The 72,089-nt window shown below is 38.2% G+C and overlaps 1 protein-coding gene and 1 long non-coding RNA gene across 4 annotated transcripts; one reads left to right on the top strand and one right to left on the bottom strand.

Moving 5' to 3' along the window:
• Nucleotides 1-4,275: 4,275 nt before the first annotated feature.
• Nucleotides 4,276-50,107, top strand: IL17REL (interleukin 17 receptor E like). 3 transcript variants are annotated; one of them, XM_017818161.1, is made up of 18 exons: nucleotides 4,276-4,596; nucleotides 5,324-5,411; nucleotides 26,015-26,042; nucleotides 31,841-31,990; nucleotides 32,577-32,686; nucleotides 33,507-33,621; nucleotides 35,106-35,150; nucleotides 35,956-36,095; nucleotides 36,263-36,334; nucleotides 38,469-38,523; nucleotides 39,187-39,350; nucleotides 41,690-41,737; nucleotides 42,411-42,468; nucleotides 42,799-42,944; nucleotides 45,522-45,581; nucleotides 46,654-46,711; nucleotides 49,078-49,132; nucleotides 50,073-50,107. In XM_017818161.1, the coding sequence occupies exons 4-18, from the start codon at nucleotides 31,891-31,893 to the stop codon at nucleotides 50,098-50,100; spliced, it is 1,254 nt and encodes a 417-aa protein (XP_017673650.1). In that variant the 5' UTR covers nucleotides 4,276-4,596; nucleotides 5,324-5,411; nucleotides 26,015-26,042; nucleotides 31,841-31,890; the 3' UTR covers nucleotides 50,101-50,107. The 3 variants fall into 3 exon arrangements, with proteins under 3 accessions (XP_017673650.1, XP_017673647.1, XP_017673648.1); XM_017818158.1 differs by lacking the exons at nucleotides 4,276-4,596; nucleotides 5,324-5,411 and adding an exon at nucleotides 10,380-10,481; XM_017818159.1 differs by lacking the exons at nucleotides 4,276-4,596; nucleotides 5,324-5,411 and adding an exon at nucleotides 10,380-10,481 and having other exon boundaries at nucleotides 41,693-41,737.
• Nucleotides 18,350-24,866, bottom strand: LOC108498902. Its single transcript, XR_001875342.1, has 3 exons — nucleotides 24,793-24,866; nucleotides 22,984-23,021; nucleotides 18,350-18,443 (listed from the first exon to the last, which is right to left on the bottom strand). It is a non-coding gene; the product is annotated as an uncharacterized LOC108498902 (long non-coding RNA).
• Nucleotides 50,108-72,089: the final 21,982 nt, after the last annotated feature.

Genomic DNA, 72,089 nt, shown 5'->3' on the forward strand with positions numbered 1-72,089 from the left:
ATCTATATCTATCGTCTCTAGCAATATGGTATAAAGATAACCTTTAGGGAAAATGCATGAGAGAAAGGGAAAGACAGGATAAGGGTGAGTAAGAGAAAGAAAAGATGAGAGTGGAAAAATGTAAATCACTTACCACAGGGTCCAGCGATGAAGCTTGATAGTTGGAGCTTCCATATCTGTTAGTTGAAGTGGTGGTCTTCATCCGTTGTGGGTGGGGGAGGGAAGCCGCACTTAAAGAAGTTATGAGTTATTATATCCATGGATAGTGTCACGGGCCAACAAGCCTCAAACGTCTCCTGGGCATGCGCAGTTCCTGTGAGGGGCATGGTGAAAGGGTTTTTCCCACCTTTCAGGATTGGCAGGGGGATGGGCTTTGATAGGCCATGCCATGAACCTCCAAAGTCTCCGACAGCCCAGGCCAAACGTGCAGAGTTCATGGGAAGGGTGTGGTAAACACGGCTCTTCCCACGTTTTCAGGACTTGACACCTTCAGCAGCGCTGGCGGGGTTCAGGGGAAGGGGGGGTGGGAGTGGGTCCAGCTGCCTAATCCCAGTCTGCAAAAGTCCCCTGTCAATCCTAGAATGCTTAAATCATTAACTCTTTCAGTCTCTGACAGTACCTGTGAAAATTTTCCCTTGTGTTCCATCAAATACTCACTTCAAATGTTTTGCATTCTTCTCAATGGGTGAAGGATTGAGTCTCATAGAGTAAGATGTCACCCCAGGATCCATCGGCTGGTGATCCCTCAAGAAATAGTGAATTTGAAAGTCGCTAACTCCGAGAGGTGTCCCTACTCAGAGGGAGATTGCTGGTCACAGCCCACTGCACCCCAGGAGAGCTCAACGAGTCTCTCTTGAACCTTTGTTTATAGGGTCTCAAGAGATTGGGCTTTAGTCATAATAACCTTTCATCTTGGCTGCACTTCTTGTTCTCACACTTGGAAAGTGTGCGAACAAAAAATATTATTCCACTTGGATTGTTATTCAGGCAAAAAAAGAAGTTTCCAAGGATGTTCATTAAAAAAGCAAGGAACTCACTGAAAACATTAAAGTCCTGGAAACAGACAGTGTTTCTGATAAGCTCAGAGGAGCTCAGCCCAGGCGTTGTCAAGGTTGAGGCCTATCAAGCATTTCTGTGATCATAGTGTGGCCTAGTGGGGGGCAGGGGGATGCACCACGATATGCATGAGTCCTTCCTGAGCTAACAATTTATCTAGGAAAAGCTAAGAAAGTGAAGGGAGAAATTGCAGTTTTAAGAGCATATTTTGATCCTCTCTGCTACTGCAGGCAAATTTCTTGCAGTATCTTGCCAAGAACAAGAACACACAGATGACTATTGGTATATATTTTTTTGTTGTTTTCAGTAGTAATTTGTCTGCCCCTATGTTTGTAGGGAAAGCAGCCAAGGAGTGAAGTAAAAGTGATAGAGCTGAATGGACTATGATGAATGAGATTCATGCAGAAGGAAAACCATGCTTGTTACCTTTAAGCAGTGAAGAAAGAAATGTCCATGCAAACAGTTCGCATGGGCCAATTACTTCCTAACCAGTGTTTTGTTCATATCCAGTTATAACCATCAAATAAAAGTAAAAACTGCTTTTCTTACTTCCCTTTTCAAGACAGGAGAGGTCTGCAGGTATAAAATATCTGTACATAACACTTCCCAGTGTTTTCCTCAGAGTATTTTTTTAAAACATTTATTTCCTACTCAACCTTTCTCTTTAATTTGTTCAAAAATTACAGTTTCTTTATTCTTTTCTGTCCCAGAAAGATAAACCGTTTCTGGAGAAAAAAAATTACAAAACTTATACTAATTTTTCTTTTTAAATGATTTTTCCCTTACCTGGCTCAATTTTTAAAATCTGTCGTGGTTTAACCCAAGCCAGCAACTAAGTGCCACATACCTGCTCATCTGCTCACTCACTTTCCACAATGGGATAGGAGAGAGAATCAGAAGAGTAACAATTAAGAGTAAAAAACAACAACAACAACAACAAAAGAGTAAAAAGACAGTTCAATAGGTAAAGCAAAGCAAAACAAGTAATTCATTCATCACTTTCCATGGATTGGCAGGTGTTTAACCATCCCCAGGAAAGCAGGGCTTCATTCACGTGTAGTGGTTACTTGGGAAAACAAACGCCATCACTCCAAACATTCTACCCTGCTCTGCTTCCTTTTTCTTCCCCCTCAGCTTTATATACTGAGCATGACACCATATGGTCTGGAATATCTCTTTGGTCAGTTGGGGTCAGCTGTCCTGGCTGTGTCCTTTCCCAGCTACTTGTGCACTTCCAGCCTCCTTGCTGGGGAGCTGATTTGAGAAGCAGAAAAGGCCTTGACTCTGTGTAAACACTGCTCAGCAATAAGAAAAACATCCCCGTGTTATCAACACTGTATTCAGAACAAATACAAACCAAAGCCTCATACAAGCAGTTGTGAAAGTAATTAAGTCTATCCCAACCAAACCCAGCAATTGTTCCTAATCCAAGAAACACATTTTATATAGATGCTTGGTAGTGGCCATTTCCTCAAACAAAGGGCAGAGTGTTTAATTTTAAACAGGCCCATATCTTTTCTCTGCTGTTTACTGTGAACCATGGAGGCCGAAATCCAGATATCCAGAGTTTGTAGGGATTTGTACCACTTGTGTGTTCTTGAAAAGGAAAATAAGGATTTTAAGCGCTCTGTTGAACAGGGTGATTTGCTGTTTTGTATTGCATGGTTTTGTGCTTTATGCCATCAGACTTTGGACATCCAGAAGGAGCTTGGAAATGTCTTCCCATATTACCAGCTCTGCTTTCCAGCACCTACAAGAGGCCAAGTGCTTCTGCAGGGACTGAGTTGCTAGAGGTTGCCCCAATATTTCTTGTTTCCGGAAGTGCCCTCAGAGGGGAGATGCTAATGGTGTGCCTCCTGCCTCTGTGTTTTCTACCTGTCTATATAGGGTATAGAGTATAGGTGGTATTTCCATTTCCTGCTGCACCCTATTGAGAGTGCAGGGTTCATGAAAGGTTCTTGTTTGTTCCTGGGCTTGCCATTTGACCAGGATTAATAACTACGCTGAGGCTTGTTTTTCTGGACAGAGGCCTTGCCTCACTCAGGCTCAGTTCTGAGGATATGTACTCTTTGCCAGAAGTTCTGGTTTAAATTATTCATCATGTTCTGCTGCTCATTTGCCCATTTCCATTGAAGTTTATGGAAAGAGTATAATTTATTTCAATATGACTCATCTTGACATTTTTGTATTTATTTTGTGTTCTTTCCAACATCTGACTTATATAAGAAGTTACATAAAATCAGAGTGATTTTACCTGCATTATATAAACACTGAAGTCAAGATCGAAATGGGAAGGAAAAAGATAGCATTAAAACTTCAACCTATTCCATACTGTCTGCTATTACACTGAGTTCCACCAGGACATTCGTGATGCTTCAAGCTCATCTGCCTAAAAAAACTCCCAATCACTCAAATCATGCAAAATAATTCTTTGTTCTGAGGGAGTTTTAAAGCTGCATTGGCTTTTTTACTCAGTTTACAACATTTCTACACACCCTCAGTTCAACTGAAGGGTTGAGATGCATCAGCACAGGGCAACAGATAGGCTGTTATCTTCAGCCAGCGTTGTTGCTGCTTACATTTTCAAATCCTATCCTAGACTTCCCACTCTTTGAGGGATACATAGCATCACTTTCCTGATAGTTGCCACTCTACCTGTCTTTCCAGACTTCCTCATATCATTGTAATTGCTGGTCCATGCTTTTCAAGGAAAGACTTCCTAGAAAGAAGGAGAACCTGGTGAGAAGGAGCTTCCTTTTTTCTGTGATTCATTTTTATTTCTTCATGGTCCTGATGTTAATACAGTGTAAAATCTGAAATCCTACCATGGTGACCTCAACTGAAATTTTGATGACCTCAGCTTTGAGGAGGAATTTTCATTTCAAACCTTCCAGATGGTTAAGGAGTTCTTTCTGTTCTAGAAACTATTGATGTCCCCGTATGCGGCATCTCTGGGGTGTGAGCTTTCATTTTTTGTGTTTATCATGACTCAATACTTTGATATCTATTGTATTTATAATATGATCCATAGATCAAGTATCTAATCACAGAATATCTATTTCTTTCTAAAATCCATTCTGTCCTAATGATGATGCACTAGGACTTTAAAGGCGAACCATAATTGTACTCATGGACATGTCATGGAGAATCTCCTGCCTGCTGAACAAACCAAAGCAAAAGAAAGATCGAGTTATTATCACGAGAATGAAGTAGACCTTATGGTAAATAATCCATAAGGTAATGCATTTTCGGTAATGCATTTTCAATTAGTAGCATGACTGAGTTGGTTTTAATTTAAAGTGGAAAATTGAGAGCTTTTCATACAGCTGGAAACAAGGTTGTTCTCCACAGAGGCAACTGAGTCTGTTTATTGTCACTTGTGCTTGTTTGCACTGAGGAGGATTTAGTATTTCAATCTTACTTTGTGCCACCAAGACTTATTAGCAGGTGAGATCTTCACTCATTTAAGAACAAGTCAGCAGGACAAGAGACTTCAGCCTGTGCTCTTCTTGATGATGTGAATCCCAAATACACTTCTAGGTAAGGATGGATTCTAATTTTCATATTAGCATTATTCCTTTAAGCAGCCACGATTGAAAAATATTTTCTCCATAACAGAAAACCAAGTCAGATAAAATTAATGTTTTTATATTTCTAAAATAAAAGGAACAAAGTATTTCAAGTACTTAGTTGCACTTTCAGCTTTGCTCTGGTGAAAAAAAAGGTAAATTATATGCATTGCAGTTCATATTAGGGAAATTGGTTCTGAAGAACTTGCCTTCAAATGCTTTTCTATTTCTAGGCAATCTAATTTTCATCTGCATTAGGAAAAAAAGTTAGTTTATGGTAACGTTGAGGTAAACTTGGGATGTTGTATTGTATTTTTGAAATGTTGCTTTATTTGTATACTAATGTTGTTAATGTTATTATATAGGTGTGGGAATACATGATGATAACAAAACAACTGAATTTGAGAAAAGTAATTTTTTTTAGACAATATAAATAAAGCAAAACCTTCTAAAATTAAATAATCATAGGGTTTATATTCTTCCCTACCTAACAATAGTCAGCAACCTCAAGTAAAAATGTTCTGTATCAAATCTGAAAAATTCCAGATCTCTAAGCCTTCCAGTACTTCAGTAGTAATGTAAGTAGTAAAACCGAATAAATAAATGTAGTCTTTAGCACAGAGATGAATGAAAAAAATTCAATACTGTTTTTGTTTATTGCTGCTTGAATTGTCACTTTTGCTTTTTTTATTCTATAGGGCTAAAGCATAGAAATGCACAAGAACTACTTTCTACTCCAAAAGCAGACAAATACAATTTAGTAAGGTTTTTAGAAAGACAATTAAGGTAAATAGATTTAATAATTGATTTATTTTTAATTGCAACCCCCCCCCATTTACTAATAACTCCAGTTTCTCTGAGCTTTAAGTTCATAAAAGTATATAGATTGTCTACAAAAAGGCTGGAAAATTATGAATATGCTTTATTTTTATTGTATTTTACTCTTTTTTCACTTTAAGAGGATTTTTTTTGAACACTCAAGTTTGTAGTTTTTTCTTTAATAATTTAAATAACAATTTTATACTGGTCTAAAATATTATTCTTTAATATTTTTAAAATACTTTTTTTTTCTAAATTAATGCCCAGGACTTTCAGCAACCTAATTTGGAACTAGATGGTCTTTAAAATTCCTGTCCAGCCCAAACCATTCTATGATTGTATGATTCTAATCTTAGGAAAATAAAGTCTTTACATCTGTGGGTTGTACCCAGGTTGTAGGCAGTGCCCCTAAGGTGTTACCTACTGTGATATTTGCCATCATTACTGAATACTTGTCACTCTTGAAGGAGAAGGATGGGTTGGGGAAAGAGAGTGAGGGTCCCCTTGAATCACGTAGATGAAACCAGTAGCAATTGCCTTTGGACAATGAATCAGTAACATGTTGAATACAGAAGCACTGGGTAGTTCCTGTTTCACCAACCTGCCTTGCAGCTCTGTGGGACTTATGTGCCCTGCTGGTACCCTGCCCTGAGTACTTGCTCTACAGGCTCACTCTGCACAGGAGATGTAGGCACACTCCTGGGAAAGTACAGTTCTCAAGTAGTTCTGAATCATTGTGAATATTTTGTTGTGATGACAGTGGCACCCCCCACTGCTCCACTCCAGAACATGTCTGACATGACAGGAAGCTGTTAAGCTATAAACAGCTGTCCTGTGGTTGATGTGAGTGGCCCTGAGGCAAGATGTCTGTTGTCTGGTGCAGGCAATACAACTGCACATGAAGTTAAAAGAATAACTATGGGACTGTGCTGGCCATGACCCTTCATCTCAAGACAGCTGTCATGATATGTGTGCCTGTGTTGGTGAGACTTGAAAGTATGTAGTGATACACCACAGAATCCTCTTGCAAAATATAGGGTGGATGTGGCTATTGTGCTCCAAAGACAGCTGGAGAGATCAAGCTTGATCCAAAGGAAAATGGAGAATGGAAAATGCTGGATTTTGCTCTGTACTCTAGAGTCTACCTTTGCATTTTATTAAAAAGAGCCTGAGCAGCCAGACTACCATCCTGAAATGTGCAAGAATTGGACTCAAACCTTCTTTGACTGTGAAATGTTTAGATTCTGGCTTTTCCATGTCCTTGATCAGTGCTCTAATAAAGCTTTAGAGCACAAAATGTCCATATTACCCAAGTGCAAAAGGAGGCCCTTCTTATTAAGGTTTTCTTTAAGAGTCTTTTTTCTGAAGATATAGGGAATGTTGGTAGAAGCAGAACAGTATATCTTTTGCTATCATCTGTTCTTCAGGGGATGAAGTAATAAAAACATCAAACACAAGACAAATGTTGATTAAAATATAGGTAAGGTGTAGTGAGGAACAAGGAATAAAAGAACCTGTTATCAAGAAATTACTTTTAAGAATTATGAACAAGAATTAGAGTCTGATTTGAGCAGGAAACCTAAGAGCTAGTGCCCCTATAAGTATCACATGCTTTTCCAAAATTTCCATAATTTTCCACTGATGCTTTTCCATAAATTATAGTTTTCAAGACACCTGGCATGGGTCTGTTATGCTGCACAGCTTTTAGTGAGAATCTTAGCCTAATGGGCATTCCAAAATCTGATGTAATAAAAACAATGAGTGTACATGGTGTCATGGTAATTATAGGATACAAATTATATAGGAACAGTAAAGCAGTTTAGACATGATTTTAAAAAGAGGTTACTGTCAAGTAAATAACAATAAAGTTGTTGCCTGCTGAACTTAATGGCACCTTCAGTCCACACAGAAACATTGACTGAAACACTGTTCCTGCATAGGAGGAGTATATTGTTAGAGCAGTGCTACCCAATGACTTTTTTCAAAGGTGACAGAGGAGTGCTAAGAAATGCCAGAAACAGTAAGAGAATAAAATTTCCTAAGTGAGTGACATCAGTCATTTTTGTGGAAACTGGAGGAGTGTTACCTCAGGGTGATGCAAAAACTAAATTTGTGTACACTGCAAATGACTGTTGCTTGGAGCAAGTAATCACAGACCCCATAGGAAGAGATAGAACTTTTGGTCCCTTTCCAAGCAGCACCTCAGAAAGTTGCACTTCAGTAGTGACACAAGTTGAACATCAAAAAAAAAAAAAAGTGCTGTGCTAATATGTAAGCAAGAAAGGAACTATGTAAAATGAATAAGTCCCCAAAACAAAATTAAAAGGAGCAGTTGAGAGGGTAGAAGATTTCCAGGCACAAGGAGCTGCTTTAGTGTAGGGAAAACTCAGAACTATACATATATACAATATCCCCCAAAATGGCACCTGTAAGAAAACATTTTTTGCAGGTCCCAACACAATATTTTTGAGAAAGGTCAATACCATCCATTTTTAACCCAAGACAAGAAGGAAGCCTTCCAAAAAGTCTGTGGAGCTGACTAGTAATGGAGATATGAAAGGACACCTTTTGCTCAAGGAATCCAATAGCACAGTAAAAACTGAAGTGTGTGCTTGCAGTGGAGTTCATTACAGGGAAACATACTGAAGGGTGAGTTGGAGGAACTGTCTCAGTTTTCATTTTAAAACACATAATCCAAAAGAATAAGACTAATATATGAAACTATAATCAAACAGTATCTTACAGGGTTTCCCATAAACTGCAATTGAAGTTGAAGTTGCAAAGCTACCAGCTGTGGTGTGTGCTGAACTTGCTTTCATAGACTTACTGGCAAATGATGCAATAAGGAGAGACAAACTGGTATTTGTTAGAGAATCCTTGACCTGCTCACTCCTGAATATTGTGTGCAGGACCTCTATCTTACAAAAGGGTATAATAAAAATGAAGAGGTATATTATTTATCTTAGGAAAAATAGGGGAGGTATGCTGGAAAACAATACAATTGTGACCATTTTGGCAAAGGTGAGATGACAGTGGTTATTCCATGGTTTTTTTTAAGCAAGAACCTGACTGAACTATTTGGAAGCAGTTTTAAAATCAAAACAAAACAAATAAACATAGTATAACTCATTGCCTCAAGAAGTTTTTGAAAACCAAAATTCATGTTAGAAAGTTCTAGAAACAGGTATTAAAACAAATGATGTGCACATGCCATTCAGTTCAGTAAATCCATAAGGTCCAGGTAATGGAACTTGGCAGCATATATGTTAAAATAATCCAGAAAAATAGGATATTTAACTTATTTTTCCTAACATCTGTTACTGATCCTACTGATCCTTTTAGTCACAGGAGAGTGGACTGGGCAGATATTCCATTTGGTGTATTTTTGTGTGTAGATGTGTCATGTCCCACTTCTACACAGAAGAGAGCACCCAAGATTCATAGATGCCCGTGGTCAAAGTTTTTCTGGACCTTTCTGGTAATGGGTCAGGAGGCTTTGAGGGTCTTTTGGTGGTCTTGATCTCCCTCTACTGGATTGAGCCTCAGTTAACAGTTCAGGCCACTTCTTGACCTCACCTCTGTGCTTGCGCTGTCCTTTACGTTGTGTGGTTGCCATGGACCAGAACAGGGAAGTGGGCACCAGGAAGGTGCTGCCCTACCTACACATGGTCCCCCTTTCCAGACACATCCTGTTTTAACTTGCCTTCTTGAGTGGTCATCAATGTTTGAGGCATAGCAACACATTAACTTCTTGCTGTCCAGGCTTCTACGAGATGACGAAATTTAATTGTTATTTTTTAACCAAAATAGTTAAATTACATTTTGTTCAGTACTGTGATTGATACTGCTTATCTTCAAAAAATAAAGCCTTACTGGAAAATTGACAAAGTGGACGCACATGAGTATCTCAAATACAAGTACAGTAATACATTGACAGAGTAGACATTGTATTTTATGTGTTATTAAAAAAAGTATTAGTAAAGCCAGATCCTAGCAGATGGTGTTAATTGTATGTTCCCTACTGTAATGGATATAAAAGATTTTGCAAGAGCACTGATTAGCTGGGTTCTGGCACTGTCCTACTGAGAGATATCTCTCAGCTGTGGGCAAGCTCTCTCTATGGAGGAATGACTCCCTATTCGCCTTGGGTGTAACATAGTCTGTATGAACCAGAGAGTGTGTTTTTGGAATACTTGTTCCTTGTAGTGGGACTATGAATTGTAGCAACCAGAGGGACATTCTTGGGAATTTTGTTATGCTAGCAGGTGTTGAGGTGTTGTGACTCACTCCTGCATTGCTTTCAGAGCTGGTGGTGTTGAGCTTCTTTGTAAAAACGTGCATACTTTTTGAGAGCCTTGACAATCCAAAAGCTCAAGATTGGCTATTGAACAAGATGCCTCTATTGATATAATTAGGTAATAAGTGAAATAAGTTCAAGGCACAGATTTCTGTGGGAAAAGAATCTGTTTTTCCTGCTGAGGAAAAAGAAGAAACCAGCCTTCCAAAACCAACAGCTTTGGCAAAGCTGTTTTTCTTTTTATTCAATGCATTAGAAAGCCAGGAAAATAAGTAGGCATAAGAATGCATTTGAATTCCAGTGAACCTGCCTGATGCATCACTCTAGAAACAAAGTTCCCATTTATATATAGAATTTACAGAAAGGAAATTGGTTAAAACTGATCTAATGCTGATGTGATCCAGAAGGAAGGGGGTTTTACTGTGATTGTCAGAAGTCCACATTTCCTAATTTTCAGAACATAAGAAATTAGTTGAACATGGTTTATATTTCCCACAACTAGCAATTTTCTGTCTTTGGAAAGTTTTAGAGGGAGGAGCTCAGAGGTGCTGTGGGAGGGGCTAAAGTTCATATTAAAGTTTTGGCACAAGAGGGAGAATTGTCAGAGTAGAAGGCTTCTTCTGAGGTTTCAATTTAAGATGATCAGTATTTATGTTCAGATTCTTCTAATAATTCTGTTTTGGAATGCTGATTCTCACATTATTCCCAGGATTGAAGAATGTGGACTTTCATGTTCTCAGGTAACCTCTTACTTTTTTCAATTCACTATCAATTAATATGGTAGTTGTGTGCTGCCAAAATAATTGTAGGAAAAGGAAGAAAGCAAAAATGGAAAATACTTCAGCTGTCCTGAACATTCACTTTATATTCCTGTCATTCTGAATGAAGTGTCCAAAGCAGCAAATATGTTTGAGGGAGTGTAAGAAAATGCATCTTTCATTATTTCCAACTGCTGTTTTTAGTACCTTTTAAAATCTGTATTTTGTATTTGAAAAAAAATTATTTTGTTCATATTCATTACTTTGCACAGTCGGTTTTTACAACAGCAGTGATGCCAAAAAGATGCGGAGGGAGGAATGGGAGGTTTCAGAAATTGCTAATTATGTCAGGAATATATGAAACACTGACTTTCCTGTGAATAAATGAATTAAGCATGAGAAAAAATAAAACCTGTTTTTCATTTTGTGGGATGAATTGACCTCACTATTAAATTTAATGACTTCTGCATGTGCATGAAAGTGGAGTGTGAACCACACCATCTCTTTACTAGCTTTGGATTTTGTATAATTCCAAATATCCCCGCAAAGGGGCAGTATGGAGACATTCTGCTCCTCTTGGCATTCTGAAATTGTAAGCATAGAGTAAACTGAAAGATAATTTTTAAAAAAAGTATTAAATAATAGGGAATCTGACTTTCAGTCTTAGTGGAGGTTGATAACTGTGTACTTGGTACAGAGAAGTGGAACTGAGGGCATGAAAGAATTTGGCTGTCTGTACAATCATCTGCTTGAAGATATCAGTGATTAGGCCAAGCAGTGAGATGTTCTAAAGATTGTCTAAATGTGGTCGTACTACCCAGATATTAAGTTAGTTCATGTTACAGAAATTTATTCTGTATTTTATACATGTATCCTAGGAAAACAGTAGGAATAAAGATGCTTATAAAATACTAGATTGAGCAAAAAAAACCCCTCCCTATATTTAAATATTCCTATATTATAGTTATTATTCCTGTATTCAAATTCTGCAGTCTCTATCCACTGAGATAAAGTTTTTAGAATAATAAAATATAGTCATAATAGATTAATCTGTAGATGTATCTGAACACTTTTCAAGAATGTTTATGTACTATACTTATGAATGCAAATACACATGTATTTTAAATAATTTATGCTCCTTGGTCTTCAGCAACGAGAGTTTAAAATGATTTTCCATTCTAATTTATCTCTCCAAACAGTGTAGGACTATCAGACTCAGCATGTAAAAATCAATACCAACATTTTTGGTGAGTTTTAGTCTAGTGGATAGGATTTATCACTGGGGACCTTAATGGGTATCTTTGTCATATCTTAGGTAAGCATGTTAAAAAGACTGATTCACTAGTTGCCTCAGATATAGACACAGCCCTGAGGTTTGGCAGAGTGGATGCCTTTCTTTGCCTTCAAGAATCTGTCTTACACCTTTTCCAATAGTGAAGGTTAGATAACTGAGAAAGGTGGTTTTTTTTTTTTATTTACAGAGGAAATATATTGTTTCCAGCATAATGGAATCAATCAATCAATCTTTTGTGATAGAGGCAGGATTCAGTTCATGTTCTCTATGTGCTGTTTCTGCTAGTTGTATTCAATAGAATACTGAATGCGTTAATGACTTTTTAAGACAAAAATGTTTTCTCAGTGGGAACAATAATGATCTCAACAGGATAAATTACTGCCAGCATAGCATTTTCAATCTAGTGCAAAGCATTTTAGCTACATGAACTTTAGAGTCTCATGACTAGCTTGTTAGAGAAAACTTCTTCCTTTTCCTTTGAAAGTAATTTCAGTTTTCCTACATAACTGACCACTATTTGTGGGCTCAATCGCATTCCTACATTCCTTTTAAAAGGAAGCAGTCAGTCTTCTCCATAAGTGATCTTTATAGGGCCACTAACCAGAGGTTACAATTTGTCTTTGTGTGCAATATGTGTGTACTGATTTCTCCTCCAAACTTGAGGCTGTGTGGTTCTCCATAAAGCAATAGGGGGATGAAAAGCAATTAATTTGATTTTGAGCAGGTTTAATAACTGAAACTGTTGAGTCCGACTGGCAGACTAGATTTTAAGGTGGCTGCGTCCATTGGATATTTGTGAGCAGTTTTGATCTCCTTGGGTACTCCTTAACAGAGTAAAGCACTGGTTGTACTTAAGAGGGAAATAGTGACAACTATTTTGAGGTATATGACTTGAAAAACCTTTGCAACGAACTGTTTGGATTTTGGATCTTATTACAAGTTTATGAACATTCTTAGTTTACCATAAGTATTCAGCAAGACGCCCTTGCATTGCCTTTCATAAGGCAATATCCAGGTTTCATTACTGTACCAGAAACTGTACGTCTGTTCAGTACGGGAAAGGAAAAACCAAAAGAATATTGGATGTTTATGCCAATATTATATGAAAATTTAAACAGCATGAAAATATACAGTTGTGGGTTGAGTGATGGCAAAGGAACAACTAAGCTTTTATTATGTATTATGATTTATTTCTCCTTCCATATTTTAATGACTTGGCTTTAGAGATCGCGTGATATTCTAGTATTCAGAGGTTAAATTATATGGGCATGGTCTCCATGCCCCACCCAATAGCAAACACAGTTATCAACCAAGTTTCCCTGTAAAAGCATTGGGGAATCCCAGCCTGCAATTGAAATTGGGTTTGTACTCTACTCCTTTTACAATCCACATTGTTTGCAGGCTGTACACAAAGAAACAGGCTTATGCCAAATTTGAACAGCTGGTAAAGATCAAGACCACTACATCTAAAAACACTCCCCAGAACACTGGGAAATAGTATTTGTATTGTCTGCCTCTGTACGTAGCAATATTTCCAAAGTCTGTAGATAAACAAGGAAACCCTAAACCGAATCTAGGATTTCCCTGTAATTATAAAAGTTATTGGCAGCAAATTCTTGATATAGCTACTGCTTGGTCATGCTATTTATAATTGAAATATGTGGTGTTTCTTTACCGGATCTTTATGCCATGGATTAGTCCATTCTTGCTGAATACTACACACTGCAAAACCAGTGATAGACCACTAAGTCAGCTGACATGCACTGGTATTCTTTTTTCATTATTAAGCAATTCATATTTTAAAAGTGATCCCAAGCCTCTAAAAAATGAGCATGATAATCTAGGTGACATAATTCAGTTATTCTCTAAAATCTGATTGAAAAACTAATTTTAGACATGGAAAATGTCTAAAGAGACTAAAGACCTGTCTTAGAGTGAATGAGAGAGATAGATTGCAAAGTCCCAGCATAGAAAGATGATTCAACACAGACTTTTTTGTGCCTGCATTGATATACCTGATGGCTGAAGGAGATGCATAAAAATATAAAACATATTATCTGCTAATATTTGCTGAGATGCAGTACAATCCACAAGAGGATTTCATATATCTGCCCATTTACAGATGTTTTTCATAGTAGTTTTCACACTGTCAGAAAAATACATTTCCTTCTAAAACTTTTTTTTCCATTTTTTTCCTTCTGATTTTGTTAGCATTTATTGGCTATTTTTTGGAAATCGGAACATTATTTGCCATCTTAAAAAAACAAATGAGAAAATATGCCTAAAACTGCAGTGTGTTGCTGAGGAAGTTCCAGACCAGCTTTAAACTACTTGGCTAGGAATGATCTCAGAACCAGTAAATTCACATATATTCAGATGTGATACAGATGCATCCCAGCACTACCCCTGCATTCACAACCGTAGGAATTCACTGGGCCAGAATTTTCTGAGGTCATGAGTAAACTGGAAAGTCACCTTAACTAGTGATGCTGAGTACTGGAATAAATTGCCTGTGGAACCTGTACAGATCTCTGCACACAGTAAGAAAATATAGCCCAGATATGTCTAATATAGCTCACATACATCTCAGGTAAAGGTCATTCTTCCCAAGACAGAAATGTAGAGTAGATGACATCTTGAGGTTTTTTCAAAGATAAATACTTCTGCTTTCATTCATTCATTCATTCATCCTTTTCTCTTTTGTGGGATCTATAGATGGTCTTTCAAATCATATTTCACATATTGCTTTGTAACAGTCAGCAGAGCTGAAGCCCTGTTTTGCTCATAGTGTGTCCTGTCCTTGCAGCATGCAGAATATGGGACTTGCCATGAAAACTGTATGGGACATGCAATCTCATTCAGGAGATGTCTATGCAAAAATGAAGAGAGTTTTAGTTTTACTTTGCAACTTACCTGTAGGTCTTTCTTTTGCAAGGAAGTGTTTCAACATAGTTGCTTTGAATAAGTGTGGTAAATTTCAATCATTTCTGGAAAACTGACTGTCTTGAAATTGCCTCTACTTGTCTGCATATTTTCAGAGAGTGTGAATCACATAAACAACACTGTACAGTACTAGATGTGCATTCATTGTCTTTTCTTGGAAAAAGAATCTGAGGAAATAGAATTTATTGCAGTTAAGAATTTTCACTGTCTCCAGTTTTGTTTTTCCCTTTCATCCCTACATATGCAAACTTCCTTAATCTTTTTCCCCACTTCCTCATCTCTCTGACCTGCTGTTCATCCTTCTGTAACTGCAATGAGTTTTCTCCATTACTTTTCAAATTTTGATATCTTTATGTTATAATTTGTCATAGTTTGTGGGTTTTTAATTTATTTTTATAATTCTCATTATATTGTGATGCTTCATGATTAGTTTTGGTCAGTAGTATGCGTTCTTTTGATTTTCTTCTCCCTCATTTTCAATATATTCTATTTATGTATGATACAATAGAATAATTTTTAGTGCATGGTCACACCTGTGTTACCATTCAGTCTGCCTTTGTAGCTTATTTTCTCTTCCACTTAGAGGTCAAAAAGCACATATGCTTTTTAGGCAAATGTGTGGCATAGGTGATTTTCAGTGACTAAGTGCTATCATTAAAAATGAGACATAGTGTGAAGCAAAAATGAAGTTACTGAACACTGATGGATTTATTAAGCTGAGGCTGTGCCCATGAATTACTGCTGCTTCTAGGGACAAGAGCATGATCAGGAGGGTCAGGCAAAACAATGGTGCTGTTGTAAAGTTGGTAGGATCCTGCCTCTTTGGAAGCCTTTCTCTTGGACCTCTGCCTCCTTTAATAGGATTATGCTAAATTTAGCAACTACAGTACGAGGAAGATACATTATATAAAACCAAACTATATGATTATTACATAGTTTGTTCCCCTTTCCCCCCCCCCCAAAATTACTATTAACAGTAAAAATTTGGAGAAATAGGTTATGTAATGACTTTTCAAATAATTATTTTTTGTTTTGTATTATATATTACTTATTTCTCCTTAAAATTTCCAAATTTAGTCATAACTAGCTTCTCTGTCAATTATCTCAAACTGAAAATGTTTCACCTAGAATACACACTATAGGTATTTTCAGTAGGGCTTTTCTACAAGCAAATTTTGAGTGTTTTTTAATTTTTCATGTATTCACACTGCTAGTTCTTTCAGGGAAAGGTGTTTTTGGCTTTTGTTGCTCTTGATAGGAGTGGAAGGGCATGTATGCAGGGATTCTGGTATAAGGTTTCTGATGAAGGATCCAGACTTTCAGACACAATAATGCAAGTACGAACAGTTAAGAAATAATCCTCTCTCTCAAAAAATTTCAAATAGCTGCAGTATGTATTTAAGTATAGCTGTAAAAACCTTCATGTACTAAGATTTTCCTCATTTGCTGTGGCTAGAATATTTCTGTAACTCAAGAAACACTATTAGAGCCAGTCAGGCATCTTTAGCATTGTGTTTAATGGAAGCAGATCCTTAACTGATACTGTGGCACCAGGCAGGAATACAGTAGCCTCCCAGGACTGCCATCTAAGACCACTCTTCCATGGCTTCTAGCATGTCCTGCAGGATCATTTGTATGGCCTTACACCCCTACACAACAACATAACAAGCTAAGGATAGAAGAAAACCAAAGTCAATATTTAAAAATATTTCTCATCAGGAAAAGCTATAATCAGGGGTAGTTCCAGGATTATTTAGATTGAAATTTTCCTCTATTTAAGGAGAAGAGGGAAAAATATAATTTTAATGGGAGCTACAAAAACCAGAGACGTGCTCCTGCTTTGAAGGGAGTCTCAACCCTGACATGTGGTCTCCAAAGTCTTGAAATTGTTATAAGAAATTATTGTCAAGTGTGCTATGGTATTCTAAATTTTAGTATGAGTTTGTGATCCATGCTGGCAGAGTTGGGCTTAGCAAGTTCATTTTTAAGTCCCTACGCCCCCAGCATGTCAGGATAGTGTCTGCAACACTCACCCATTTTGTGATGCTGCTTCATTCTTATGGTTGCAGGTTATTAAATACAGATTCAGTGGAGATCATGAGAAAACATTAGCGACTTGTCAGGGCAGTATGAGAAACCTGCATGCTCAGCATGGTGCTGCCTCAAGTTAAGACAAGGGAAAAAGTTAAGCATTGGTTTAGTCTGATCTCCACTCTCTAGAGCCCAGGCACCTGAGTTATGAGCCGGAGTTCGATGTTCTCTCTGTAGAGCAGCTACTGAGAGCCACTCTTCCACAGTTCCAGTTTCTGGTTCTACTTGCATCCAGGGATCTTTGGGATACCTGAGGGATCTTCTGATACCTCAGAAAGGGAGGTATCTAATAAGCTTAGGTGCCTCTAGTGTTGGGTAGCAATTGGTTGGATATTGTAGATCATGGTACTCGGCTGAGATTACCACAGTTTGCTTAAATTATGTTCCAGGTACCTAAGTTCTTTTTTAGATTTGGCTGACTTAATCATTTTGAAAATGGCTGCAAACTTTGGCTTTATTTCACTACCAGTAAAAATGCAAAATCCTCACAGAGAAATTTCCTTACTTGGAAATTATGTGACCCTTTTCTTATGGCAAAGCTGAAGTTTGTATAGGTGTGATGGCTTTGCAAAATTTTGGTAGCAGGGATGGGGGATAGCTTCTGTGAGAAGCTGCCAGACCCACCACTGGCCAAGGTCAAGACCATCAGTGATCACAGAATATACTGAATTGGAAGGGAGCCACAAGGATCATTAATAGTGCCTCTGAAATAACAGATTTCTGTTATCACCTGATGAAGCAGGTGGATGCCTGAAGGAAGTTGGGACCCTGTGGGAATTTTGTTCTGGAGCAGGCTCCTGGCACGACCCATGGACCCACAGACAGAGGAGCCCCTGCTGGAGCAGGTTTGCTGGCAGGACTTGTGACCCTCTGGGGGACCCACACTAGAGCAGTTTGTTCCTGAGAAACTGACTCCCTTAAAAGTAAGGGACCCACACTGGAACAGTTAAGGAAAAACTGCAGCCTGTGGGAAGGACTCACCTTGGAGAAGTTCATGGAATTTTGTCTCCTGTATGAGAGACCCCATTCTGGAGCAGGGGAAGGAGGAAGAGTATGAAGAGTCCTCCCTCTGAGGAGGTAGGAGCAGAAGAGACAACGTATGATGAACTGACCACAGCCTCCATTCCTTGCTATAAATGAAACTAATTTCCCCAATCTGACTCTGTTTTGCCCATGATGGTAACTGCTGAGTGATCTCTTCTTGTCTCAACCCAGGAGCCTTTTGTTATATTTTCTCTCCTCTGTCTAGTTGTGGAGGGCAGTGACAGAGGACCTTTGGTGGACACCTGCTGTCTCACCAGGGTGAACCCACCACAATAGGCAGAAAAATTTATCCCCATTTGCATCTGATTAAAAGTTCATTCAAATCAGTGGAAAGTGTCTTCCACAATTTCTGAATGTGAGCAGCATGGCATTTTTCATTTATAAATGTCACGTGTAAAGCTGAGCACTGTTCTGCTCCTGGGACTGACTCTAAACATTTATAAAAAGAATACTTGTCTAGAGCAAAACAGTGAGGACTTTTCTGTGTATTCCAGAGAGCTGGAAAACCAGGCCTGCAATGTATTTCCTCTTCTTGCTGAGCAATAGTGTTAGGTCATATGAGAAGACAGTAACTGGAATGGAAAAATATCTTCAAAATAAAAATATACATTTCCAAAAGAAATAACCACTGCCTTCAGCAGCAAAGGAGCAGTTCTGTGGTGGAGGGTTTCTTCTCATAATCTTCACTTAAATTCTTGCCCTTTCCCCCCCCCTCTTTTTTTTTCTTTTCTGTGGCAATCTTGCTGCCCATTGATTCCAGTCACTTCTGAGACTGCAAGTCTCAGTGCTGTCAGTGTTGTTGAGGGATAGTTTTTCCTGTAGCCTCTTCTGTGCTATAAAGATCATCATTCCATCCTAACTTCAAAGCATGGGATATTCATGGTTGTCTTGAGAGCTTGTGGAATCTGCATCCTCCAGTTTTTCAAGAAACAGCCAAAATAATGGCTGACTTGATCTGATGTTGGTGTTAGTACTGATTCTAGCAGGAGGCTGGACTTGGCTACCTCCAGAGACCCCTTTCACCCTAAATTTCTTTGATTCCATTTTGTCATCCCCTGTATGAGATCTCCAGTCAGTCATTGAAATAATTGATGCTGTGTCAGTGTCCATGTCTCATTGTTAGATTAGAAGTGCTGATTTGGCAGATTAGTTCTCCTTTCAAGCAGCTCAGTGATCTGAAATTTTTGACACTCTGTGTATGAAATGGTGCTGATTTATACCAGCTGAGGGTATGGCATTTAAAGTACATTTTAATTTTACTGTGTCTATTGTACACTACTATGTTTTTTAACAACTTGTATTAATATTTTAGGAAACATGACATCAAAAGGATTGACAAATTTTGGTTGCGGTTTTTTTTCTGTTTAGTTCTTTTTATTTCTAAAAGAAAGATGTTAGTGCATGCAGTAGCTTCAAGCAAATTCTGCTTCTAGTCCTGGAGCTGAAGCATACAATAGAACAGGCAGCTTTTAGCTCAGACTGTCATAGCTCCCTTTGGTCCAATAAATTTAAAATCAAGTGGTTTATATGTAGGTCCTTTTTGTATCACATTATTATAAAATAAAATTAATTTAAAAAGAGTGGAAGGGGGAATATTCTTTGCAGTTGAAAAACTTCAAAGCAATACTGCTCTTTAGAAGGGATCTAGCCATGCAGCCACTGCAATGGCCAGAAGACGTTATATGCCACATGCAGTCCTGAAAACATAATGGACAATGCAGTCAAAAGACAGGAACAGGATTCCTCTGCAGCAATACAGTGCAGGAGGAAATACATACTGACTGGAACACAGACAGATATTACCTTGCTCTGCTGGACACAAGCCAGCTCTCATCCAAAAAGTGCGTGACCTCGTTAGCACTGTACTGAGCCTGAGGTTGATATCCCATTTCTCACTAGTAATTATCCTCCCAGGTTCAGCACTGTACTAATGTGATGGGATGGGTTTTGTTCAGCTTGGAACACACAGAGAAAATCTTAGAGCTGGATAATGCGTAGGCATGACTCAGATGTTTTCCTTTTATCATTTCGTAAAAAAATCTAGCAACATTCAGGTGCTTTTGTAGAAACAGTAGTTCAAAGTAGTTCAAAATAATGCTTTGCCATAAGTTCAGGTGCCATTTCCTTTCTACATGGGTAACAGTCCTAACGTTTCCATCTATGACTGTTTAGCTAGTCCCACTGCATACTGCTCACATACATCTGATCACACATTGCCAGCAAAAGTTGAAGAAAAACCTTGTGGTTTGCCAAAAATAGAAAAGTATCATTAGTAAGATAGTTTCACCTTGGCAATGAGAGTAATTACACATGATGTCAAAACTAATACAGATGCTTCTTTTGAGAAAAGGTCTTTTGAGGGCACTGTATTAGCAGTACTATGAATTTTTAACAGTTCTAAATTTTTATATTATGTGTATTAATCATTGCAATTCCTCTGGTTCTCGGTAAATATAACCACAGTTTTATTCAATTGCCAAGTGTGTTCTGGAGATCTATTAGTTTTTCTTTTCACCCAGTAACATGGGTTTTTTATGTATAAATACTTGACCATAATTTAGTGGGACAGGAATCACTGTGTTTTCTTCTACTGTAAAGAACTCTGTATCTGAAAATTCTAAAATTTTCTTTTACTGCAAGAATTCTTCTTACATTTGGTGAGATAAATACAGCTGTGAGCTTTCTAAGAATACAATGAGAAAAGTTCCAATCCCCACTAGCATCAATGATGTGTAAAGTGTGAAGCCATTAAGTCCTTCCCTGTGAAAATAGCTCTGGAAAAAGCTAAAGTATACTCAGTCGTTTCCCTTTGTGAAGTTCTCTCTAGATAGTTTATGGGGCTGAATGTATCTATGAAAGGAATTTGTTTATAGTCTGTGGAGCTTATGATACAGCTCTGAATCCTCTCTGTTTCCATCCAAAGTTCTGAAAAGGTGTAGATCCATATAACTTTTCACTGTGGCTGTCCACTGCTCAAAGACCTTTTCTTTATGGAGGTGATTGAGATCATGTTTTCATTGTCAGGTTTTTCACTAAAGGCTATGAGAAAGGCCCAGATTCTGTAGGCCCTTTCCTCCCTGAACTGAATTGGGAAAAGAAAGCTGCTCTTGATTGATTACACACACAGTAGCTCCCTCTCTGTTGAAGGATAAGTACTGATATGGCATGTTTGGGGTCCTCCCACCTGAGACAAAGATTATTACAACTTTAAGAGGCACCAATAAACCCTTTTCTCTTCAGAACTGTGTGTGGTTCTGGTCACTCCATTTGGACAGATACTTTAAAGTAGAAATAGCTGCTGAGAAGGGTGATGGTAAGAAGGAAAGCATGGTTGATTAGAATAAAAGAGCTTGACTTTTACAGTCTCAGAAAAGGCAGAGAAACCAGTTTATTACTGGTTGTAGATAAGTGAAAAGTAAATTCCAGGGTGGAAAGCATCTATTTAAGTGAAAAGATAATGAGTACGATCAGAAGTCAATACAAGCTAACCATTGTTGTGTTCATGTTAGAAATTAAAAGATTTGGTGCTGGCAGACAGTAGGGCTTCTGGAATAGCCTTGGCTATCAGAGCAGTGCACATGAAAGCCTGACTGATTTTAGAATAACGCTTCTCCAGTTTTTGAAAGGGATTGGATGATACGGTATCTGTGGTTATCGGGGACTAGACTTAGTGATCTGGGACATCCTTCCTATTTGTGTGCAGAATAAGATGGATTTGTGCAGAGCATATCCTCTCAATTGAAATTCAGAAAATTACGTTATTAAATTAATCATCTTTATCAGCCTTTTGGCTGCAATTTGAGCATCAGTTATTGCAAAACCACTCTTTTCCTGTGTTGTAAGAATGCATACATTCTTGCTTTTAATGGTGGTCAAAGAAAAGAAATTGTTGGAATAGATGGAAACATCAGAATATGGTCATGTTGCCTTCTCTCTGTCCTCTCTGACAGCTGAACCTAAAGCAGAAATATAGGTAATAGCTTTGCCACTGAGGATCTCTTAAAAGGGTGGAAAACTTCACCTATATTCACTGACTTTAATGTAGGTACCTTAATGAATGAATGTTAAGTGTCTGACAACCTAGTCCCAATTAAAGAATACATTTTAAGTCATTTTCAGGCATAGTACTCTTCCTCACAGAGCTGTGGAAGGGCTGCCGTACAACAGAGCTAACAGGTAGACTATGAAAACAAGTTTTTCCTCAGATTCTTTCCTGCGTGACAAAACATCCAGGGAAGAATTTCCACAATTCTGCACTTGATTCAGTGCCTGGAGATATGAGAGGAGATGGGAAGCAGATCTGATCTTTTTTCCATTTCCTTGGTAATATTAATTCATGAAAACACTCTCTGTGCCCCCTAATCCAAGTCTTCCTCCGCTGATCTCACTTTCTTCTCTACAGTTGTTAGGCAAAACAATGGGATATTACAATTGGCTTAGATTGAGGAGAAGTTGCTGTGCTAGCTAAAAAATTGGCACCACACCTTCTATTCAGAATACTGCACGTTGGTGGTGTCTGTTCAGATAACCTCTAGCTAGAGTTGAGTAATACCACAAATGGGGAAAACCCTAGAGAAATAGGAAAATCCCTAACTGTTTGTGCATTGTGTAAGTATATTTTGCTTAGGCTCTTTGCCAAAGAAGATATGAATCAAGATGCTCTCTGTATAGGAGTAAAGTGTACTGTCATGTTCAGGATCTTATTTTTGCATAAAAGATGCCCTTGGGATTTGTGAAAGGGGAAGAAAATTTCCATTCTGGTTTTAGTGTGTTATGTTTTTCTATTGTACTCATCACTGAAAATTCCTGAAAACAAAAGATATAGAAAGTGGGAGAGGAACTTGGCTAATTCATTTGAGTTCTTCTTTCACACAAATGGTCTCTTTGGACTATTTTGCAAAATGATTGTAAAAGAAAATACCACCCCTACCCCCCTGGTATTGTACAATAAAAAGAAACATTTATAAGAAAAATAAGGAATTGGGCTGTGACTAAATGTTGCTGTAACTGGCAAGTGTTTGTGCAAATATTTGATTATTTATGTAAACATTCCCAACAACTCCTCACCCAGAACAAAACCAAGTGTCCAAGAATGACAAAATATCTACCTACCAGGACAAAAGTCACTGAAGCATGTGTTTCTTTTTTTCCTGTGAAAAAGATGAGAAAATACATGCAAAAGCTCAGATGACAGGATTCCTCTGAGCAATATTGAGAATCAGTAATTAATTAGGATAAACTAGAGGGTATAAAAAGATTTCTGCATCATCCCACAGCCCCACAGAAGTGGGTGTTCTGTTTCCCCCCCCCCGTGTTTGTAACTTTTACATATAATGTCCATTTTTCAGGTGTCATAACAGGGACCCCAAAGCACTGACCTTATTTAGGTAAAAGGCTGAATCTTCTGAGTTTTGTGAGATTTTTGTTATTTACTTCAATGACATCTTAATTTTTTTCAATGGATTTTTTTGCCCTATAATTGTTAGAATGGTTAGAGAAGTTACTTTAAAGGTGTTGCTCTAGAAATTTTGACTGTCACTTGGAAAGTCTGTCAAGCCACTTAACCAAAATATTTTCAATAGTCTGGCTGCCAAATGGGAAGTTAAAAATACGGAAGTAATTTGCTAAATTATTGGCCTCATTAGGGATTAATTTCTTCCAGTAAGTAATGGCTGAGTAATTAGTTGATCCAACAGTTAGGTTTTCTCACCAAGAAAGTGAGCTCCCTAACTCACTCGCTTGATTTTTTGTAGTCATTTTGTGTATTTGTCTATTCCATTCCCTAGGGCCACGGAAAGCCTCAAGTAAAGAGACTGAATTCAAATTTTTCTTCAGCATACTTCAGCAAGATTTGATGAGAAATAATTCAAAATTATGATTTTAAAACAGCGGTTAAAATTACAGTAGTTTTGTATGAGCTGGCATGTTCCACTTCTATTGGTTTAGTGTTGCACTGAATAATTCAGAAAGCTATAGTCTTCTTTTTATTGATGAATGTGCAGAGGGAGAATCAGCAAACTACCAATGAAGCTTTTTTTCAGTGGTGGGAGGAGTGGGATGGTGGGCAGAAGCAATCAATAAATAACAAATATTTCTATGATATGTTAGAGCAGAAATTAGGTCTTACCAGTTACAGTTTTTAGTTCTTCAGGGGGATTTGAGGAAATTTAAAAATCATTGAAATAGAAGTGTCCCAGTTTTAGAACAAGTTTGGTTTCTTTTATAGAATCATAGAATTATTTGGGTTGGAAGGGATCTTTAAAAGCCGGGTAATCAAGCCCCTCAGCAAAGAGCAGGGACATCTTCGACTAGATCAGGTTACTCCAAGCTGTATCCAACCTAATCTTGAATATTTCCAGGGATGGATCATCCACCCCCTCTCTGGACAGCCTGTGCCAGTGTTTCGCCACCCTCACTGTAAAATTTTTCTTCCTTATGTCCAATCTCCATTTACACTCTTTCACTCTAAAACCATTATCCCTTGTCCTATTGCAACAGACCCTACTTCTATGAGTGTCAATATATTATACTGTAGAAGCAGCCAGAGCAATATCTTTAACAATGTCACGAGTAACTTTTATAATCTTCAGTCCATGAAAGTATATGACCATGTCTGTCTTATTATAAAATGTGGTTTAAAATACCACCTTTTATGCATTTGCACTTTTGTGAGTCATAGTGACAAACTGCCAATTGTAAAAGATGACAATTTACCTCTAGAAGTGATTATTAGAAAATAAAAGAGCCAAAAGGACAGAGGAATGTGAATTAATACAGGTTAGTGGAACTGGTTTTCTAAAGGCCACCTTTAAAAAGGAGCTTATCTAGCTCCAATTAAAAGCAGCGATGAAGGACAGAACACAAACTTCTCAGGTACCCTAGGCAGCTCCACAGGGGAACCAACATGCTGCCATTTCTCACCTGCAGCAGTAATAAGGCTTTGCTCTACAGCTGTGTTTCTGAGGAGGACAGAATTCCTTGTGGATGAAAGCCTCATGGAACACAAAGCAATTGTGATGTGCTAATGCTTACCCAGGCTGCAGCCTCTGTGTTTGTATACAATTTGAGAACTTCTAAAAGTGTTTACCAGAAGACTTTTGCTGGCTCTAAAACTTACAGATTGTTGGCTAGTCAACAAGATCTTCAAATGCTTTAAAAGGACTGAGAGCTGCTGTTGTGCTTGAGAGCAGAGGAGACAAGGTGGTGCCTGCTCCTTTTGTGAGTGTGATGAAAGTGTCCCTGTCAATAGGACACTGCTTTTAAAGGAAAGAAAATGGGAACATATATTCTGTATTCAAAAGAATACTGGTGTAAGAGCTATGCCAGAAACTTGAATGCCAGAACAGCAGGAAACAGTATTTTCTGGCTGAGCAATAGCCTTTCTTTAGAATGTCATGGATAGCAGTCAAAATAAGATTTGTTATTTTTGCACAGAATTTTACTGTGTGGTTAAATGTTTATTTTACTGGGAAAATGAATGTAGTCTGTCCCAAAGATAGCTGGAAGCTTGTTAAAATCTCAGTGCCAGGTTCACTTTGCCTCTAACAAAGACACTTTCCCACTTGAACACGATAAGTACTGTGCCTGAGTAATTTTATTTTCAGGCTTCTGAGCCAGATTTCAGAAATAAAAAGGCAAGTCTTATTTCTAAACTTCATTTGCAATTACCATAATAATTTCTTTCTAGTGAGATCTTCTAGAAATCATATAATATTCAATAATGTTCTAAATATATTCCATTAAAAAATTGCTGAGTTCCTTTGCTCTGGTATGAAGCAATCCATTGTAAAGTTTAATGAAACAATACATAAGCTATTGGTCGGTGGGAATGAGAGTACCTGATAAAATGCTGTCTGTATTTGATGGAACTGTTACACTTGTTAGAACAATTACACACCTCAGTAGGAATAAATGAAAATGAGGATAATGCTGATCTTGTGTCCCCATACATATAAGGCTGCCATATGCAGTAGTGATATGCATTTTCACTGTATTTGAAAACCTTTTTTTAACCTTGAAAATTATTTCTATTGTGAAATATAAATATGATTACCCGTTTAAGATATGTTTCTATTTGTGTGCAATGGTTAAGCAATATTTATTTTTATTACTAGCTTTTACAGTATTTTGTTTCTGTTTACAGGGGATTCATTGTAAAAGCAAACCTTCCGGTGAGTATATGCCGTTCACATTTTTATTATTTTTTTTTAAATAATTTATTAAAGATAATAAATCCACCATTGTAGTGACATAACATCACTGTCATGACAGGGTATTTACCACCAGTTTTCTTGTATGAAGCATTGGAAATCGGTAGGTTTTGATAAACAATAGATTAGTAATGATTAGTTTTATAATTTGCCTTACCACAAATGGTAATTGAGAGAGTTTTTTTAGTCATTCTACATGTTTTTATTGCTTCTACTTATTAGTACTATTATTGCCTACAATAATAATACAGGGTCTTGCACTACCTGAACTCTGAAGCCTCCAGCAATCACTTCTCCAGTGCACACAGTCATTTGCAGGGAAGTATGAGGCAGCTGCCTTGCAGGCAGTCCCCCTTGAGAGGACAGTCATAGTTCTCCCTGAGAGGACAGTCCTAGCTGGAGGCACAACTCTGAGCACTGCCTGTCTCCACAGTGCCTTTCCTGAATCCATGTGGCAGAGAGCATAGACAGGGAGAAGATGTGATGCTGAGCCACAGGGATGTGAGATGCTGATGCTATTGCATGGTGCATGAGTTGAATGTCAGTTGTCATGAGTCCTTATTCTGAATACATGGCATTTATGAGACCTGTGTTGAGGTGGACAGGAAGAACATGTGTATGGAAGGGATGCAGTTAAAAGTTCCACCTGAAAAAGTCTTTAGTCTTCTACTGCTGAGCAGAGTGAACCTTTCGTGGCTGGTTCAAGGACTGTGAATGAATCTTGTTAGGATTAGGCATCTGAGCTACAGTTACACAAACTATGTGGAAGGTAGAAGAAGAAACAGGGGTGTTGAGCCTTGCTCTGCTAGCTGAAGCATGCCTTAATGTCCTTGAGCAGTATAGTCTGAGTATACCAAACCCTCCAACCCTGGTCTCAAAGGGAAGGACACCTGTAAATCTGTTGGTTATGAGTTAAAATCTGTGTTGGATATTACACAAATGCAGATCTAGATAGTGGAGACTCATAGGTACCATGAGGTGATGATTCATTCCGTCCTTTTTAGGACAAGGTGATTTATGTGCTGGGAGGGAGGTGAGCGGGATTGTCCCTCTCTGTTGACTGCAAGAATTGCTCAAGTCACAGTCACAGTTTGGTTGAGTTTGGAAGGGACCTCTGGAGGTCATCTGGTCCAACCCCTAATGCAGGGACATGCAGATGAAGCACATAAGCATAAGTGAGATGTTTCTCTCTTAATTGGATATAGATTTTGGGCATTGAAGGGTTTGTAAACTAAAGATCCTTATCCTTCAAGATGATGTGCATGCAGCTGGTTGTAGGTTTTTCAGTGTTACCTGAAAATGACTTATCAGTTGTCTTTAACACAAGTAACATGTAGGATGACTCAGCCTTACAGGGGTGGTGAAAAAACATTTTTTTGTCTTCATTCTAATTCACTTGTGCAACAGTGGGTGTATAGTCCTTTCCCTACTTCCTTTTCTATTTATTATAAATTCTTTTTATTATTTATTATTCAAGGTAAAATTACTTTGAAAGACCTTAGATGTATAGTAGAGGACCTTTGCAGTAGTCATTTCTTTTAGCTGCAACAAAAAGGTGACTTTATTTCCCAGAATTTGCAACCGCCAGCCCAGTAGTATTTGGCAACATAGCTTTGACTGCCTTCTTCCTCATGATTTTCTAGACTATTGGTAGTACATAAGAGCTACTGTAGTATTTGAAATTCACTGTAGTATATCCTGACATTGCTACAAAAATTTTGATAATTTTTAAAAGGCCTTACATTTTTAGAGAATATATTTGGCACGGTATATCAGCAGGTTATTCAGTATCCCTGAAAGTCTGAAATATTTTCTGAACATACAACTGTGAAACCCCTTTAATTTACTGTGCATTGCAATCCATTGTGAAAGAGAGGCTGTCAGTCGAAATTTAATCAATTTCATAATTGCCATAAGTACTTTCAAGTAGCAAATTTTGGTATTTATTAACTGAAGTGCACCATGTGGTTATCTTGGAACATATCTACTTTGTTTATGAGTTGTGTTGAATAATCCTAATGAACAGATGCAGCAGATACTATGATAAATCATATGCAAATAGGTTTGAAATACTACTGTAATTTATAGTCATGGAATGATATGCCAGTGAAGCAATTCTAGTGTGCTTTAGATATGCTCATAGATTTAGCACTGTCAGTATCATAAGTAGTTCAGATTCTTACAATTCTTGTAAGACATATAAGACAAAAAAACAGTTAGGATTTTCCATTGGGTGTTGGCCCAGGCTTGTTATTAATAGGTTTTCTCTACTTTTTTTTTTTTTTTTAACCTGCTCTCCAATTTCATCTTCTTGCCTGAGGCTTCAAATTATCCATCTAATAATTTCTATTGCGTATTCATTGCTCAGCTCTGGCTTCTGTTATCCAGCTGTACATAAGGTGTGATTTGCTGTCATGACAGTTCTGGGTTGATTGCTGCATCATCAGATTAAAAAAAAATAATCTCCTGTGGTTGAGCTGATGGCAAAAATACAAGGAAAGTGTCTACATGATGAATAATAAGCCTTGGTTTCTTTATGCCTGGGCTTATGAGTGCTCATAATTAAGGAACCTTTTATTAAGCAACAATCCCTCTCTCATGTAGGGCTAATTACAGCTATCATTCATAAACACAAAATTTAGGCAAGATTTACTCAGCAGATGGTTTGTGTAGCAAAATGTATCTTTATGTCTTCTGCGGTATAGATAAAACTACTTCTGCAAAAAGGAAAATGGGATGTGTTCCAGAAAAAGATATCTTAAGGGGGGATTAAAAGATGATAAAGTTTACTGAAGAATTAGTCAGAAATGAGTCTCATGCTGTGATGATTTATACAATGAAAATAATTTTGTGTCAGGTCTTCTTAAATCACATATTTATTTTGATCCAAAGCTAATATCCTCATGCATGATATGATACATTTAAATTATTATTAATGAGTTTTGCAGAATTTTTTGCAATTCTCAAAATGTATCATGAAATGAATGGGAAAAATCGAAAGTGGAAACGTAATTTCATTTCATTCAGTGTATTACATATTTGTTCTCAGTTTGAAGATAGAAACTGTGATCACGGAGAATAGTGTCTCTGCTGACAGAAGGACAGTAGTCCCTAAATCTGTGTTTGTGTACCTAAGGGTGCTGATCCCATGTCAGCAATGCACCTAGGTTGACTTGGAATTCTCCTGAGATATTACCAACCTTGTGACATCTGATGATACCATGCCTCAGGTAGTAATAACTATGGACCAAATTCAATTAAGTCATGACAGTCTCCCCAGAAAATAATAGGGTCAAATAATATGGTCAAATGCATCCAAAAAGAATACTTTGTAAACAACTCTTGGTTTTGACTGTATATAAATATATATATGCATATACATATATACATACATATATATATACACATATACATATGTACACACACACACGTGTACAATGCTTTTCCCTTAAATCATTTCTACACAACATAGGAATGGGCAAGATTATAGGCCTGGATCAAGAAATTTACACCAACGACCAAGGAATTAAGCAGAGACTGTTGCTCCTGCATACCACTGGGTATGTACAACTGCACGTCTTATGATTCAGTCAAGAAAATATCTTTTTGAACAAAGAGACAGAGCTAAAACTAATCCTCACCTATCCCATTATTAGTAACAGTTATCAGGTAGTTCTGCAATATAATAACCTCCCAATTAATTGTGGGTGGATTGATTGGGTGTTGTACAATAACTTTCCATCCTGAGATACCTTCAGGATTATTACATGGCCTCTTCTTGGAACATGGAATATAGTATTCACATCTGGCTGCTGTGCACTGTTCTTCTTAGGGCTGTCTTAACTCTGTGGAAATGTTTATAAATTCTTCAAATGTCAATGTAGTCCACTGCTCTTAAAGCCTTATTCATATATTTTTAGTGATCTGTGTTTTGTCTTTGGTTTGCATAACTTGTCTTCTCTAGTTGCCAATATTTCTTTGAATAATTGAGAGTTGACCTATGGCCAGGTGAAGTGTCCTTGTTTTCCCATTCTCTTCTACTTGGTTCATATCAGCATATCCTCTTCCCTCCAAAATATGCTTAATGTCACAAAACCAGGATAATGGAGTGGAGATTCGGGTATGAAGTGTTTGTCTTTTCTGACTTTTGATATGTATCATGCAGGACTTATTTCTCCTGATACCAAGTGTGAGGGCACTTAAGGCCTGACAGATTCAAGCCAAGGTGCCACAATTATGTCAATCTGTCTTCATGTCCTGCAGTATCAGTATCTGATCCTTGACAATGGGCTTCAGCTGCAACTGGACACTCTTTTCTTCTTTGGATGGGTTGGAGGGATAAGTAAGGATAAGCTTTGTCCCTCCTCCTCCCCCATAGCCTACCTTTCTTCTGTGAGAACTGTGGATGTGCCTTCCTTGTGAGTCAATGGGCATCCACCCTTGACTACAGTTCTTGGTTAGACATTGAAGGATGCACCCTCTCCTGATGATTTTCATTAAGAGTGTTATCCTGAATTTTATGGCAAGAACAGTATTGTGGCACTGCTGTTTCAAACTTTTCTCTTTGCCGTACTATTTGAACTCCTTCTAGGAGCACGTTAAGCAGTATGATTAATATGAATCAATTTTTTTTCTTCTTCTAGACTCTCGCCAGGGGAAGAAGAATGTGCAGTAAAATGCTTTGTTTTACTTGGGTGGTTTTTAAATTTCATGCTATATACTGAAGTGAGAAGGTTAAGAAACACTTTAAAAAATTGCTCTGATGTAGTTACAGCTAAAAAGATGTGTGCTGCATTGCATACTGCAAAGCCAAGGAAAAAAACCTAATTCCCTGGCTATTTATTATGATAGCTTCTTCAACTCGTAATTTTTGGGACTACAAATAATGGAAGTGAAGTAGAGAAGCCCAAGGAATGCATTGAGGATTAAATCCACTGTACCAACCTAAATTCATAAATAAATAACTGATTTCTGTGCAAGGCAGTCAGAGAAGTAGAAAGAGATGAAATATGGCAAAATGATGGGGCCTTTTTCTTTCACACAGAAAAAGGTGGTGGCTCTGCAAACTGATGTTCTAAGGCTTTGGAATGACTAAATTTCCATAGGGAAATAAGATGAGACATAGCTGTGTTTTGTGCCTACTGATTACTGTGTTCTGTGCCTTGAAGAAGTCCTGGATAATATTAATTCTGCTCTTGCTGTTTTGGTCTAAAGCAGAAGGAAATCCTGTAGGTGTAAGGGATTTTTCCATGACTAGGAATGCAATGGTGCCCTCTTGCGTGAAAGTGATATTTTAACAGCAATTGGGACCATCAGAAAATCCTAAAATTAAATCCTAAAAGATATGAGAGTGCTCGCAATATACAGGTAATGGTTTTGAAAAAAGTTTAAATAAACTATTAGTTTAGCCATGATCCAGCAGATCTGATTATTTAAAAGCAGTATTAGTCTAGATGTGTTCTGCTTAACTTAACTGTTAGAAGTCTGATTGCTGCCTCTTGTGGGTTAACACTTCCCTGAGCCCAGAAATTTATTATCAAACCTCATCTGTACTGTAGTTCTTTCCAACCCCCTGCATTGCTAGTGAAGCCAACTAGCTAAGTTAGCCATGTGAAAGTCTTAGGTAAAGTATTGGCTTTTGCAAAGTGGTGGCTCCCCTACTGATTTCAGGAGAGGTGGAGCTCCACCTGTGGTTCTTTGTCTCACCCAGATATCCTGTGTGCAATGAGGTTTCTCTGTTCTTATGCTTGCATTTGCAGGTGGCATTTTTAACAGCTTCTGCCGTGATGCTCCTGCATCTTTATCTTCTATGGTACTGAGAAGCATGAAGATATCAACAGTGATGAAATGTGTCCAAGGAAGCCCATGCTCTCTTTATTTAAACATTAAAGGAACTCTGAGTCTGGATGGTAGGAATCATTTCCTATTGAGCCGTGACAAATGAATTTTAACTTCCAATATAATACACATAACTTGTCCTCTACTAGTGCCCCAAGCATACTGATGCCCTTTTCTTTCTTGCTCTGAATGCATACACACACATACACACACTAATTTGTTCTGCTTTGGTAACTCAGACACGGGTTACTGCCCAACAGACGGAGAAACAGTTTATACATCTGAAGTTACAGTTCTGCACTAAAATAAAATGAAAGCACACAAACTTTTTTTGCATAGTCTATTTTTACTAACACCCTGCCATTCATATGCTTGTGTTACTGTTTAGATATTTCCTGGTTGCTTCACTCAGAGCTAATAGGTTCATTTTTAAAATTTGCATAATCAAAGCTTTAATTTAAAGCAACCAGTGTCAAATCATTGCTCCTACCCTCATGTGTGTGTTATCTATAATGTCCCTGTTTTAACAGATATAAAAAACGTGTGCCTTTCACTTCAAAGGAAAGCTTACAATATGGTATATTTTAATTTATTTTTTTTGTATTTCTTAGAGATGCTTATATTATATTTTTGAAATCTGTTCCTAACTCATTTCAGAAAATATCCGTGGACTGGAAATATGTTCTCTTTCACTGGACACACAACAGTCTCAGTGCACAAATGTGAGATTCACTAGGAAAAAAAGCAAGATGCTTAATGGAAAGAAGGTAGATGACTTTTTTTTAAGGGGTTGTTTTTAATTTAAATGTTTACAGGACTTTGGAAAGAAGTATACTTTGTATCTCTCTTATTTTCTTCTCTTATTGACTTTGTGGAAAAATGCAATGAACTGTGTACTTCAGCATTGTCAAATGAAACTCCAAAACAAAATGACCTTTTTTATCCTATAAATTAAATTCCATACCAATTTTTGTACTTCTTCCTTTTGGCAAAGGAAGCTGGCTATGCAAAGCCTAATTTTAGAGTATATCCAACATGAAAATCTATATAGAATTTAATAGTTACTGCTGTCAGTGAGGGAATGACCTGCTATAACTGGACCTCAACTTTTGTCTCCTAAATTACTTTCTGTCTCACAAACTGTTATTGGAGTGAATAAATTTGCTGAAGTTGTCATTAAATATTTAAACAGACATTTTTTCCCCATTCTGCAAGTGTTTGTGCTTGTAAAATGCCTAGGCTGGGGCTTTTGGTAGTATGAAAGATTTTTTTGCTTTTGAAGTTCAGTTAGCATTAAATACCTGTATTTCTATGCTTTTAGTATCATTTGATATCTTGTAGATATTTTGATTTCTAAAAGTGAAGAAGATAGCAACATCTTGGATTAGAAATGATGATACTCTGAAATCCTTCTGTTGAACTGTATCTGCTTCTTTTGCATTCTTAATGCTACAATATCTGAGACTGCTTAATGCTGCTTGTAAATATGAATAATCTGAAGAAAGAATATTGCTTGCTTAACTCTTGTTAACCAATGGTTTTTATGTATCTGGAAGTCATGCATGATTTTATAAATGTTTTAAACAGGTACAGGTACAATTCAATTGTGTTGAAGTCAATGTAGCACAACACATCTATGTGACCATGAAAACTGTACCAAATTACTGTGAAGTCAAGCTGAGTCAGGAATACTATGTTGAAGGTAGGAAAACATCTTAAACCAGATGTTTTTCAAGAAACATCTTGTCAAAGAAAAAAACGAAACGAACCAAAAAACACAAAGGCAAAACCACGGTTCTGGGATACACTGACATAACTGATGGTAGAACAGGTACGCCAGGACCAGTCTTAGTCTACATTTCAGTGATTTTCTTTTTGTGTGCAAGGAAAGGTCTTAATTTACTATGAAACACAGAGTTTATATCTAAAAGTATATGGAAAACTGAACAACGCTATGCATTTGTCTCAGCTGGCCTCCTTGTGATGGGCACACGCTCTTTCTCTGCCCTTGGGTTCGGCCCTGTGTGCTCTCTATCCTAAGGTGGAGCCTCCGCTTCTCTGCATGGTTAGGCCATGGGTGGTTTCAGAGGACAAGGAAAGCTTAATAGGAAAACCTATAGAAATTGACTTCTACTTTCATTAACTAGTTGTTCTATTGCCTGTTGGCACATTACTGGAAATGATAAGGTAGCAAATTTCCATGTTTTTGGGGTAAAGTGCCTACAAATTTTTTACAAATTATGCCATGTGCATACAAAAATATATTCAGCACTGTGGTCCAACCAAGATACAGTGTGGCCAGTGGACATAAGTGCAAAAAATGACATGAGAACCCTTGTTCGATCCAGTGCCTGGGTTTGTCCCACTTTCCCATCTCCAGAGCACACGAGTGGGGGGACTCTTGCCCTTGCCCCTTGGTCAAATGTCATCCCTTACATACAGTTTCACACTTTCATTGAAGTAAAGCCTTTTTGTGCTTGAAAAGCCTTTCATTTTCTTGATAAATCCTGGTTCACTATTGAAGCATATTTGTACTTTGTGAATAAAGAGGAGGGAAAATAAAGTTTTATACAGCCCAGTTTTGAGACATTTTACAATGGTGAGTCAACAAATGAAAATAGGAAATATTTCTCTGTGAAAAAGCATTTTGTGGGGAAATGAGAGCAAAGGACTTGCTCTAATACTGAGTTATGCAAGGAGAGGTGAAAACAGTAGGCAGCACAACAAAAGCTGATTTAGTGTTCTTAAATAGAGTTAAGTTTTGGAGACACAAATATCAGATGTTAGTTCTGAAAGCGTTGCCTGGATTCTAATTCTGGTAAGTTCCCTGCGAGCTAGATAAGGTGTTTCTTTCTAAGCTTGGAATCAGAATGGCAAAAATGCACAGTTGTAAGGTACTAGGTGAAGAGGTGCAGTGTTATATCTTAGACTGATGCCTTAAACATTCCAGTAGAAACTCCACACTGGAGAGATAGTTCCTTAAGGCATATTGTGATACAATCTCTGTGTGTGGGAAGAGTACTTTTCTTTTTTGCTGTTTATCTAGAAGCAGATGTAAATCTGCCTTTAAAAAGGGGGATAAGAGATAAGTTTCCTAATGAGAAGCTGTTGGATAATTTGAGAGTTTATTTACAGAGTTATATGAATTAAGCAGCACTTAATAAAATTCTGGCTTTTATTTTGCAGATTGCAGAAACAGTGATGTGGGAAAATATATTCCAGCTTGTTTGGGTGAGCTGATTCTATACAACTTAGAGCTGTGAGATATTTCTGATGACCTACACCATGATATTTTTTCACACATGAATAAGCAGGCGAAAAATGTATTTCCAACTATCACTACTTCTAATTACCATGTAGTTGATAGGTCATGTCCTGGAAAATTATTTTCTCTGTGTTGACTTGGAGATGCTAGGTAGCAGATAAAGATATTTACAACCTATTTACTACTTAAACTTTTGGAAATAGATTTGTGTCCTTTCTGTGTACTTTGGATTGCTGGTTTTATGTTTTGTCTATAGAAATATCTCATAAATAGATTGAAATTAATTTGCCAAACTGCTATCCTGATTTTGGCATACCCATGAATATAAAAAAAATAAAATATCCCCCCACATAATGCATTTGTCTAACACAGTTGCACATATTTTCTATGTAATGGAATTACAATCTTTGGTTAATCAGCTTTTATAGTAGTATTAGTGTGTATATTTCATGTATTTGTAAGATTACAATTATTAAATTTGAAGTAAAATACGTAGGTGTCTTGGCCTGTCAGTATTGCAAGTGCTATTTTAAAACTAAGTAATATTGAAGGAAAATTATTGTATCTTATAAAATAAGAATAACTTGAGGAATATCAGGATATAAAAATAATAATTTCAAACATCCTAGGTAAGAATTTATAGATGTTGAATTTCATCTCCATGAAGTTATGAAATACATTTTGTACTTTTTATAAATAAATAAAAAATAGAAACAATAAATTAATAAAGAAACAGATGTGATAATTTCATGCTTGAATTTTATTTTTCAGCTGAAAAGTTTGATTATAATGTAGACAGGGCAAGGAAACTTATAACAGTGAATGTATCCAACTTTCCCCGAGAACAAGATTATTATGTTCGCCTGTGCTACAAATGGTTTACCTGTGAAGATGCAGGGGCATTTGCTGTGGTGAGTTAAAGCTCATAGCAGTTTGTTGAACTGTTGGGAGGGTGACTTGTAGGTGCCAATGCTCATTAAGGTCATAGTTATAGGAAATGGCCTTCTACATCTATATCATTTAACTTTATTAAACGTAATTTACAGTCCTGGATTCATGACCATCTTTTTCATTTCAGATAAAAGGAAAGGAATCTTTTAAATCAGTTTCTCTGAAATATTCTCAGCTACTCCCATGTCTTTGCATTGAGGTAATACAGTCTGGAATTTGGTACATACTTGCATTTCTGATTAAAGAAATTTTATCAGGGATTTGTGCTAAGAAATGAGGAAAAGTCTCTCAACCCAAGTTTTTGACAGGCTTGTTTCAGCTTATGATTTTGAAAATGTAGAAGTGATTTTTTAGGAAATGCTAACTAAAATGGTGATCAGAAAAAAAAAATGGGATACAATTTACATTAATTTATGGAATGTGTTGTGTAAGACTATTTTGACTGATTTTTTATAAGTAATGAAAAAAAGAAAATTTAATCTGACTGAATATCAGCATATCATTTGATATAGTATTGCACAAAAAACTAAAAGAGAAACTGAGGAAGCTGAGAGCGAGAACAAGATAAGTTTGGTAGATAATACCTGGCTGCAGGGCTAACTCAACAACTCCTCTTGAATATGACTGTGCTGGTAGGGAGATTATTTAAGGATCACACTAATAGCCATTCTAATATAAATGTTTTCATCAACGACATGGGCACAAATGGGTGGGAACATGTAATGAGGTTACACTTTGGAGGTGTAGTCAAAATGGACCACAGGGTCAGGGTAATTGTGGAATCTTCACATGTGACATAACCAAAGGAAAATGAAGTGTCAAGTATGAAGTCCAAGTTCATGCACTGCTCTAATAAAAAGAATTCTAGCTGTAAAATGTGAGTCCTCATTTAGAAATAACAGTGGAGGAAAAAAGATGTGGGTGTAATGGTTCATCACAGGATGATTAAACTAACATACTCCCATGATGTAAACATGAACAAAAGTCTAGTGAATTAGATTATTCTGAGCTAACAGGAAACCATGGGCAAGGTCTTCTTTGAAATACTGTAAGCAATTCTTGTATCCATATCCAAGAGAGATTAATTCAAATGGAGGATGTACATAAAAAATCTGGAATGGTTGGGGACTGAAGAGACTGTCTTACAAAGGAGATTCAAAGAACATGTTTCCATTAGCCTAGTAAATGTTGCTTACAAGGAAAAATAAGAATTTTTAAGCTAAAGCCATTCTTGCTCCAAGGATGAAGGGAGATAAACTTCATTATGTGAATATATTTAGAACAGTTACAGATTTTTTTCTGATAACCTGAGAAGTGACATTTTTGAATATCCTATATACAAAGGAATAAAATTAACAAACCAGTTTAAAATGATCTTGATAAGATAGAAAGATACTATGTGAACCTAGTTCCTCAGTGAATTTTGGGGTAGGATTTACCTTGTGGATTAAGATATCTAAATGTAGATGTTCGAAGACAGGTTTCAGCATTCAGATTAGGTATCTAAATTCTTAAAGTCAGTGGAGATCTAGTTAGTGCAGTCAGGTGCTTAACTGACCAAATATAGGTGACTCTTTTGGGATGTGCTGAACTGCAGTGTAGATTCCACTGTCTGCATTGGCTAGATTTTTATATTTACTGTAATAGTAGTTTGTGAACTTTAGTCACACTCAGATATGTACATTGTAGGGACCTAAAATCACATACCTAAATATATGAGCTGAACCACAAAGTCTCTTCCAAGACTAGGGATTTTTTTCATTCCACTCTGAAGATATGAGGTCACTAGAAAGGTATTATTCCTCTCAGTGTATATACAGAGAATTCCACAATAGGATTGCTGAGCAAACAGATGAAACTGTAAGTAACAGAAACATCTGCACATGAATTGAAATAATTAGGGTATAGTAGCAGCCATGAACATATACCTGCAGATTGGGTTAAGTGTTACTCCTCAGATTTTAAGGATGTATCCTTTATCATTACAAAAGCCAGAAGATATAATATTATTATTATTGAATGTCTTTTGATACCCCTAGAAAGTAATGAAACTTAAAGAAACTTAATGAAAATCAAACTGGAAGACTTTCTAAATGAAACTGGCCTAAATATAGGCACAGAAATAGTAGGAATGTAGTGTTAGAAGGGATCACCTTAGTTCAATGTTGAACAATAAAAATTTAGTGCAAAATTTCTTTAAGAAACTACTTTCAAAGCTTTCTAACAAACATAGCATCCTTGTCTTTGGTGGAAAGGTTTTCTGTCACATTCTGCCTCAAATGTTAAAAATGTGTCTGAGAATCTCTAACTAATGGCCACTTTTTGGATTGCAGGGTTGGCTGGCTATTCCAGATGCAAGGAGGATACAACTTTGCCCCTTTGCAAATGGCAAGTACTGTGTGATTAGTCTTTACAGAAGTAATTTTCAACAGCTCCAGTAGTATGCCACAATTTAAAATTAATCTAAAGTGAAAATCATATATTGCAAAACTTCAAGGAAATCATCATATTGGTTTATTTTGCTGTGGTTGGACTAAATAACGTACTTTGAGACCAAATAGTTCACCAAGTTTATGCCAATGTAAACACCAAGTAACTTTCTAGTCATTTTCCACATTTTCTAAGTCATTCACAAGCTGGCCAGAAGAAAGAAAAGCCACTGAGGTCAGCTGTGAAACGCTGATATGAGAAGAGGCTTCAAGGAGACATTTGAAGAAGGTGTCTGACACCTAAATTAAAGGATAGAGCAGGGAGGTGAAAAAGACAGTTAACTGCATGTGGGAGTTCCCATGCTTAGTGGGAAATTATTCACACAAAATGTTCCAGCAGTCTCAGAATTTGGTCTGAGATGACAGCTGAAAAAGTAGTCATATTACATATGTATAAAGTGAAAGTTTTACCAGATAAATAGAAAAAAGTATAACCTGAGAAAGTGTTTTATTGTGTTAAGTCCAACCTTTTGGTTTAAAGCACATGTAGAGGTATCAGACTTATGAACAGTTTTGATTCATGTCTATACATCTTGAATAACGTTCCCCTCTTTGTGCACAGATACGAAGACGCTATGGGATAATATTGTTTATAACCCATCGACACAAACCCTAGCTTGGGAGCCAGCCTGTCCTGTGCTTGTCATGGTTAACCTATGCAGATTCACAAAGTTGAACCACGACTGTGAAGATATAGAAAACTCTTTCAAAAATTCTACCGAGAAAGTAAGAGCTATGCAGACTAATTCAAACTGTGAGACTGAATGCCATCACCAAAGGCATAATGTGAAGAGATAGATTTTGGAGTAAGAACAGTTGCAAATTCCTCTCTTCTTCTCTGATACTTTATTCATAGTCACAGTCTGTTCTTGTATGCTAATCACATGATTTATTCAAAATGGTCACTGACTCACTATTAAGAAATAAAAGTGGAGATGACTGGGCAGCTAGTAATGTTTGCTAAATTCTTTGGGGTAAATAGGATCTGCTTTTCATTTATTGTAGAGACATAATTCATCTATACTGCCTTTGCACTCTAAAAGATAGGTCTACTCATGTCAGATTCCGTTTAAGGGAGACAAACACATTGGGAGAACAACTCTTCTCATCTGTAGATAGGCATAATAGGATGGAGAGATTTCGCTCTGAAGGTACCTCTTTCTTTTTACTACCACAAAGTCTATTGTGATTAGACTAGATTTGAATATTTAATATTTAGACACCTAAAATGTAAATTAGATGAAGCTAAATCTCTTTTAAATCTTTCTGGACACATAACAGTACTTTGGTAGGGCACAACTATTTTGTACCTAAGGTCTGTTTTAAGTGCCTTCCTAAAGCTGGCCCAATGTCTGGAAATTGTGGGTGCTGAAATATTATGTCCCTTAGTTCTTCCAGCACTTCTTCTCTCAAGTTGAAAAGGGTTTTCAAATGCATGTGTCTTGAATGGTTTAATACTTCAGTCTGAAGTCTCATGATACTGAATGTTCTGGGTTTATGATGTTCATTAGAATTCTGGCTTTCATCTTGAAAAGTAGCTTTCAAGCTTTCCTGATTGTGGAGAGAAGGCAGTAAACTTGAAGTAACAACTGAAAAGGCAAATAAAATCAAATACAAGTTCTTAATTTTTGAAACTTTTGGATTATTATTACTATGATGACATAACTGGGGAGGGGGCTGGGGCAGACTCAAGACTGTTGAATGCTTTTTTAATTAGGAACTCCTGGCCAAGTGTTCAGTGATTGTTCAGATTCACCATTTTATGAGTTTCAGCAAAGCTTTGATCTTGAAAAAACAAATTAATTGAATTTTACACATCTGAGTGATCCCTGGGGGATTAGTCATCTGCTGACAGCAAGCACAACTCATTGCTTGCAGGACAGAAAGAGAAAAAAAGAAAAAAAATGAGGTTTGGCTGGTAATGGTTATATCTGTAACCCAGATCAGAATCCAAGGTTAGTTTATTACAGAGAATGAGTGTTTTTCTGTATTTACTCATTGCATTTAATGGATGAATATTAATATTAATCATAGAATAGTAGATTATCCTGAGTTGTGAGGGACCCACAAGGATCATCAAGATTCACATACAGAATGAATTCCCCTTTTTTTAAATTAATTCTAAAAAGTTTTGATATTGAATTTTGTCCATTTATTGTACTGTAGCCCTGAAAACAATCTCTGTAGTGTCCTGGAGACTGTTGCAGATTCCTCAGCTAGGGCCAGCTCCCCCAGTCAATCCGCGCACGGCCACACACTCCAATACTGTGCACATGTACTGACTTAGGCCCCAAAGCTGCATCACTCCTCTCTCTAATGAGGGTGGGCCTTTCTCTGTTGATGACTATGCTGTCTCCAGGTCTGAGTGGACTCCTACAGAATTATCTTCTGTGACCCTGTTATAGATGTGCCTCAGGACATATATTATGTTCTCAAAAAAAGTTAGAGGAAAGAAGCATTTGGCCATGATGCTGTGTGTTGTGCTCAGTCACTTAAGCAACAGTGTTTATTTAAGGAGAATCACTTATATATGTAGTAATTGTTTAAATGAGACAAGGCTTTTTATGGTGAAACCCTTGGTGGATAAAGAGTTGTTAATCATGAAAACAACATTTTGTGGATGGCTTAAGTGGATATCTAAATTCATTTAACTGTTCTGGAATAAGGATATGGAAAATGGAAAGATTTCTGAACTGATGGTGGAACATTTCTGAGTGTATGTTTAAATGTTCTGCTGAGTTGTTGATGAGTGGCAAATAAGGGACTAAAATAAAATGACTGTGTAATAAGAATTTTGCACAGGAGCCCCCATGGAATCAATTAATTGAGCTCTAATGGGTCAGGTTGATTGTAAAAAACGGTACATGTTACAGATAAAAAGGAAATGATTCACTAATCCGTAGTAATGGTTGTTTCTAACTATTTTATGTGATTAATTTCCTGGGATGTTTATAAAGTAAACAAACCAGTTCCATTCACAGTAATCAAACCATGAAAATTTTGAATAATTACTTTTGTGAAACTAGTTAATGAAACTAGCTAATGCGGAGTGCTCTGTCTTCAAGCAGGTTAAATATTCTCGTGTGGACACTCACCCGAGACTTTGCATGAAGGTAAAGGGATTTCTTTGTAAAACATATATTAACTGCCTTCTTTATGTCAGCTCTGAAAAAAAACCAAAACTGTTGATGTCCTTTAGGATCAATATTTTGCTTCGTAGCTCTCACGAATGGCAACTAAGAATGAAGGAAATGTGAAAGATTAGATTAGAAGGTGAGTGTTTGGAAGTGCAGCAGCAAGGATAGATAGGACAGAGGCCAGATTGTGCCCTCTGTTTTTTCTGCTTAAGAAAAGCAGGAAAAAAATGTTCTTGGTCAGTGCAAATTCTGAAGAGTGCACTCAAATTAATGTATAAAGTTTTCCATATTAAATATTTGAAAATAAAATTATCAACGCAAAATTATCAGTACATTTACTGGAGTATCTTTTACAATTCTAATTGAGAAAAAAATGCCACATAAGGTTAATACAGGCATATTATTGTTTTCTTTTAGATTACTTTTAAGTTGGTGGAACTAGAAGTTTCTGTAAAATATATGTGTCTATCAATACCTGAAGAATTAGGGGACCTAATTTAAGTCAAGGGTTAGAAGATATCATAGGGCAGGAAAGTTGTGAATTAATCTTCTGCAACTTTCTGGAATGCCCTGATCATCACTAGTTGAATATTTTGCCACAGATTGAAATGGAAAATTTGGTTTTCCTAACAGATTTCTCTGATTTCAGTTTACAACCAAAAAAGGAACTTGGATTAAATGTCCATTTGCTCATGGAGAATTTCCAGGTAAACATATATTTTAAAAATTACATAATATTATATTGTGGAAAGTATTTTAATCAGTCACTAGATGTGAGCCTTCTCTGTTGAGATGTGTTCATAACACTGTAAGTTGTAAATTAAGTCAGAGATTTGAAAGCTTGCTACTTCTAAGTATGCCCAGTAGATCAAGTGTTTATCAGTATAAAAAGTAACTTGTGGGAATCAAAATAATTACCTGCATATCATTTGATAGCACTTAACTAATACAAAAGGCTTTTATTATAGATGTAAAAATTTAGAATATAATATACGGTCCTTGTATATCTAAAAGCAAGTCTTTTCCCCTAATATCAGCTTGGAAAATGAGAACTGCTGCAGTTGCAGAGCAAATACAAGTTTTCTTCACATCCCAAACCAAAGCACAGTTCTCAGTGCTTGTGTGTAACAGGACGCAGATGGCCTCATGTGAATCTCTTGGGATGCACCATTCAGTCTCTGTGGTTTGTATATATTATTTCTTAAACATTGTAAGACTTCTTAACATATCTAACTGCATTCATTTATTATTCCATTTATCATTCTGTAACTTGAATGCATTAATAAACCCACGCATGTACATATTGGAACAATTACTGGAACATTTTAGAAGCATGTAGTTCTAATTCTCATCTCACACTGAAACAAGAAATAAAGATCCTGGAGTTAAATGAGTCACATCAAAGGATGTGACTATTAAGTGGAACCTTCATATTCCTTTAATGTCATTTTTGTAGTGTGGTATTTGTATTTTGCATATAGCAAATGTTACTGTTTAGTATTTCATGTATGGGTCACTGATACAGCTGACCTGGCAAATGTCACATCATGAAATGTAAGACTTGAGGCATCAGTCTGTGATGAACTTGAGCCACTCCAAATCTCACAGCTGCCAAAACAAACCCAACACACAAAAAAGCTAAGTTTTCAGCCAAATTATCTTTTTTAGCCAACTGACTGTGTGACTACACTGGTTCTTCCAACAGCTGGGACAGAGCGGGAAGAGATTATGGGAGGGTGAGATTTCTGATTAAGGCAGCAGCCAGTCATGAAATGAGAGCCTCATTCCTCTCTTGCAACTAAACCTATATCTCACACATTTTCAGTGCAGCACTGTGGCTTGCCCTTGGCCTTCAACCCTGCCTGCCAGTTACCTTGTTGGCCTGACCTGTGATCTACTAAGAGACACATCTGGAAAGTGAGGTCAAAGAGCAGAAGAGCAACCATAGCATTATTTTTCAAATAGGAAAATATTAGCAGGATAGATCCTAGTAGCTACTAGGGCCACCATGCTGAAAGACATCCTGCTGGTTCAGCAGCCAGCTCCTCAGCAGTCTTATGTCCACCCCTAAATGTGTGCTCCTGCTGTCTGCTCCCCTGACCAGGTATATGAGATGTCATATGATGGATTTTGAGAAATTTGAGAAATCCAGATGTTGTGATTTCAGTTGTTCCTCCTGACTGTGCCCATTGACTTCACTCCACTGTGCGGGGATGTGCTTTAGAAGACACAAGCATGCCATAGCTCCTACACCTGTCCTCTCTTTAAGATATATTCCAGCTGTATTTCTTTGCCACTATATGCAGGGACACACTGCAACTGTGCCTTTTTCAAGTGCTTCTGATGCTTTTAGTGAACAGGGTGCACATACCAGGGGTTAGCTGAGAACAAGGCATCTGTGAATAAAGACTTCTTAGACTCGAAGAGTTGGACACTGAATGGTGAATTTATTTTCTAATGAATCAGTTTAGGTCTTTATTGCACCTCCAGTGCTGAATGTAACAGAGCAGATGTTAAAAGAGAGTTTTCCAACTCAGCTTTGCTATTCAAGCTTAGGACATGCTAAAGTGGAAGATGATAACTTGCTCCTCTAGGAGATCCCAGAACTGAATAATCATGGGGAAAGGCCTGGGAAAAATCAATTATCCTAATCAACACAGACCAGAGAGGGCATCAGTGGTGATATCAAGAGTCTGTCCTAATGGGAAAAGGTATCTTGGGAAATTATGTATTACTGGTAGAGATGGTGATCTGGACAGTAAAAGAGTTGTCAACACTATGTTCAGGGAACATATAGCAGCACTTTCCTTCAACTGTCTTATTTCACATTAAATCTGTGGAGTTTATACTTCCCTATGTGAATTGCTAAGTGAGGGGGTAATGATGGAGCACCAATAAATCACAGTTAGGTATTGAATTGTGTATTTCATGAAGGGCACTGATGTCCCTTCCAGCTCATCATATTCTTTGATTCTGTGATTTAAAAATACTGTTTTCTTCCCTCTGGCACAAAGCTGTTATGTCCTCTGCTACCATGACAGAAAGGGACCCCACATAAATTGCATACTGTTTCTATCTCAACACCATGAGCAGTATATACAAAGTTTTCATCAAGACCTATCTCTGTGTTCCCAGAAACCAATGTTCATTCTCTATCTAGTAATCCTTTTTCAGTCATGCTCAAAAAAGAACATATTCACCTAATTTCTCCCCAATTATTTCAGGAGTTTGCCACACTGAAGAGAGTAGTGTAGGATTCATAACTATTGGTGGAGTAACTAACATTATTTTGAGGACAAACCATAATCAATCAAATATGAAGTGTCAGACCAGTTAATTTAGGACACTTTTACCCTAAGGCTCAACTTGTTCTCTGCATACAATGGGACGGGAAGTACAGAACTATAAAGAAAGGGTCATTCCTTTAACTCGTACACCAGAGAAAAGAAGTGAAGATGGTGTGAAGTGAACATGGCATGAGCAGTCGCGGCAGGGAGGTGTCCACCTTATGATGCTCCATGAAATGTAGGAACATTGGCTTTCTCCCTGTGCTCCCACACTGTGCTTGGCAAAACTACACTAGCTGGTTATGGTCACTGAGATCTGGGGCTATGTCTGAAAATAAATAACATTTCATTAATTTTTGTGTCACAGTAGAACATGTAGCATTATTGGCAAACAAAGCAAATAGCTGGAGAGACACAATATATTTTCATGGTATGGAAAATTGTATTTTTCAATTTCTTTTTTTCTTCATTAGGGAGATTCTGTATCAATAACTATGCCACAGGAAATGTATGGGTCAACAATTTGTATTCAGGTAAGTGTTTTGATTTTTCCAGGTACTCTGTACAAAATAAACAAATAAACAAATCTAAAAAAGAAAAGAAAAGAAAAGAAAAGAAAAGAAAAGAAAACCAGCAGGTACTCTCTCTGCTTTCTCCTTCCAGCCAAATCTGATTACTGTGCAAATGGAGTTGGCAAAGAGCATTATTTATAGCTTGATGTGCTGCCACCACCTCTCATTGAGATGACATTAACAGAGAAGTTGCTCTCCATGGTCTTGCTCCTTTGTCAGTGGCAGATAAAGGGATATCATCAGGATATTGCTAATTCTCTCTTTATATGTTTCTTTGTAATAAAAAATTCCAAGCTACCAAAAGATCCAAGTAAACCATAGATGAATTTTTCAAAAATTGACATTAACTCGAAAAGGTGAGGCATATAGCAAACAGCACAGCTAGTGCATGGTGTGCTAGAATTAGCACTCCTGAAAGCAGAGCTGAGCAAATTATTTCTGACATTTTTGCACACTATTTCTATAGCTGAACTTTAGTCAGAAAACATTAATAGAAGATGAGCATGAAGCTGATAGGTTTATTCCTCTCTGGAGTTCTGGTTCTCAGCAGACACCAGGAGAAAAGAGACTGACAGCTGGAGCTGCGAGGTTCCAGCAGCTGCCCTGGAAGGCCCTTGTCAGCTTCACTTTCTTTTGCTAAGAAGAAAGAGGCAAGATGAAAGGGAGACTGGCAAGAGCCTTCTGAGTAATGAGAGATGTTGTTCTTCTTTCCCTAGTGAGAAATCAAATTTGGTAGTAAGACTGATATTTTCTTCCATAAATTATTTATTTTGTAAATCAGACATCTGTTAGCATACAGTTCTCCCCCCTTAAAAAAAAAAAAAAAGATTAGTTCTTTCATTTACAGACATAAAAGTGATTGCAACTCTCTTAATATACACTAGACCAGCAATATCCATGCGTGTTTACTTAAAACCAGATTAAAAATGCAGTTACTTGAGTAAACTAATAAAGCAATCTCATTTTGTCAGCACAAGTGCTTAGTAACAGTTCTGCTGAAGGGGGAATAAGCCTCAATTCTTTCTTTTAAAAGGGCTGGAGAACAGATGTAGATTATTCAGTGCCACTGCAAATCTGTGATACCTACTGTGGTAAGTATGCGTGATAACATAAGAAGCATTAGATCTTGATTCTGTAGAAGAGAACATCTCAAGTGAAGTGTGTTTTCACTGGGAAACTGAGGTAGGATTCACTTGACTAAATGCAGATGTCTGTCTGAGAGCTAGATATGCTCAGCTTTATAGACAATGGACTCATACACCTCAACTATCTTTAATTACCTACTGCAAGGGCAACTTGTGTGGCTGGTTACTGTCTCTGCTTCCTGGGAGAATTTTCCATCCTATGCCAAGTTCTAGGTGCCACACCTATATTTACCTTGCTGTCAGTACATGAGGTAACTAGTTAAAAACACTCTTTGGCAAGTAGGCACACAGTGCTGGCATTGCAGTGATTGCAGCACAGCCCTACTTGTGAGTTCCCCACCTCTGCAAATGGGACAGTAGCACTTGCCTCCTTGCAGAAGTACCCTGAGTATATTATTATGATTTGAGGTACGCTCAGATACACATATGGAGTCAGAATATTCCAAAATCTTCAAGTCCTGAAAGTAAGGCATTGTAGAAGTTAATGAGATCAGAGCAAACAAAGGCTGTGGGGTTCACAGTGAGGAGCGCAGGAGTGGATTGACTAGTTTAGAACTAAAAAGTCTGAAAGGAGTCAAGCAGAGAGAAGGCTCAGTCTGAGCATTGCCAAAAACACCTCTCCCCAAACCCACACAAACAACCAACCTCCCTTCCTAGTTCTTTGTAAACACAGTAATTCCTATGACAGATTTTCTCCGTTGTCTAAAAGCAATTGTCAGTTAACTACATTTTCAGATTTGGAAGCCTGATACTAAAAAGGAGCAGGCTTAACTTTGTAGTCTAACTGTAGTTCCCTGTGTAAACATTTGTATAATGCTAGTTCAAGTTTCTTCTCCACTGAAAAACTCATAACCAGCCCACTCAAGGTGAATCAATTAAATAATCAGTGTTGTGGTTCATGTAGTCTGAACTCATTTTCATTATTCATATTTTCCATTTAACAAATGCAAAACATGTGACAAAAACATGTAAAAAGGCTCCAGAGATGGCAGTCTGGGAATTCCCCTACACCTTATAGTAGGAGAGACTGGGTCTGCATAGTAAATGAAAGTAGTGGAATACTGAAAACTGACTAAAAAACTTTTTGGACACAGTGTTTGATTTAAATGTTGAACTTTTTATCACAAGTTTTTTTTCCTGATGAACAGTTTGTGGAGATTCAGAAAAAGTGCACTTACCAAGAATATCAGAAATGTAATATGTGATCACTATGTTTATTGTACATAAACCTCATAGTTCATGGATTCTACCATAATTTGGTTTTGGGAGAATGTGGTCCACATTAGTCAGTGGATAAATCTATCTCTACCAGCTGACCAGGGTTCCCAAAACTTCCCTCTAAGGCAGATGGTATAAGTCAGTGTCAGAGGTAGGGTCACTGTAGTAGGTCAGTCTGTCTCACTGCTGTAATTACTACATTCTTAAAGACTTATCAGAAGTCATCATCTGCTTGTCAGATGTAAGATTTTTAATGTAACAGTAACAGCATTACTAGTAAGGACCTTTGTATTCTTAAAATGCTTACTTTCTGTAGTAAAGTTATTTCTTAAGCACTAGCCTGTTAAAACCAAGAGATGAAATTTTCTTAAAGGTGAAGAGAATATTAAAATTAAGATCTGTCCATAATCTGTGACAATATGGGTTATACAAAATGTCAAGGCAAATGACAAATAATCTTATAATGTCATAGTGAAATACTGAAAATATTTACTGCATACATCTCTGTAAAATAGAAATGTACATTGCTAAGTATTACTGTTAGAGATACTAAGCAGTGTCAGTGTGTCCAAAAGAGGCATGATGTTATTAAAATGTATTTTGTTATTGAAAACAATGATTGCAGTGATAATAGTATCTATTATAAAAAATGGACAGTGTAGCTAACCATCGTGAAGAGTGCTCTCTTCCCAGCTTCAAGGAGAGCTTTCTGGCATGTAGAATGCATTATTCTGCATGGATTGCATTTTTATATATACGTAGCTGTACGTTGGGAATTAGAATGACTTACTCTTATTTGCTCTACAATGGATGAAAATGGGAAAATAATGAGGTTTTTTTGTTTGTTTTGCATTTAATAATGATGTAGAGACAAAACTTTGTGTCCTTTTTAAATGTTATGTTTCCTTTGACCACTTTTCTGGACTCTGTTTAATAGAGCATTTTGAGACAGTATTTCGCCTATTAAAAAAAGCCAAAACACAACCCTTATCTATTCTGAATGAAACAATAACCCAGATCAGTTCCTGTGAGAATAAATATATGAATCATAATGAAAACAAAATGACAAGCTACATTTGAACTTGTTCCTTCAGGTTTTCACAATCAGTCTTATGGTGACGGAAATCCAGCAAAGGCCATGACACACAGGTATCCATCCAATGTATAGTTTAAAACATCTGTGAGAGTGGATAGAGTTGTTAATCTTGAAACAATATCATTGGCCTCTCTATAGGAACAGAAGCAATATCTGAGCGAACTTTGTATTACCTAGAAAGAACATCAGGTTCTTACTCTCCCTTTTCCTTGTCCCCACTGAAAACATTCCTTGCTCCTGTGACTCTCTCCTCTTTCTCTCTCTCGACTGCAGTGTAGTTTGGCATCAGAGGTAGATGCCTTGCTGTGAAAGAGAGGATAAAGGGAGACAAATAACCAGTGGAAGTGAGAAGTTTGTAAACTAACAAGACAACCTTCAAGAGTTCTGGAACAAGCTCAGATTTGCTGAGCATATCATGAACATTATTAGCACCTGCCCCCTGCTTTCTCACTGATGTTTTCTGGCAGATCTATTCCCTCCATGCTCTCACTCATTAGACATGTCTGCTCAGCTGTTCCAGTGCCTCTTGTCATTCCTACAGCCCTTTGCAAAACACCTATCCTAGGTTATAGACAAATCATTAATTAATGCAGCCCGTGCACATCCTTTCAGAGCCAACCTAGAAGAGTGGGAGCAACCTTGAAATCCAGAGAGAGTAGAGATGCTCTGAAAAACCCTTGTACAAACATGGGGAAAAGATGCAGCCTTGCAAAATCTGTGCAAATCATGTGGTTGAGAAGGAGCTACTGTCCTTGCTTTGAGCCAGTCTTTGGCTATTCCCTTGTCAGAAGATACCATTAAGAATAAAGTAGCTTGGTTTTGTTCATTTGTTCATCTGAGCACTGTTTGAAATGTGACAGTCAAGTCCACAAGCTGTAGAAAAATGATTAGATTTGTTATTTAATCCAACTAAATATGAATGCAGTGAACTTTTTCACACCTTTGAGAAAACCCCCCCAAACAATCTTCTTTCCTTTTCTGTTTTTCCCCTAGGATGAAGAGTGTGCAGTCCTTGCATTGAATTTAACAACATGTTTTCAAGGTCATCAGTATCTTAAGGTCAAGTTGTATTTTGGAGCAACTTGCAAATCTTATCTAACTGGTCATCTGTCATGTTAGCAGTTTCTGCTAGTTACTGAGAGATTATTCTCATGAGTGAAGAATTTAACAAATTGAGCCTATTTTAAGATGACCAAAAGAAGTTAGATTATGATTCCTTATTTCCCAGTATTTCAAAAGAAAGAATGTGTTAGATTGCTTAGAGAGTCAAGTTTACACTTCCCATCTAAAGTAGTATTTCATATAAAATATGCTATAAATGAGTACTTTCACAGTACTTTGTGTACCTATAGAACAAGTATTCCAGATTTTCTTATTTGTAACCTTAATTTTTTAACCATATGCAAAAGTTTTTGAGAAATGAAGAATGGAGGAAGTTTTCTTAGCTTAGTTACATTATTCTTTGTAATTTCCTTTGTTTTCTGATGCCATTTTGATGAACTCACCACGACAGATTATATTGTTTAAATATATCTAACAGCTGCTTTCTGTGCTTGTATTTGTGTTTGACCTGGAGATAACCTTCGTATTTGTCTGAGATGGTACATGTCTTTGGTTTCATAGTTATTTAAAATTGTCTTGTGGAAATTCAGCCTAGAAGGAAACAGTCCAATGGAAAGAATTGGAATATTTTTCTCCCATTATATGAGTAATTATATTAAATTGTTCAGAATAATATTAAACACTGATTATCAAACATTTGGCCTTTATTTCACTGAATAGTCCTGTCAAACATTCTTATTTCCTGTTGTGAAACAAGGGAATAAAGTCAACAAAAAAATGATTAATAGCATATCCTGAAATCATGTGGAATTGATGATGTGAGATCAGGAATATGGGTGGGGAGTGAGGGTCTGGAACAAGAAGTTGATCAATAAAAAATATTTTCCATCTGAATGTGTTTTATTGTGTTTTGGTTTGGTTCAAGACCTTCAAAGAGTGCTTTACAGGAGTATAATATAAGAGACATATCCACTGTGCTGAAACACAAGACTTTTTGGGTGCCTTGGAGAGAACAAGTTCTGCTTGGCTCCTTTGATATCAAAGCTTCATTGTTTGAACTGCAAATCTATTAGATATATTCTTACTCCAAGCAGTGCTACAGCTCCATAAGCAGATGTGGTGGGTTGACCTTGGCTGGATGCCAGGTGTCCACCCACCCACTCTATCACTCCCCTTCCCGGCTGGACAGGGGAGAGCGTAACGTGGACAAACACCTTGTGGGTTGGGATAAGGCAGTTTATTTAAAGCAAAAGCGAAGTGGAAGATAGCAGGGTTTATTCTCTTCTTCCCATCAGCAGCGATGGTCGGCCACTCCCAAGAAGCAGGGCTTTGCTACGTGTAATGCTTCCTCAGCAGGCAGCCCTTGGAGACAAGGAATGCCCGCCTTCCTGCTCCTTGCCTTAGCTTTTATATCTGAGATGACATCATATGGCATGGAATATCCCTTTGGTCAGTTTGGGTCAGCTGGCCTACTTGGGTCCCCTCCCAGGATCTTGCCCTTGAGTGAGAAAGGAATGTTACAGTGCTGATGTTGTGCTCAGCAGTAGCCAAAACATGGGTGTGTTATCAACACCCTTCTAGCTGCCAGTGCAGAGCAAAGCACTGTGAGGGCTTCTATGGGGAAATGAACTCCAGCTCAGCCAGACCCAATACAGCAGAGGTGGCAGGATAGCTTTCCTAAAGGACTTAGTTACTTTCTTTGGCTGTGAAGTTGAAGCACTGATCTATCCAGACACCTGTTTTTCATTTAATACCTTCCAGACTGCAGCCAGAAACAAGACACTCGCCCATTCAACTGAGAGAGCATAATAATATTACTCTCTTCAGTTTCCTCCAATGGAAAAGTTTTTTCTGCAAGAAAGGTTGATTTATACAGTGGAATTTTTATTGCAGCAATGTCTTAAGATCAACTTTTTGAATATGTCCTGGGACTGAAAATGAATTAAAATGATACAGGTGTATCCAGGGCTAAGGCAAAACACTACCTCCAATGACAAGGTCATATGAGGTAACAGTAGCTGTAATATGATGGGTGCTTTCAATGAGAAGGTCCTGTTTCAGCTACACAGACACTGAAACTCTTGCAGTATATCCTCTCTCTTTGGCTGCAGCAATGGAAATACCAAAGAGAGTGTGACCAGGCATGGTCCTGTGAAGGGGTTAATAGTGGGTCTGTTAGCTCCCAGGATGAAGATATTGACTGGGCAAGCTTTTGGGTGTATCATTGATGATAAGGAAGTCAGTACGCAGCCCTAATGAAGAAACAAATGCAGACTGTAAAGTTGGTAGGCCTAGGATGTGGGAACTGCAATAAGGCCTCGAGCTTTGCCAAATGCATCACCAATGGATCCTAGCCAATGAAAATGCTGTTGCTTGTTTACTTAAAATAAGGTTACTGCTTGCTGCTAGCAAGGAATATAAAAAGGCAGATGAGAAAATAAAGTGAGACATCTTTTCTGCACACAACTAGACTCTGTGTCTTTGTCGACTGTCACGACTCTACACTAACAGTCCTGATCATTTTGGTGCTGTTTTACAGGAAAGCTTGATGGTGGGCATAGCAGACATGTCACTTAAATTAACTATGTGAAGGTAAAGTGTTCATTCAAAGGTACTAGTCTAGCCTCCCACGGTGGCCACTGCAGAGACAGGTAGTTTTAAGGCATATTTCATTCTACTTGAATACTTGTTTTAAACGGATTTTAACCTAGATGCTTACCATTACAATATTTGTGCTTATGGCAATGTTTGTAAATAATCCGTAATGGTATTTCCATACTTTGGCTCAGGTCTGCTTGTTTGCATTTGTGTGGTGAGAAAATTGCTAGTAGCTTTTGTGTTTGACTCTCAAGCAGATCTGTAAGAGTCCTTTTCTAATACTCTGCTTCAGGCAAACACTGTCTTTTCCAATTACAGAATTCCTACTCCCCCTGAGACCAGCTCTTCCTGCTCTCCCAAATATGCAACATATTCAGAAGGAGTTCCACTTGGGTACTATATTTTCTAGAGAAGTTACAGACAATACTGTCCTTGTGATATTACAGCTGCAAAAGTAAAGGTATTTTTAATCTTTTTTTTCATAAGACATTTTAAACATTGGTAGGTCAATCCTGAAGGAAGAAGGTATGAGAACCTGACCACTGAAATGTTTTCTTTTTCTCACCCAAACTATGCAATGGTTTTGCAATATTGACCAAAGCACAAGTAAACGTGTTGTAACAACAGTTGCAAAAATCCCCTGTGTGTTGCCTCTAGATTTGACTAATTCTCTAGAGCATCCAATCTTTGGATGAAGGAAATTCCCTTCCTGCTTCTTGTGGACCTAGTTCAATCACCCTATTTTGAGACAACCTGCAGTTATTTGTTTTTCATTTCATATGTACATTCTTACTATTATCACATAATAGTATGTGATAATAGCATCAATGTCCCAGTTCTTGAGAGATATTAGCAAGTATCAGAATATCATTGAGGTATAGCAAAAGCACTGATAGATGCTTTGTAGTAATCTCTTTTAAAGACTTTTAGTTATGCATAATGCATTGCACAAACCTGAAACTAACATTTAAAGTTAACACATAAATTAAAGCAGTTTTGCTCCACTTACTTAGGGACTTATTTTCTTGCCATGCTCACATGGAGTCTGGTGTGGGAAACCAGTCTGGTGTTGCTGCAGTATTTTAGATGTCTTTATTTGCAGTAGTGGATACATTTCCTTAATAGCAAGTTACAGTGCCATGCTTGAATTCCCACATCCCTCACTAGAGTAGCTGTGTATTCACCAAGCCGTAACAACAGCCACAGCAGATCTAGTCCATTGTTCTGTGTTCCTGACCCATCTCTCTTCTGGACTTCTGATAAACAACTCCAAAGAAATAAATGGGAAGAGAAATAATGACTACTTTTGTAGGTTTAGTTTACTGCTGACTTTGCTTCCTGGACTACAAAGTCAGGCCTATATGAGCCAGCAGAAGGGAAGCAGCCCAGCTCTAGGGGAGTGGAAACAGTTCTGCTTCTGTTAGTTCCTTAGCTAGCAGACCGACTGAATTGTCCTGTGATGCTGCAACTTGACCACATACCTGTGCTTAACAAAGGGGAAAAAAAAATACTTGCTTCAATTTACTGTGAAAAGTTGCAATGAGTAAATTCCCCTGGTTCATATCCTGTAACAGCCAGCCTCAAAAAATTGTGACTTTATATCTCAATTCCCCTTGTAAGTTTTTTATTGTACACAGAAATATCTTTCTTGGATTAAGAAAACAATTTCTCTCTCTCATCCAAAAAGACCTTTAATGCAAACATGTAATGCTGCTGTGTTCACTGCAGTACTGGAACAAGTCCAGTAGCAATGGTGGGAGCTATTACTCCCATCCCTCTGTTGGTTTTCTACCACTCCAAGCTACTGTCAGTATCACTGGCTTATGTTTTGCAGGAATAGTCCCTTTCATGTGACACTAAGTGCCACTTTTGAAAAGCTTTAAATAAATGAGCAAGGGTCAGTTCCTGCATTGGATTCACAACTACCTTAGAAATTATGATTTCTTAGGAACCATCAGACAGATCTAATCTACTCTCCATATTATATAGGACTAAATGACTCCTTAATATATAGCTGATATAATAAAACCAGGACAACTTATCTACTGAAAAGTAGATGATAATTTCTCTAGACTGCTTCTTTCAACAGGTGGAATTTGTCAGATATATTTCCTGCCATTGACTACATTCTAACAAATGAAATCTAAACCACCTTCTTTTAAAGCTGTGTAAATTCCTATATAACTTCTAATGGTCAGTTTTCAAAATCAGCTTGGGATGGGATCATGTTCCCCATTGCTGTCTCCATGTGAGTGCTGTAAGGTTTTACACCTTTTCATATTGTAGCCAATAGAATAAAAAAACTCTTGACTTTGAGCCAATGGCCATTATTCTCATATATTTCACAGCTTCTAGTACATGCTCAGTGGCTGACCACACACTGCAGAGATTTTCAAGCTTTGCTTACATTGCTGATATGCATTATGGAGCTGGGTTTGTGTTTGGCATGAGAGTGTTTGTTTGGGAGATGTCTGGAAGAAGAAAGCCAAAAGAATGCCCAGAGATAGGATGACTAAATAAAAGATGGGGACAATGTGCTTTGAGCCAACTATGGAGGCAGGTAGGGAGATGGACTCAGGAGGAAGGAGTGTATTTGGAGACCGCAGAAGGGAGCCTGTAAAGGGTGAAGGATGACATGGACATGCAGAAGTGGAGGCAGGGATGAATGGAGGTGGGGCAGAGGAGATGGACTGGATGGTCAAAGACTGTGATGCAGGCGAGGGAAGGTGGAGGTGAAGTCGGCCAGCCTGGGTGTGATTCACATTGCTGGCTCAGAGCTACTCCTCACTCAGAACCTCCAGGTAAAATGGGAACACGAGTGGAGAGTAACCATGCATGTACTGCTCTGTATCCAGTACATACATTTTCTGTACCTGGTTGCTTCTCACCTTCATCCCTGTTGTATGCTATCTTGTTCCCTTCTTCAGTGGGCACAGTGTCGTGTAAGTGGGAGGCAAACTGGCCCAGAAACTCCTTGTATCACAGGGAGTCCTTTACAGTGTGCCTTTGGGTTTCTTACCTGTGGGATTTCACAGTTTGTCGGGTCCTCAGCAAGTCATCTTACAGCTCGGCTTCTAATTGTGCAATTCTCTGTCGTGAATACATGAGCAAAGGAGTAACTGTGTTTGAAGAATGTAAAACACCAACTATGTTTCTGCTATTTTATAAGGCTCAAACACTACAAGATAATTTGGTTTAGATTCTCACAAGGTTTCATTCTCTTTCTCCGTAAAATACTCCAGTATTTTCATTCCAGTTAACAGAAATGAAGAACCACTGTATCAAGTCTGTCCTGTAGACAATTTGTGTACAACTCAGCATACACGGTAGCAGCTCTTACCTAAATTTTAAGATCTCTAAAGAAACTGCCTTTAAATATAATAGGAAAATTTACAGAAAACTCCAGCAAAGTGGGAGTGTCACATAAAGAATGTTCATTGTAATACAGTTCACAACCACAATTCCCTGTGTCTAATCTGACAGTTGTGAATTTTTGTGAAGGGTGTGTGCTGTTCATATGTGTGAAATTTGAGAAAAATGGAGACAAAGAATGAACATTGCAAGGAACTTTCTCTTGCATATCATCTGCCCTGTGAACCTCCGTTTGACAGCAACAATCTCTATGCCTGCCAGAAACAACATTATTCACTGCCCGCCCACTTAGTATTGTCACGAAGAAAACAGACTTTGTCCCTCCCGAGGAAGTATGCCTCTGATCTGTAAGTCATCAGTAGTAATTAGTAGTAAATCTGAGTCAAATATGGATTCCATTTTTGTGCTATTTTTGCTTGGCAATATGTGCACAATACTGAGTTTCATTTCCCAGAAGCACAAAAGCTCTTAATTCTTCTGTGAAGTCCAGTGATTCATTTCCAGGTAAGTGGAAAACAAGTTTTTAGACTGCGAGGCATATGGAACAGCTTTTGAAATGTGGGTAATTATAGGTTTAGTTCAGAGAGCACAAATTATATATATGACAAATCAAAGTCCTCATTAGGCAAATATTGATGGACTCTGGGTCCGGACATTATAAGCATCCTTGCTTTTGCTGTCATCCTTGCTTGTTTCCCTAAAGATTTAACTTTATTTTTCCACTGATACAAGTCAGATCAGAATGCTGTCCTTATATTTTGTGGAGGTAGCTACTTTTTCACAGTTGCCAGGACTGTGTCCTGTGACAAAGATGCTTCTGCTTCAACCACGTTGCATCACATGATGAGACAAGCTGCTTCCCTTTATGCCATTTCCAAATCAAATCCATCCTGGGGAGGATTGTGAGGCTGGAGCTAGAGGCACGCATTCCCCTTTAGCCATACAACACTGCATTATCTCTCCGCTTGTTGGAGCCCAGCGGGTTGGCATCTGGGAAAACTGGGAGTGAGGAGATGGAAGAAACAAAAAGTACTGTCTAGGAAATGTAGGGAATAACAGACAGGTAGGAAAAGTTAAATCTTTTCCTCTGTAAATCCCATTTGTCCTTACCTGTTGCAGAGCACTCCAAAACCAGTCTTGATGAGTTAGCCAGGAGCAGAGCTTCTCTGAACCATTCATTACCTTTTTCACATTTCTGTCCAGTCACAACAGTCTTCTCTACTTTGTGTAAGGACATATCAGAGTTTCTGCTGTGTCAAATCAAAGTTTCATCTAGTTTGTACTCTATCTTCAACAGGTACATCTGCATTTCTTAAGAACCAGATGAATGAATTATTTTTGTGTGTTTAGTGTCTCTGGAAGGGTTTTTCTTATACAAATTTACCTAAGTATTTTTTTTAGCTCATGTAAACTTCTCAAATTTTCTATTAATTGTGGCAAGGGACCCCACAGTTTAAGCAGGTGAAATGTGAAATATCTATCTTTGCTTTAAACCTGTCACCAGCCACTATGCTATTCAGTGAGCTCTAGCTGTCCTCTAGCTCTTATGCCAAAAGGGACAATAAGCAGTTCCTCTGTACTTATTTTCTCACATTCCTTATGCTTTATCAACTTCTACACTATCTCCTCTTGATCTGTTAGTCAGTTTGAGGAATTCAGGTCTATTTAATCTTTCTTTCTATGGAAATCACTTGAACTGTGTGCAGTATTCAAAATACAAGTGCTTCATGAATTTATATAGTTGGCATAGTGATGTTCTTTCTTCCTTACCTAATACTGCTGACAACTACATGTCTCTTTTTAACCAGTACTACTAAGCACTGAACTGGTGACAACATGGAACTGTTAGAAATCTGAGATCTCAAACCTTAATTGTTATGGCTAAATAAAATTTTAGGACTATATTACCACAAAAAATGCAGCATTATGCTCTGTGCAGACCCTGCTTCTTGTAGCCTGGACAGAAGTGACAGATGCTTCATTGATACGCCTTCAACTAAGCAAAATCAGAAGAAAGAAAAAGACAACTGCTGGCACTTTCCTTTGTATTAGACAGTTTTTGGTAACACATGAATATTAATATGTCTCTATGCCAATCTGCAGGGTAGACCCAGACAAAGGATGTTCTCTCTTTACTGGGCTGTTTGTACAGTAAGTGGCTTGGTATATATATGGTGGCAGCCATGCAGTCTTTACATAGTCAGTTTTAAGGGAAAAGAGTCCTCATCCTCTAGTCTAAATCACTTCTCTCTAGTGCAGGCTGTACCTGTCTGTATCATATATGGACTATAATATTTTTCTGCAAGATCGGTAGCTTTAGAAATGTTTTGCAACCTACTCATTATGGTAGCCTTTTTTTCCAGGAGTCTGCCAAGGCACTGAGAGACAGTATACTCTGCATGTAGTTAAGCTTCATGGTAGGAGCAGTGATGCTGATGGTGGTGTCAATGGTGCTTTCCTTAGATGTGAAGTTAGGATTGGTTTTTCCCCCACACATTATTTATGAGCATTGAGTATCACCTACCATTTTACCATCAGCTGCTCACGGTTGCAAAATCCATTTGTAATTTGTCGTATTCAGCTTGAATACCTCAGGTGCATAGGCGTATGTTTTATATTAGTAGATGGATAATTTATGAGCATGTTGAACAGTTGAGAAACCAACATGTGCTCCCTCTACAGCAGCAAAAATTTGCATCAATATTTCTTCTTTAATTGTTAAATACTTTTTCCATGCCTTCTATCTCATGCTCAGTTTTTTTCTCACTTGAGACACCATTGTCTTCAGACAGATTGTTAATAGCAGAGTTGGGGCCAAAACTGAAACCTGTGGAATGGCATTGCATTAACTTGCAATTAGCCATGGAGTTCTCCAAAGGGAAGTGCTCTGCGGTGAATGTCTCCCTATATTTATTTCTTAATTTATGCAAAGTAGTGTTTGCTTTGGATTAGTCATTCTCATTCACCTTCTCAGCTGTGATTTTTATGAAGAGTTTCTTAACATCTATGTAGGTTTAGCATTCATTTGATTAATTGTAAAAAACTGAACACAGCTTTCAAACCATAATGACTGGCAGGGAAATAATAGACTACCTGTTGGGCCTAGAATCAAGTCTTGCAGAATTTGGGAGTCTGATGAGGGAATTTCAACCTGTGTTGAAATGTACTTCCACAATTGCATGATTTCTCTGAAACTGCACCACAAAAATCTCCATGCAATAGGCAGGACACTTAGTTATCTGCTAGTTTGTTTTTACATTAATTTGTTTATTCATTCCTTGGCATCCTTGATATATCTCATTGATTTTCAAGACAGATCATTTGCAAAACTTTCTGGACACCATTTATCAAAGCTCAGAAGGACTCCTCTGCAGCAACTCAGCTTCTCTTCTCTTTTCTCTTAAGAAAGACAAAGAGAAGAAGAAATGGAGGCCTTCCCTCTCTTGATGCACTGGAACACTGAAGGCTACAGTATGATGGTTTGGAAGTTATTTTATCTGGTAGCTTATGCAGTAGGAGGTGAAGCCACGTGACTGCTAACACCATGTGCGTATGAGTTCTGATACTGGCTTTTTGTATTGCCCAACATCCATAATTTGGAAATTGCACAAATCACCTTTTGGGTCTGAGAGAAAAGAGGAAGGGGAGGAGGGACTCCTATCCATCTGTGCACTAATAAATGCAAAGCAGGAGGTTGAGATACAGTGATGAAAACGAAGTCCTCCCTCTGGGGACTGGTGAGACTGAAATTTAATGCAAACTTGTGATGACCAACACCCTGACACTGCTGTGTCTCTGAGCTGCCTTTGTCTGGAATCTCAGTAACCCATGGGAAGAGGCAGGATTCCTTGGTCAGAGCATATGGCCCTGGAGCATATGGCTGTGCTACGATACCTGCAAAGGCAGCACTGCAGCTTTGGTGGCAGTGACTCTGGGGCAGGTGGGGAGTGCAACATTATGGCTGACTGTGTTGAAAATAGACTTCAAAACTTGGTGTCTGGGCCAGCTTGTAGACTGAGAGAACCAACAGCATGCCAGGAAAACATCTCCAGAGCATTTATTTGGTAAAAAGAATATATAATAGGTACATGAAATGCTCTACCTTCCTGTTCTAACATGCATTTCACAAAGTAAACACATGCACATGCAATGTCAATTAACAGATGAGGTACAGGAAGCAGGCTTAGGTGAGGCTTTTTTGGCTGCTGCTCATTCCAGAGGAGAGCTGTTCATCCTGAGGTGAAGGGATTACTCTGGGAGTTACTTTCCTGCTGCTTCACAGGGAAAGAAATGTGGATTCATAAAAGCAAATGAAAGCCAATTACAGATTAATCCATTATATTGTATTGCTTCATGATATTTGTTACTGAGAATTATTTTCTTCATGAAAACCAATGGTGAGTATGCCATGATGGCTGCAGGGCTTGGTGACACTTTCCAGAGATATGGCTCTTCTGATTTCCCTAGAGTTACTTCACATATAGCTTTCAGAGGTAAAAATGGGCATAGGGCCATAAAAGTTTTTTCAAAGTTTGAAATCCACAGTTCCCTTTTTTTTTTTTTTCCTGACAAGGTATCTAAGTAACTTTTTCAGATCCTTTTTGTTTCTCAACTCTCTTCAGACACTCACTTCCTACCCAACCTCTATCTACCCTCAGAATTTCTTTTCATGATGCTTCTGTTTCAGCTCCAGAGCTCCTAAAACATTCTTCCAAGCTGAACGAGTAACTGCAGTCAAAACAGAAAGTACTGCCATTTTTACCTCACAGATCTCTAACTCCTAATTTCTGACTAACTTTGTTTATTAACGTGACAACATCAGACCTTGCAGGAGGTCCTTCCACTTTGCAAAGACAGGAATGGGAAGTGAATGCAAGTTTCAAATGCTTTTTTTTTCCCTATAAAAATCTCAGTTCCAATTAGATGCAAGGGGAACAAAAGAAGGAGGTTAAAATGAAATATAAAAGAGAGGAATGTGCATAAGAGGAGTGTCCAACCTATGACTAATGTGGTCTCATTTGAAACAAAATACAAAGCATATATATGCTGTCAAATTATCCCTTCTTATGAGGTAATGACTGAGATATGAATTGCAGAGGCAAGTCTTCGGGGACCACACATGCACATAAGAAGGGGGAGTTTCTAAGGAGAGGGAATTGCTTGATTGTGACTCCTGACTCCTAATTAGAATTATTACTTGTTAGTTTTTATTAATACTTCTCCCACTATTGCACAAAGAATTATCTTCGTCTGTTAATAGCATCCATGGAACCAGCTATGCAGACCAAAGATTGATTTCCATCTCCACATCTTTTCTAGCCCTTCTTTCCTCTTAATTTTCATTTAGAAAAAATAAAAAAAGCCCATAGACATAATATAGCTCTATTGCATCGTGAGGACACACTCTCTTTCCCACTTTATTTTGCCAGAGATATTAAAATGTTTATTTTGCCCTACATATTCCTAGTGCTGAGAAAATGGCTTCAGAAGTAGTTTCGGTATTTTCTTCTTATCAGTTATCTCCTGTATTTTAATAATTTGTTATCCTTTTTACTTCAGTCATTTGCATCCTCCAACTGTTTATGTGGAAAGACATAATCTGTCATTGTGTAGGAAAAAGGGCATAGTATCAGTGTTTGTCTTTCAGGTGAGTTTTAATTTATTCAAAGTTGTCTTTCAGAATCGCTTCACTATCAGGCAGGAACCTAAAAGCTGAAATCAGTCATCTTTTTTTATCTCTTTCACTGTCTCCTTCCTCATTTTTCTTTTTTTCTAGACCTCCCTGAAAATTGTCCCAGTCCTCAAACTGTATTGTTTTCAGGCTGAATTCATGGACTGATTTTTAACTGAAGCTCCACCATAAATGAAAACCATTTCAATGTAAATTCTCATTCCAGAATTTTATTTTTATCTTTAGCCAATTGCACAAGAGGATGCTTTAGGGTGAATTCCAGGTGCTCCTTCAAGCAAGTTATATGAGCAATAGAATTATGTCAGAGAATTCAGAGGGAAAATTCATAGAATCATAGAATCATAGAATGCCTGTGCCATGGTGGCTGTGCCACTGCAGGGAACAGCTGATTGCTGTGTCCAGGTGATTAGGTTACTTCCTTGGCTCTGACAGCTGCATCTTATATTGGAGAGCTGAGCCTTGGTGCAGAAACAACAATAACCAAGGTTATCATCTGACACACAACCCATTATAAAACTGGTTATCCTTTCCAGTTACAACACAGCCTTTTTTCATTTTCAGAGGAAAGTAACTCAGGTAGGTAAACCAGATAATTCTAAAAGCACAACCTGTTCCTGGTTTCCTATAAGGTAACTAGACAAATAATCTGCTTAAATTCAGAGTTGGGAATTTCCGCTTGAGAAGCACTTCTGAAAACTGGTGCAATAATAATGAATGATGAATCCTGAGAAGAATAACAACAGGAACAACAGTTTCCAGTAAGGCTATCATGATAAGACCAAGCCAGCCAGTGCTGGGAACCCCTGACAGAACTACAGAGCAACACTGAGTGACAAAGGGAGAAACTACTGCAATGCAGCAAATGCCTTTATTGTCAATCATCTTTCATGTGGGTGTGCGAGGAAGTGTGACTTCCTCTTCTTTGCCCGGGTTCTTTCAGATGAGAAAACCCCTTGGAATTTGCATAGATAACGCCAAGCAAACCATGGCCTTTGCAGGCTGGGATCTTTCTGGGCTCCCTGAGGGACTGCACTGCTCAGGTTGTGCTCCTTTGAATGATCTTAAGAAGTTTGTTGTAGAACTGGACAAAAATCACTGCTTCTGTGGGGGACACAGGTCAGTTGGGAAGGTCTAAGTCACTGTTTTTTGCCATGCTAACCAATCATGTTCTCAGGCAGTTAGCTGCTGGCAAACCTCCAAACATTAAGGACCTCTACAGATTTTATTTTTCTTAATGCTATCTCATGAAGGGAGCAAGATAAGGAACTTCTGGAGGAGAACAATGATATGGTACACCAACTCCCTGGATCTTTGGGACATCTGTAAGGAGAGGAGGAGGCTTTAAGTGTAGTATCATCTAGACTATATTTTGTTGTTGAAAACTACCCCTGCTTTCTGCAGAAGGTAGGTGGAAGGCTTTGCAGTGGTTCAGCTGATGGCTACCTACTCACGTTTTACACTGGTGGGATTTTGAAATAGAAACTTGGAGTTTGCCAGGGGATCACACATGGAATTCCTCCTCTAAAGCTGCAGCAGTCAGAAGATACTGTAATACTTTCATTTTCCATAGAACTCCAGGGACTCTCAGAGATCTGGGCAGCTGAGGACACTCATGATGAACATACTCCAAGCTGTGTGGTTTATTATCAGTCTTCTCCACTTTGTGTTGAGGGAATGAACCAGCATTTTCACTTTTAATGAGGCATATTGAGTATGCAAGTTGAGAGAGCGATCAATCACAGACTGGATGTGCTCCGTTTGCTGTAGACGTTTGCTCTTTTGCAGGCTAGCTCCTGCCAGGTTTTTGGGTGATGACACAGCGATCTGAATTATGGAAATACTTAGCAGGAATTTATTGCTGATATGCAGTAAGCCACAGGAATGTAAGCAAATCAAAGGTGATAAGAAATGTCTACCTCCTCTTCTGGGTGAACTTCTCAGCTTTCACGTGTAGGCTGAATTAATTATGCAGTTGTAGGCATTAAAATGTTGTTCCTTGGCTAATGTACCGTGTAATGACTTTTTGGGAAAATAATTACCTATGACTAAATCAACTCTGATTAGATCTACCTGAAATATCGGTGACAAATTTATGCTAAACAGGAAAGGACAGTAATTTATTTCCAGCTTTTGAATCATGATACTGTTGATCACAGTTACAACATACGTTTCAAATCTGGTATGGAATGGGAAAATTGATCTTTTTCCTATCTAAAAAGTCATTTGGGGTGTATTTTCTGGTCAGTTTTTTGGTTAAGAGTCCTTTAAACCAAAAAGATTTCTAGTAGGTATTTTGATAAACGACTGTGACTCTTAATTTGTTATACAGTGTTATGTAGGAAGGAGTAAGTGTCTTGTGAGCCGCTTTTTCAAGCAGAAGCAAACACAACTCAGCAGCAGAAGAAACTTAACAACTTCTGTGCAGATATAGGCAGTGAAAAGTCCTCAGGGGACTGTGAAATAAAAGTAGAGGATAAGGCCATATTCATACAAGTTATCAGGATCTTTAAATTCTACATATAATGTGATGGTATTGTAATATCGATAGAAGTGCCATTGAAGCACGCAGGATTATAGTTCAGGGACAGGCTTGGGAATTGGAGTGTGGGTATGACCTGTCTGTCACTCTGGGAACATTCCCTTCTGGCAACACCAGAAGCTGTCCAAATCCTTTTTTAAGGGGTAGCCTCAGGCAGCCACTCATTTTTTTGGCACACTGTATATGTGAGCCCTGTTCCTCTCTCTCTTTCTGTAGCTAATTCCAGTAAGGAGCAACCTCCTGCAGCTGGCATCTTCTCACAACATGACACAGTTATTTATAGAAATTCCTCCTCCTCTCTCAGGAGCCAAATATATCCACTTCCTTGTTTACTTATACTCCTTTCCCTTCCACAGACATGATTTAGTGGTAACATGGCAATGTTGGGTTAACAGTTGGACACGATGATCTTACAGGTTTTTTCCAATCTTGAATCTATGATTCTATGAAAGATGGTTAATTTTTGCCATCTGGCAAGACCAAAGAATTGTCATTTTTTTTCTAATGTGGACTCAGGGGTGATAAAACTGAATTACAGACACACAGTCTTGTGGGATCGCTATTATGTTTGCCTGTATGCAGATTATGGGGATGAGGAAGAAGCTAAGACAAGTAATTTGTCAGCATGCTTGTCACCTATACAGTATAAAGAACAAATATTACAACTTGTTTTTAGCCATATGCCTCTCATATTTGGTTTTCTGCAGCTCATGGTTGTTCCCATGCCAGCAGAGCTACATCCGAATCAGTCACTTTCCTTTCTTATGAGCTTTTTAAAAATGCCTAGATGCAATTCCTTCTCAGTAGTGGTGATGATCTGGTGGTTACTCTCTTCACCACACCAACTGAAAAGGAGACCTCAACCTACAGACTGTAGTGACCGTGGCCAACACACAGCCAGTGGGTGTCCTGGCCTTGTCCTGCTGTGCCTTGCTGCTCAGCTGCTCATGGCTCTGCAGCCCTGTGGCTCTGTAGCTGGCAATCATATGGCTTTGCAGACAAGTACCACGGACCTGTCAGCAGGTAAGGGATTTGCAGTGAAGGACTATACATGGGACTAGGCATTGAAACAGCTGATAACAGGTGGGAGGCACTGCCTGTGGTGCTGAGTGGAGCTGGTGATAGGAGGCCCCAGGATTAATAGGTTTTTTGGGTGATGCACTAGTACATGGGGAATTTTGGAGGTAGGCTGCATGTGCAGCTGTTGGGTATTGAAGCAGTCTGGGGAAACACAGGTGTTCCTGGATGTGAACATCTACCTGTGTCTGGCCAGGCAGGTAGAGGCCCTGCCCCACCACCTCCCAGCCCAGGAAACCAGGCTAGGTCCCACTGTGCATGAAAAAAAGGACTCTTCATAGAATCATATAATGGCTTGGGTTGGAAGGGACCTCATCTAGTTCCAACCCCACTGCCATGGGCGAGGACACCTTTCACTAGACCAGGTTGCTCAGAGCGACATCCAGCCTGGTCCTGAACAGTTCCAGGGATGGAGTATCCACAACTTCTCTGGGCAACCTGGTCTGGAGCCTCACCACTCTCACAGTAAAGAATTCTTTCATAATATCTATTCTGAACCTACTCTCCTTCAGTTTGAAGCCATTCTCCCTTGTCCTATCACTGTATGCTCTTGTAAAAAGTCCCTCCCCATCTTTCTTGTAGGTCCCTCCAGGTACTGGAAGGCTGCAGTTAGGTCACCCTCTTTTCCAGGCTTAACTATTCTAATTGTCCCAGCATTTCCTCCTAGGATAGGTGCTCTATATCTCTAATCATTTTGATGGTCCTCCTCTGGACTTGTTCTCAAAGGCTGATATCCCTCCTGTGCTGGGGACCCCAGATCTGGATGCAGTACTCCAGGTGGGATCTCACCAGAGCAGAGTAGATGGACAGAATCACTTCCCTGCTGGCCACACTGCTTTTGATGCAGCCCAGGATACAAATGGCTTTCTGGGCATACAGTCATCTTGAATTGACCAAAGATGCTATCACCCAGTTCTGAAATGATTTCACATGTATTACTTTGTTTATTGCTATTGCTCTGAACCATAGTTCTCTGCAAGCAGTCACCAGTCAGTCAGGCTAAGCTTTAGACATAAAAGTGTGTAAAAAAACCCCCAAAAAACGTGTGATTTCTCAAGGTGTTTCCCAGTAGATGACAAACCTGTAACTACAAGATTTTGTACAGAATCTTACTTATAGTAATTAGTGTTTCTACAAAGACAATGAAAATAACATGCACAAAGCTGGAATTTGGCTGTGAAACCCAGTGCTTGTTAGATTTATTGGTCCATAAAAATTTCAGGCATAAAACCAGCCTTCTTTTGTTTTTTTTTATGAAATCTGATAAAAAAACCTAACACTATAAAACGGTGTTACATTTGGTGACATCTCTTAAGTTACCAAAAAAAGACTGAATCAGGGCAAACCAGCTCAAATTTAAAAGCACTGTCTGCTTTGCTGCCAAAATACAAAACCATCTTCAGTGCCACGGCCTTATTTTATAGCTCATGCCTGAAGACAGATTTTATCGTTCAGATAAGGTCTTTTGAAAAAAGACATTTATGAGTCTTTTATTAAAGGGGATTCTTCACTGGGTACCACTGTAATAAAATCATATCTCCGCAAAACAGATGATAGTGTCACTTTGACTGTTAGCAGGCAACAGTGTTGTTTCAAAGCCTGGCCACAAACCATATAAAAAAATGCTCCATATACAAAAATGCACCGGATCAGCAAAGGTTTATGTTATCCTTTGTGCAGAACTTGTATATTCCCTTCAAGGACAGTTGTCCAAAAATGAAAAGTGCGATTCTGACATTGGAAAGTTTTGGTTTTAGAAAACCTATGAGCTAAGCATGGTTTGACTAGATTACAGTTCTCCAGTCCACGGGGAGTTCCCAAAGCCAATACTGGTCCATTGTTTAACATTTTGTTACAACCTGAAGATGCTATTGCTGCTTCTTGTGCAAGGGCAAAGGAGAGAGACTTTGATCAGTCAGTCTGTTTAGTTGTAGTTTCACTCTCTGGCTCTGATTTGTCTCTCTCCTGTCTGCTTTACAAAGGACAAAGCCCAGGCATAGTTCTGGGGACAGTCCACTCCAGGCTCTTTTTCTAAAAGGTAATACATACAGGACTATCGTGGCTTTGTCTCTCTTCTCTACAGTCTTCCATAATATATCGGCATCTTTTGCAGTCCACTCACAGAGTGCCCTCCGCTTTTGCTACAGTGTATCCCTGGGCATGGAATGCACACCCTACATCGCAGGCTGTTAGAACACCCTGCAAAACACCTCTTACCTTATTTTAAACACTTTGAACTGAAATAATATTATTCAGCAGACTGAATAATAACATATCTTAAACCACCAGGATACCACTGAGGCATGAGGAGATCTGCTCTGAAGGGAGCTTTAGTGGTGTGGCCACGGGCCAGTCTGTGCTACTTAGGGACTTTTACTGAGCAGTAGTAAACTAACAGCAAACCGCAAACAAGCTGAACAGGGCCAAGGCACTGGCTTGAGAAGCAGCATTTATCAGTTGTGCTGTTTGGTGCTTACCAACTCTCTACCTGGCTCAGTTTTGCCACATGACCTTTTAACTGGCATTCCCTCAGAAGATGGCCAGGACTGACTTGAGGGATAACACGAGGCCAGGGGCTGGTTGCAATACCTGACATGGTGAACACCATGCTGTGGAAAAGATCTATCTGTGCTGCTCTAAGCAAGTCAGGCTGTCCCATTCATTTGCACAATCAGAAAACATACCCCAGTCATCCAGCTTACTGATACAGATGTGACCATCTTAATCAGCATTATAGTTTGTGTAGCAAATGTGAAAGGAAAACATTACAAAGCTGTTTAAAATATGGTAGGTTCTTCTTCATTGTAATATCCTTTTGTAACTCGGTGACCTAATTGGCTGAATTCAGTATGTTTTTAGTGCTGTTAAACAGAGCCCAGTTTCAATCCCAAGCAAAGTTTCAACATTTCGACACTGGGTTTATTACACATGAAGAAAAAACATGAGCATATGGTTCTCTAGAGAACAGATGTTCCTGATGTTTTTAAAATCTAAATGAAATGTTATCATGGACCACAATCAAAAAAATTCACTTTGTTTTACTGAAGTGAGCCTAAATGATTCATTTTCAGGTCTTCACTTCCCATCATATACCCAGCATAATGAAGTAGTATGATTATGCAGAGTGATCAAAAGAAAACGTATTGACAATGAAAAATGTAGGGATTGAAAGCCTCTAATCTAATCACTGAGGCAACAATTTTGCTGATCATGGGTTTCATCTGATCAGGTGTAGACATCTACTGCTGAGCTGGTTGTCTGCTCTCTTATTAGAGTCACTGGAAAGAAACAGGCACTGTTTGTAAAGTGAACAAGCTTCAGTTTCTGAATGTAACTTAACCACACAGATTGAGCTAATGATCTAATTCTAGGTAATTTTAATGAGTAGAAACAGGCCTTTTGGAGTGAAATCTTTTGCCAGTATTAACTTCAGAGCCAGACAGAAAAGACCTAGAGGCATGCATTTTCTGTTTTTTTCATAGATGAGTAAATTTCTGTCAGGTATTTTACTGCCCATATTGCCCAAGAGATTCTCTGCAAAACTCCTCCACCACTGGAATCTGAAGCAGCCCAGAAAGCATGATCTCTGTAGCATATCTCAGGATAATCCGTGTCAGTATGACAGCCAATGACAATGAAGTGAAAAGCAGTAAGAGCTTTTCTGAATGCCAGGGGGTAATCAAGCTTTTGAACTCATGTATCTGGCATCAGATCACTCTGTGCTGCATTTATTAGAACAGTCTGGTGAAAAACTTAATCAGGCACATCTTTAAACACCACAAGTGAACAGTCATAGATTCTGAACAACTAGAATTTTCTTTGTACTTGATGTAGGTTTGACTTGTTTGCGGGACTAACCAAATAGAAATGTGAATGTTTCCATTTCTGAAGAGTTAAGAATGCCTTGCTGGTGTCTCCTGGACAGTGAAGGAACTTCTGTAAGCTTGCTCTCAGCTCCTGACTGCTACAGGTCTTTCGAAAATCAGAGGGTAAACCCACGACTCCACCCAACCCAAACTTTCTGTACCCTATTCTGTTGTCACAGAACAGAGGTGGGAGGAAAAGCATCCCATCACGCCTCAGCCTAAAGCTAGGTGGTTGCTATGATAAGTGAAAATCTCTTCTCTACTAATCTTTGCCACCTTAATTGCCATCAGTAAAACCTTGAAAGGCAGAACTACCCATCTTTATGAAGAGCTTTTTATGTCTGAAAGACATTATCTAGCACTGTGTGACATATTGTAACTCTCCACCTCCAACTACCGTCTAGAGATATAAGAAGCACTGAAGCAGCCTGTTCCTAAATTTCATCATGCTATGATAGCAAATCCTGACTACCTGGACAAGATATTTCTTAAAAATTCACTTTGTTGAAAGTGAATGGAGAATCTTTGCTAACCTAAAAAAATTCAATTATGTTTTTCCCCAGAGCTCACAAATCCCATACAGATATAGTGGCATAAAATTATGTTTCCCATGCTTTGACTTTTGGATGATATATTTTGGCTGTCTTCGTGGGTGTTGCTATGGCCCTAGTGCAGGTGGAGAGTATTCCAAGCTTCAATGCTAATTTCCAGCCATTTAGGAACTCTCCAAAATGATGGTAGGTTGCACAAAAAGCTCTTATAAGATGGTCAAGATGGACTTAGTTGTGAATCTAAGAGTATTTCTGGCATTTTTAATGGTCCACTTTCTGTTGATTTTATGCTATTTACACTTTTTTCATATGCAACAAAACAGAGCATCAGAGATGTCTCAGCAGTGTAAGTGAAAAAAAGATATTTGAAACAGCAAACCTAAATCTCTGATTACATATAAATTTACAGAAGCCTCTGGATTGAACAGTTGGCAAAGCACTCCCATACTTAACCGTTCTCCTTCACTTCTGCATATTATGAGTTTGGCATTGCCCACACCAGAAAATCAAAGGGCTTCCCTTTTGAGGGATTTTCTCAAGGTAACTTCTGTTACAGTAGCTGGAGTTTTTCATACTGTGTTGCCTACTCTTATCTGCCTTGTTTTCCTCAGCAAGGGAACTGCTATGTTACATGCACAGGCTGTCCTTTGTGACCCCACTGTGCTGCATGAACCCCCACAGAATGCATGTCCACTATGTATCATTATAGGCATGTATAGATAGTTAAATATTCACACTGTTGTCTCTCACATATACACAGCAAAGAGACTGCAAGGTCAGGTATGAGTGTGCCATGTATATGCCAAGAGCTCTTGCACAGTTCCACACACTCACAGCTAAAATGACTTCTCACTTCTAAACCTGCTTTCCTCTCACAATCACATTGCTGTCTTGCAGCCCAGGGTGATGGTAGCTCTGGTATCTTCACTTAGGTAACTTTTCTGCCAAGGACTGACTGGCAAAATGGCACAATTCAGTCACTGGGCCAAGCTAGGGCCCTGGGGTCCCTAATAAATAAGCAGAGGCACACACTGTTTTGCACTCCATGCAGAACTGTGGGAATATTAAATTGAGAAAATGAAACCAAGCTCTCTAGGCTTTGAAGAAATGGTTTTCCTTCAGTCATAAGCAATGCATTGTACAAATGGGTGTAAACAAAGGGAACACAGGGGGAGAGAAACAAAATAATACATCATAACTATCCCCAGAGGCAAACTACTACCCCAGAATATACCACTGCCAGGAAAAATCCAAGTTTTTCCCTTGTGAGAGTGGAAGCAGGACATAGTGGCTCACCTCAGACAACCACAACAGACATCACCTTGTATCCTTTTGTGCTCTTGAATCTTGTTTTTCAGGTTGTGGCTGAAAATGATGGTCTAGATCTTCTTGGAGAACTGCCTGAAATTCTTTTTCTCTCAGCTAGTTGCCAGTGGATAAGGAAAGCCATCCTCACCTGTAGCTGTGATGGGTGACATGACACCTGAATGGAAGGCAAGTAACTTCATAAATTATTAATATTTTATATGACAAAGAGTTTGGAAGAAAATAATGCAACGAGAAGAGCAAAAAGATACATTCAATGCATGAACCATCTTCCCAACCTAACTTTTTCCACTGCAAATGACAAAAGATACACTCCTTCATAGGAGCTATTAACCAGCAATTTTTCCATGGCAAAGGCTTTGTAGTATTGCTGTGTTATCTGTCCAATGGGACAGATAACAGAATGGGACATCTTTTCTGGGTTCCCAGGAACATGGAATTAACTTAAACTGTGGTAATCTTAGTTCTCATACAGGAATTTTAGTCATAGTGGAACTCTTAGAGTTTTAAGTTTACATGGTGACTAGAAATTACCTGGCAGACTTCATAACGAACCTAGACAGATGTAAGCTTGGGAGTTCCTCTTTTGCATTTTGGTGACAGTTTCTCTCTTCACTTTCCTGCATAGGGGAGATTTTGAAATGTCTTGTGTACCACATATGGTTTGGGAATCCCTGACTGGAGGCCAGTCTGAGCTGCCTCCCACACTTCTCCCAGCTTCTCACATGTATTCTGGGGCTCTGCTAAGAAGTATTCTGAAGCTATTTTTGGCTTCTGAAAACTGTGTTGTTTATTCCAAGAACCTGTCTGAAGAATTTACACATCAAAGCCCATGCTGCCAGGAATATGGAAATTATAACTGCAATACAAAGAATGTTTAATAAAATCAAGATGTGATCCTAATGAAATAAACGCTTATTGTGTCTG

This window comes from Lepidothrix coronata, unplaced genomic scaffold (genome assembly GCF_001604755.1).
Source record: "Lepidothrix coronata isolate B3197 unplaced genomic scaffold, Lepidothrix_coronata-1.0 Scaffold66, whole genome shotgun sequence".
In the NCBI taxonomy this organism is placed as follows: Eukaryota; Metazoa; Chordata; class Aves; order Passeriformes; family Pipridae; genus Lepidothrix; species Lepidothrix coronata.

Excerpts from the sequence above, each read along its gene's own strand:
- IL17REL (XM_017818158.1), top strand. The coding sequence starts at position 10,380 with ATGATCAGTATTTATGTTCAGATTCTTCTAATAATTCTGTTTTGGAAT. Across the intron at positions 31,991-32,576 it reads AGGAACTCTGAGTCTGGATG|AAAATATCCGTGGACTGGAA; the intron begins GTAGGAATCATT and ends AACTCATTTCAG. Across the intron at positions 45,582-46,653 it reads GGTCAACAATTTGTATTCAG|GGCTGGAGAACAGATGTAGA; the intron begins GTAAGTGTTTTG and ends TTCTTTTAAAAG.